At 45.4% G+C, this 72,089-nt stretch overlaps 1 protein-coding gene across 4 annotated transcripts; it reads right to left on the bottom strand.

Annotated features, from left to right (window-relative positions):
• Positions 1–30,715: 30,715 nt before the first annotated feature.
• On the bottom strand, positions 30,716–71,207 carry LOC141176041 (uncharacterized). Of its 4 annotated transcripts, none has more exons than XR_012253098.1 (7): positions 71,139–71,207; positions 44,247–44,708; positions 44,034–44,157; positions 43,853–43,950; positions 37,336–37,426; positions 32,875–35,683; positions 30,716–31,696 (listed from the first exon to the last, which is right to left on the bottom strand). XR_012253098.1 is itself a non-coding variant. In XM_073660015.1 (7 exons), the coding sequence occupies exons 3-7, from the start codon at positions 44,502–44,504 to the stop codon at positions 34,659–34,661; spliced, it is 1,596 nt and encodes a 531-aa protein (XP_073516116.1). In that variant the 5' UTR covers positions 44,505–44,708; positions 51,252–51,358; positions 71,139–71,201; the 3' UTR covers positions 30,716–34,658. The 4 variants fall into 4 exon arrangements, 3 of the variants coding, with proteins under 3 accessions (XP_073516116.1, XP_073516115.1, XP_073516117.1); XM_073660015.1 differs by adding an exon at positions 51,252–51,358 and having other exon boundaries at positions 30,716–35,683; positions 71,139–71,201; XM_073660014.1 differs by having other exon boundaries at positions 30,716–35,683.
• Between the last annotated feature and the right edge of the window lie 882 nt (positions 71,208–72,089).

Genomic DNA, 72,089 nt, shown 5'->3' with positions numbered 1-72,089 from the left:
TTAGTACGTCAAATGTTCTTAAGGGGTTAAACAGATGTCCAGCAGACATTTGTCTGTAAAAGGAAGTTACTTAATAAAGAAAACTCCTTCCCATTTCATGCTATCAGCAATGGCACCACATAGAAGGGAAATGTCACAAAACCTGAGAAAGAAAATAATTTCTTTGCAATAAATGTGAAGTCTACAAGAAGATCAGCAAAACTTTACTTATCAGTCAGAATACTGTAGCAAAAGTGATGCAAAACTATAACAAAGATGGAACTGCAACCATCTTACAGAGACGTCCAGGCCGACTATGGAAGTTAACACCTAAACAAAAGCGTCCTCTGATGAGAAGGGTAAGTGGCACCACATAGAAGAGAAATGTCACAAGACATTTCTGAGAAAGAAAATAATTTCTTTACAAAAAATGTGAAGTCTACAAGAAGATCAGCAAAGCTTTTCTTATCAGTCAGATGGAAGTTAACATCTAAACAAAAGCATCTTCTGATGAGAAGAAAATCGACAGGCAAATTCATTGCTATTAGCTGAAGAAGTAGAAAGCCAAACTAGGGTGAGTGTTTTCCATGACACGACACGGTGTACACTGCAAATGAATGGCATTCATGAGTGTCCTCCACAAAGGAAGCCTCTCTCCCTTAAAGCCCATGAACAATAAAAGTCCGTCTACAATTTGCCAGGGTCCATGCTTAAAACTATGAGGACTACCGGGACTCTATACTGTGTATGTGCATCTTATGTGTATGTCCGTATTTTATGTTTGTGTGCACTATGTATATGCATACGTTAAAATGTGTATAGAGTATTAGCATGTGCAAATTTTATATGTGTGCCTAATATAAATATACATGGAAATGTATATGTAGGTGGTGCCTGATGGAGGGAGGGGGGCCCAGATCAGAAGTCCTGATTAAGGGCCCTTCACTGTCATTGTCTGCCCCTTATATAAACAGTAAAATCTCCTTTAATAACTGGACTTCCATTGGGGTGGACTTCTCATAGATGGCCAGTATGCATACTATATTGTGAATCTGGGCATCTCTCACAGAAAATCTGATCTGGAAATGAGGGTGGTCTTCTATAAGCGGTGATGTTTTGGAGAGATTTAGGGAAAAGTCCCAATGCTTATCCATCGATCTGGTAATTTGAGTAAAATATTTGTGTTGATAACTGATCACAAAGTCACAAAATATGTAAGATTTGGCATAACCTGGTTCATTTTTCAAAAAGTTATGCTCAATTTTTTTAGCACCAAGTTTTGTTGCTTTTTTGTAGACTTACACTAACTTAGTATATTGTGTGAGAATTAAATGAATTATTAATTAGTTGGTGCATTTTACCACACTCTGGGGGTCCCTGACAGTCCTTCTTTACCGGCCCTGTAGTGATGCCAATGTAAACTTCCAAGTGACCGCGCAGTCAATCACTGTCACGAATGCAGGACAACCTATGATTAGCTAATTTTTGGGAAATCCTTATAACAAAAGGGGATTGAAAATATTTACAATTATTTTAAAAGCATTAAAAAAAAACAGACCCAATACTTATAATTAGTTTGTTGAAAGTAGTCTAATTAAAGGGAGCTGAAAGGATTAGAGATTATGAACCCGATTCACCAGTGTTTTTGCCAGAAAACTGGCATAAAGCTCTTGAAAAGTTGCAAAGTTTTGTGACTTTTCCCATTTTCACATAATTTTAACTTCTTTAAAGCCCAAGACGTACTGATACGTATCTGCGCCCTGGGACTTAAGAGCCTGATACGTATTAGTACATCTTTGCGATCGCGCACACAGGCTGTGCGGGCGTGATCGCCGCCGGGTGTCAACTGATTGTCACAGCTGACACCCGGTGCTATGTGCTGGGAGAGGTCCCGCACATTAACCCCCGCAATGCTGCGATCGAAGTCGTTCGCAGCATTGCGGGGGCAAGGGGAGGTGATCGGGATAGTCACCTCTCCTGCCGGGGTCCAGCAATGTGTGCCGCGGCTTCCCGGATGTTGCCATGATGACCCGATTCACTGAGGGGTGCAGTTTTAAGAATGGTGTCACTTTTGGGTATTTTCAGTCATAAAGACCCCTCAAAGTGACTTCAAATGTGATGCGGTCCCTAATAAAATGGTTTTGTAAATTTTGTTGGAAAAATGAGAAATCGCTGGTCAATTTTAACCCTTATAGCTCCCTAATAAAAATAAATTTGGGTTCCAAAATTGTGCTGATGTAAAGTAGACATATGGGAAATGTTATTTATTAACTTTTTTTGTGTGACATATCTCTCCGATTTAAAGGCATAAAAATTCAAATTTTGAAAATTGCAAAATTTTCAAAATTTTCGCCAAATATCTGTTTTTTTCACAAATAAACACAAGTGATATCGAAGAAATTTTACCACAATCATAAAGTTCAATATGTCATGAAAAAATATTCTCAGAACCAAGGGGATCCGTTGAAGCGTTCCAGAGTAATTACCTCATAAAGTGACAGTGGTCAGAATTGTAAAAATTGGCCTTCTCATTAACGTGCAAACCACTTTGGGTTGTAAAGGGGTTAAGGACTCTACCTGCATATACAGTCATGGCGGAAAGTGCTGGCACCCTTGAAATTGTTTCAGAAAATTACACATGTTTTATTACACGCATGTTTATTTCCTTTGTGTTTATTGGAACAACACAAAAAAACTGAGAAAAAAAAGGCAAATTGGACATAATTTCACACAAAACTCCAAAAATGGGCCGGAATACATATATATATATTTGATGGGACAACACTGAAGATGCGACACTTTGATACAATGCACAGTAGTCAGTGTACAGCTTGTTTAACTGTAAATTTGGTGTGCCTGCAAAATAACTCAACACACAGCCATTAATGTCTAAACCGCTGGCAACAAAAGTGAGTACACCCCTAAGTGTGTTCTCAGCTGATGTTATTTGTTGGGTTTTCTTTGCATCCCGAACAATTTTCTTGGCAGTTGTGGCTGAAATTTTTGTTGGTCTACCTGACTGTGGTTTGGTTTTTACAGAGCATCTGATTTTCCATTTGTTAATCACAGTTTGAACACTGCAGACTGGCATTATCAATTCCTGGGATATCTTTTTGTATCCCTTTCCTGTGTTATACTCTTTTTGCCTCCCTTTCCTGTGTTATACAGTTCAACTACCTTTTGCCGTAGATCCGTTGATAATTCTTTTGCTTTCCCCATCTCAAAATCCAGAAACGTCAGTGGCTGGATCCCAGAAACTCACTCAGCTTTATGCACACACACTGATTACAAGCAAACAGGTCATAGGTGAGGATGTTACCTTTAGTAGCCATTCAAACCCATTTGTGTCAAATTCTGTGCATGTTATCAGGCCAAAATCACCAGGGTATGTGAACTTTTTGATCAGGATTATTTGGATGTTTTTGGTTGTCATTAGTGATGAGCGAGCACTAAAATGCTCGAGTACTCGTTGCTCGGGTCGAGCAAATTGAAATACTCGGGTGCTCAACCCGAGCAATGAGCCCAATATAAGTCTAGGGGAAACTTGAGCATTTTTCAGGTGGCTCCCCACGGCGGTCTGCAGAGGGCCTAAAAATTGCCCAAATCGATGGGAACTGTGCTCAAATGACATGGGAACAGCATGGGGAAGACCCCTGGAAGCATCTCTGACTCCCAGATCACTGCTGTCAACAACGTCGTCAGAGTATTACGCCACTTTTACGGCGTAAGGAACATCCTTTCCAGGGTGATGACTTGTATATAAGGCAAAATAAATGAACAAAAACAAAAATACTCCTACACACCTTGGGCTATGTTCACACGTAGCATTTTTAACACGTTTTTGCACTTTTGCATTGCTTTCAACCTAGACAAATGCATTCACCAGGAAATGTCATTTTAACATTTTACAACCTTATCTGGCCATGTGGTGTGTGACACATCATCAGACACATGCATACAGTGCTGAAAAGACATGGGAACAGCAAGGGGAAGACCTCTGGAAACATCTCTGACTCCCAGGTCACTGCCTAAATGTGTGCCCATCATAAGTGATCCTTGGCACATGCGAAGATGCCTCCCGCCATGCACCTGTCGTTGCAGACTTGCAACAATCACCGTCCATGTCCTTGTCCCACTGCAGTGTTCAGTTGTCCCTACCCCATTCCTTGGAATGCAAGCACAAGAATGCCGGCAGCCACCCACCCACAGGCTGCAATACTATACTGCCAAATTTTTGACAGCTGCTTGCACTTGAAATGTGGCCTTTTAGGCTCGTGGAGGCGGAAGCTTTTCATAACCTCATGCCGGCGGCGGCCGGGTGTCCATACTCGGTCCCCAGCTGCCACTATATTTCCCGGTATCGCCTCCGCCTTCCACAAGCACGGGTCCCATAACATTACCCGTGCCCTCCCCAGTGCACTTACTGGGAAGGACCGCCTAACCACAAACACGTGGACAGGTGAATGTGGCCAGGGACGGTATGGAGCCAGTCCACAACTTTTTTTGCTAAGAGTTGTATTTAGCTCGGTGAAAGGACTGGCATAGAGGGAAACCGTATCTACCCTGCGTGTCATTTCTCCCAGAAAATCCTGTAATTGAGCTTGTTGCAGAAGCAATGGCAGCCCATTCAACATCAACTCGCACTTGTCAATGGTGCTTTGACACACACACATCTTTCTTTGCGCATTTAATTTCTTGAATACAGATTTAGAAAATGGCCTGATCCGTAATGCGTTTTGAGAAATAACATGCATAAGCATGGCCGATCCGCATTAAAAAAGCAGCCATAGAGTGTCCAGGAAACTTCCCCCACACCTTTCTTAGCCAGGGCTGCTTTTCGGCAGGGTTGGACGGGCCCACCAGAGAACCGGAGACTCCTCCGGCGGGCCCTGGCTTCTCCTTCAGGAGAGTTCATAGTGCCGAGGTGAGGCCATGATGATGATAGAGGCCATCATCTGCTTAGTTTTCTGTTACTTGGAATGCAATTGCAAGTATGCAGCCAGCCACCCACCCACCCACAGGCCGCAACACTAAACTGACAGATTTCTGGGCAGCTCTTTGCACTTGAAATATGGCCTTTTAAGCTTGTGGAGGTGGAAGCTCTCCCAGGAAGTCCTCTAAAGCTGCTTGCACTTGAAATGTGGCCTGAACATTACTGCTGGTACTTTTCTGTGGGAAGTTTCTTGCCTCCTACCAGCCTGGAATATTTCCAGCAAACTATGGTACAACACTATGGTATTAACACTGCCCCCAGTACCAGTAGCGAAGCCATCCTCAATTTCCTTCTCTGGAATTTTATTTGGTAGACTGAGTGGCTGCCCAAATACATTTTCTCACAAAGGAGCTGATGATAGAGTGGCAATAGGTTCAAGTTTCTCCAGCCTGTTAGATATTAGAGGGTGAACGGCAGCACATTGGATCAGTGGTTAGCACTGAAGTCTTGCAGCACTGGGATCCTGGGTTCAAATCCCAGCAAGGACAACATCTGCAAGAAATTTGTATGTTCTCCCCATGTTTGCATGTGTTTCCTCCTCAGTAAAAATAGTGTCCTGGAATCTTCCCACACACTTTTCTTAGCCAGGACTGCTTTTCGGCAGGGTTGGACAGTACCACCAGAGAATTCTCTGGTCTGCCTTGGCTTCTACCTCAGGAGAGTTCATGATAGCGCTAACTTTGCAGCTGCTATGGGGCTCTTGAGCGGGTGAGAAAGGTTAGCCCTCAGAAACAAATCCTCTGGTGGGCACAATGTTTTTCAATCTGAAACAGCTTCTCAGTGGGAGTTGTATTTCACCACAGCCATATTCTTTAGCTCTGTTAAAGGACTGGCATAGACTGAAACCTTATCTACCCCGGTTGTCATTTCTCCGTCACCAGGTTCCGCCCATTGTAACACACGACCATGCCTGGCTGTATGTTCAGCGGTGAGAGCCACAGATCAAGCTGCTGTGTTACAGCTTTCAACAACTATGCAGCGCTGGGCGGTTTGTCAATTAAGCATTAAGCATGTTATCTTCAGCACAGCCTGTTGCTGTTTGGCCAAGGCAGTGCTGTCAGCTTGTGACTGATGTGGTCATTTCGGAGATGGAGGAGGAGGTGCATGAGCTGAACAATGTGATTACATTGAGGTTAAATTGGTGATGCTGTTTTTTATACTAAAGAAAGATCCTATTGTTATGTTTTTTTATGTTATTTTTTATGACAAATGCATTCACCGGGAAATGTCATTTTAACATTTTACAACCTCATCTGGCAATGTGGTGTCATCAGACACATCCTATTTTATTTATGATGGAGGGACTCTGAAAGTCATAAAGCCTATTTTTATAGGGACATCAGACGGCCCTTACTATTCTTAAAAGGCCAGCAGTCGGCCCTAGCTATTGTTAGAGAGCCATCAGAGGGATATGCTTTGTTGTTCCCATTATTAACAAGTGGGTCTCCTATACTGTTATTGCGCATCCAGTGACTGCAAGGGTTGTCAAAAATTTGGACGCAACCTAATACCCCTTTGAAGAGACATAGAGGAGGGTCTCAGTAAAAAAAATGTTCCCATTATAAAGGAGCGGGTCTTCTATAGTGGTAATGCCCATGCTGTGACTGCAAGGGTGGCCAAAATTTTTGAAAAAAAACACTAACAATTTAAAGACACAAAGAGCATGGCCACAGTAACAAGGTACAACATGTTCCCGTTAGAAAGGAGAGGGTCAGCTATACAGTTATAGGGTATGCAGTGAGTCCAACGGCTGACAAATTTTAGGAAAAACCCCACTAAGAATTTAAGGACACACAGAGCAGGGCCACAGTAACAAGGTACGACATGTTCCCATTAGAAAGTAGAGGGTCTGCTATACAGTTATAGGGTATGCAGTGAATCCAACGGCTGACAAATTTTAATGAAAAACCCCAATAAGAATTTAAAGACACACAGAGCAGGGCCACAGTAACGACAAATTCCCATTAGAAATGATAGGGTCGGCTATACAATTATAGGGTATGCAGTGAGTCCAACGGCTGACAGATTTTAGGAAAATCCCCACTAAGAATTTAAAGACACGCAGAGCAGGGCCACAGTAACAAGATATGACATGTTCCCATTAGAAAGGAGAGGGTCTGCTATACAGTTATAGGGTATGCAGTGAGTCCAACGGCTGACCAAGTTTAGGAAAAAACCCACTAAGAATTTAAAGACACATAGACCAGGCCACAGTAATGACAAATTCCCATTAGAAAGGAGAGAGTCTCCCATAGTGTTGGACTATGCAGTGAATTCAAGGGCTGCCAAAAATTTGGAGGCACTTCAATGGACATTGGAAAAAATTTTTACCATTAGAAAGGAGCGGGCCTCCTATACTTGTAATGCCATGCACTAAGTGTATGGGCTGACAAACATTTACTCCTGGGGGGTATACATGAACATACTGTATAAAAAAATTTTTTTACGGGCATCATAAAAATGTAGCGCCCCGAGGGCTCGGCCGCTTCAGGGGTATTGCACCTCTGCCAGAGGTGTGATATTCCACTCCCGGGTAAGGATGGAGTATGGATCAGGGTTCAGTTAGCTGCATACAGCACACTTACCCAATTTCCGAGGGACAGCTCAACAGTGCTCCCATTAGACAGAAATGCAGGCACGACAGACCGTGTCCCTGGCTTCAGTGGGGAGGGCGTAGGAATACCCAGTGATGTAGGAGCAGATAGGGGTTGGTTCCTGAGCGTAGATAGGAGCCCATTGTTTGCTGGTCACCTGGGCTCATGTTCTAGAGGGAGGTATAAAAGGTGGGCACCATCTTAGAACAGTGTTCTGTCAGAGAGAAGAAGTGACAGAGTGGGGGCCTCTGCAAGTGGCTCTGCTCCGTAGGCGGGCCTAGCCTCTGAGGCCCAGCCAGCACAGAGAGAAGAGAAGAAGAGAAGTTCAGTGAGTGGAGTAAAAGAAGGAGTTCAGCCAGAGAGGGCTGACAGGGAGCTGTGGCTCAGTCTGGGCCCAGCTCCACGAGGCAGGCCTAGGGTGAAGGCCAGGAACAGAAAGGAACAAGAACAGAAAGGAACAAGAACAGAAAGGAACAGAAGAGAAAGAGAGAAACAGAAGGGCTCAGGAACAAGACGGCAGAAGGGACCCTAAGAATCCACGAGAATACAGGGTGATGGGTCAGGCAGATTAAGGATACCGGATCCCTAGTTGGTGGAGGAGAAACAGCCCTCAGCCAAAGACCGGAGGTCGTGATCATTTATTGGTGCGACACCTCATCAAACCTGCTAGGAAGGCACCATATAGGACAGCGGGGAACGGGAACCACGTTTACCCGCACAAGTCCGCGGCAGCTGGACAAAAGTGGGTCACTGGTGAGGCAGGCCAGAGAAAGGATTGAAGGGGGTCCTGTGCCATGCTCCTGAACTGCCTGGGGTTTACCGAGCCCCTCACCTGGTGGACGCAACACGGCTCGGGCGGTCATTGCTGACAGAAGTGACCCGGAGTACATGAACTGTGAGTAAAAGACATTGGACTGCAGTACGTTGTCTGTGTACTCTTTCGCTCCTCCAGCACTAACGGCACTGGGACTCTCTGCACCATCACCCCCACCATCCACTACACTGCCCTGGGGCTGCACTCTTCCCGTGGGGAGTCACACTACCTCAGCTGCATACATCATCAGCCCCAGCGGTCTGCCTTGCAGCGGCGGTTCATAATAACCGCAATCCAAGGGTGGCGTAGTCGGACATCACTTAGGACTGCTAAAGGACTACCACTGGTCTGACCACCCTGAGCCACGGAACCGGGTCGCCACTATTACCCCCACCATCTCCCTATTGCTCGGCTCCGAGTGCCCCACGGCCCAGGGGCGAGTCAAACACCCTTTAAAAAAATTATGTGGGTGTTGCATCATGGACCACGGTCACCCTGGTGATATGGTGGTGGAGGATGAGGAGAAGGAGGAGGACAAGAGCAAATAGCCAAAATCAGGAAGCGTATACCCATGTTTGGGTGTGAAAAGGTGCATGGGAATACACGCTGGCGGCAGGGCAGGCCAGGACCTCCAAGGCATAGAGAGCCAGTTCATTCCACATATCTAGCTTGGATACCCAATATTTATAAGGCACAGAGGAATCACGGAGGACGTTGGTACGGTACGGCAAGGTACTCCCTCAGCATCTTCCCAAACTTTGCACTCCTTGTGAGTCAGAGCCTGTGCGATGGGAGGGTCTGAGAAAACTCTCCCAGAACATTGACAGTGTTCCCCTGCCTCTGCTGGATTGAAGTTGTGTCTCTCTCGCCTGTACTCCTTGGTTGTCGAACGAAGTGTGCCCTCTGCCTCCAGCGTTTTCAGATGGGAATTTTTTTAATAGTTCCGCAACAAGGGCCTTCTGGTACTGCCTCATTTTTGTACACCTGTCCTCCTCAGGAATAAGAGATATAAAGTTCTCCTTGTAGAGTGGGTCTAGAAGTGTCACCAACCAGTAATGACCTAAAATTTTGAGAATGCGAGGGTCATGGGAAAGGCAGCATAACATAAACTCAGCCATGCGTGCCAGACTACTAACAGGCAAGACTTCCGTGTCCTCACCAAGAGGATGACTGACCATGCTCTCCTCCTCCTCCTCTCTGTCCTCTGGCCATCCACGCTGAACAGACGGTATGACAGCTGTGCAGATAGCACCGTCTATAGTGCATGAAACTAGTTCCTGTCCCTTCTCCTCCTCCTCTTCCTCATTGTCACCCAATCCACGTTGGGATGAGATGAGGCTTGGCTGTGTGTAATCACCCTGTATGGTTAATTGCTCCATCTTATCGTGCTCCGCCTGCAATGCATCATCTTTGATTGTGAGCAGAGAGCGTTTCAGAAGACAGAGAAGCGGGATGGTGACGCTAATTATGGCGTCATCGACGCTCACCATCTTGGTGGAGTCCTCAAAGTTTTGGAGGATGGTACATATGTCTGACATCCACGTCCACTACTGAGGTCTTATGTGTGGAGTCTGAACTGAATACCGATAGCCTTTTTGATGCTGGTACTCAACAACTGCCCTCTTCTGCTCACAAATCATTCCCAACATCTGCAATGTAGAGTTCCAACATGTGGGGACATCACACACCAGTCTGTGAGCCAGAAGCTGCAAACGCTGCTGAAACACTGCAAGGGCGGCGGAAGCTGTAGCTGACTTTCTAAAATGGGCACACAGGCGGCATACTTTAACAAGCAGATCCGACTGCTCCGGGTAGGATTTGAGTAACCACTGAACCACGAGGTTAAGCACATGGGCCAGGCATGGTACGTGTGTGAGCTCGCCTCGCCTCAGAGCCGCCACCAGGTTCTGGCCATTGTCACACACGACCATGCCTGGCTGTAGGTTCAGCGGTTTGAGCCACAGATCTGCCTGCTCTTTCAGAGCTGTCCATAACTCTTCAGCATTGTGTGTTTTTTCACCTAAGCATATTAGCTTCAGCACAGCCTGTTGCCGCTTGGCCGAGGCAGTGCTGCAGTGCTTCCAGCTTGTGACTGATGTGGTCATTTCGGAGATGGAGGCTGAGGAGGAGGAGGAGGCTGAGGAGCATGAGGTTCAGGAGCTGTAGACCGTGGGGGCAACCCTGATTGACCTAGGGCCTGCAATCCTTGGCGTCGGGAGGACGTGTTCCGTCCCAAGGTCCGACTGGGTCCCGGCTTCCACTATGTTAACCCAGTGTGCCATCAGCGAGATGTACCGTCCCTGCTCACAAGCACTTGTCCACGTGTCTTTGGTTAGGTGGACTTTACCGGTAACTGCGTTGTTGAGGGCACGGCTAATGTTTTGGGACACGTGCTTGTGTAATGTGGGGACGGCACACTGGGAGAAATAGTGGCGGCTGGGGACAGAGTACCAAGGGACGGCCGCCGCCATCAGGTTGCGGAATGCTTCTGTCTCCACAAGCCTAAAAGGCAACATTTAAAGCCAAGCAGTCGTGAATTGTGAGAATTTAGTATTGTGACCTGTGGGACGTTGGCTGCATATTTGCGCTTGCATTCCAAGGACTGGAGTATGAACAACTGAACGCTGCGCTGGGACAAGGACATGGACGTGCTTCCTGATGCTGCTACTTGAGAGTGTGCAATGACAGGTGCAGGGCAGGAGGCATCTTTGCATGCACTATGGACAGGGGATTGACTTGCATGCACAACAGCAGAAGAAGCAATGGTGCCACCTGTAGACACTGTTCCTGGACCCTGGTGTTCGGCCCACAAAGTCGAGTGTTTTGCTGCCATGTGCCTGATCATGCTGGTGGTGGTCAGGCTGGTCGTTTTGTCACCCCTGCTAATGCTGGTCTGGCTCGTGATGCAAATGGCCTTTTTGGAGTTATCGGCAGAGTCTTTATAAAACAACCAGACTCGGGAAGACCTAACAGTTGTAGTGGCAACTTCCTTCGTGTTGGTGTTACGGGAAACGGTAGCCTGCCTTCTGTCTGCGGCCACCACACTGCTTCTTCCTGCCTGTTGGGGTGCTCTGCCTCCCTCCCCCTGTGTGCTGCTGTCCTTGCTCTGCATGTCCTCCTGCCAGGTTGGGTCAGTTACTATATCATCCACCACCTCGTCTCCCACTTCTGCACCCTGGTACTATTCCTGACTTTCTGCCAATTGTGTCTCATCATCGTCCACCTCTTGTGACAGTTTCCCACCGTCGCCTTCGTGTGACCGTGGCTGCTCAAATATTTGGGCATCGCTACACGTGATCTCCTCTTGCCCCGCTTCAAGTGGACCGGGCGAGAGGCCCGAATCTATAAATGGAAAAGTGAACAGCTCTTCAGATTGTCCAAATGTGGGATCAGTTGTCTCTGGGTACTCGGCATGGTGGGAGGAAGGAGGATCAGGGTGAGGAATATGAGGTCCAGACTCATGGCTACTGAGACTTGACCGTGTGGAAGACAGGGTGGTGTTGGTGGTGGCTAAGTGATTGGAAGCATTATCCGCTATCCAACAAACAACCTTTTGACACTGATCTGGGTTCAATAGTGGTGTGCTGCGGTCCCCTAGAAATTGGGACAGGAAGGTCAGGCGAGAAGATGTGGGTGTTTGTTGTGGCACAATTTCGGCTTGCCCACGGCCTTGTCCTCGGCCTCTGCATGTACCATTACCATCACGTCCAGTTCCCCGTCCCTTGCCACGTGCCTTGCCCATTTTAAATGGAGGATAGTATCTTCCACGCTCACTACAAATGACTGAGTTTGAAGCGAAGTTATATGTGATCGGTGTGATGGAGAAAACAGAGTTTTAAATACCTGGCCTGTAGGTAAGTAGTGTGAACAGCAAACTGCTGTGAATTGCTTCACTGACACACTGAAAAAATGGAGGCCAGAAATGGCAGTATTTTCTGACAACGTATATGTGATCCGTGTGACGGAGAAAACACAGTTTTAAATAGCTGGATTTCTAGCGCTCTAACATGGAAAGGACCTGGCTGTATTCTGCAGTGCCAACAAGCAAATGGCGCAGAAAAACAGTGTTCTCTGGATTGCTTTATAAGCAAATAATAAGGATTAAGATCCAAAGAAAAGTATTCCTCGCCCCTGAGACCTGGGCCTTTGTATAGAAATATCTAACAGCAGCAGAAGGCAGAATTGGAATGGAGCCTCTTGTGCTATATGCACTGCAGTCTGCTATATACCCTGCCTGCCTGCCTATATACACTGCCTGCCTGATATCTCTGCAGATGGATTAGTCCTCAGAAGGACTGTTTGTTGAGATGGATATGTGTAATGTGCGGTTTTTCTCACTACACTACCTAATGCACGATCAAATCTCTCCCTAACGCAGCAGCAGCTCTCCCTACACTGTCTGATCCGGAGTGACTGTGATGAGCATGGCGGCGCCAGGTCAGATATAGACCTGATGACGCTGTGCGGCCAGCCAGTCACTGTAATGCCCACAACCAACATAGCTATGGCATTACAGTGCATGGCAGGCAATCCCTGCATGTTCATTGGCTCTGTAAAGAGCGCCAAACATGCAGGGAGGGGACCCGACTTCCTGCCCGACCAACCCGGAAATACTCGGTGAGCGCAGAGCATCTCGAGTAGTGAGATACTCGGGCGAGCACCGAGCAGTAGCGAGCATGCTCGCTCATCACTAGTTGTCATTAAGATTTAAAAAGAGAAAACACAGAAATGTGACAGTAAGTGGCTTCACCCAACCAATAACCATGAGTGGAGAAAAAGTGTTTTTGTTATCATTCATTTTCTCTGAAACAAGGCCAAGAAAGGAAAAATTCTGCTGGGGTATGTAAACTTTTGAGCAGAACTGTATATGCGCCAGCCCCAGTGTCTTCTATTCTATATACTCCAGCCCCAGTGTCTCCTATTCTATATACTCCAGCTTCTTCTGTGATGTATATGCTCTAGCCCCAATGTATCCTGTGATGAATATACGCCAGCCCCAGTGTCTCCTATTCTATATACTCCAGCCCCAGTGTCTCCTATTCTATATACTCCAGCTTCTTATGTGATGTATATGCTCTAGCCCCAATGTATCCTGTGATGAATATACGCCAGCCCCAGTGTCTCCTATTCTATATACTCCAGCCCCAGTGTCTCCTATTCTATATACTCCAGCTTCTTCTGTGATGTATATGCTCTAGCCCCAATGTATCCCGTGATGAATATACGCCAGCCCCAGTGTCTCCTATTCTATATACTCCAGCTCCAGTGTCTTCTGTGACGTAGCTAATGTAGCCCTAATGTCTCTTATGCAGAGGCGTCGCATGATAAAGCAGTGAGACACAAGCTCCCTGCCCTATCACTATCTCTTTCATATGCCACAGATCGCCATAGGCCTGCGGTTAACGAGATGTCAGCATACTCACGCAGGTGGCTCGATGACATCATTGCATCGCTCTGCTCTGCTGTCCCGCCATGGAAGAGGAGACAGAGGCCGTGATGTAGGGAATCAGGATTAAATGAGAATAAACTTTATTTTTTTAAATGATCGGGCAGTGGAGCCATCCTACTATATATCTGGAGTAGTGGGTCCATCATACTACATATAGAGTAGTGGGGCCATTATACTATATGTATGTGGGACAGTGGGACCATCATAGTATATACAGGTGCATCTCACTAAATTAGAATATCTTCAAAAAGTTAATTTATTCCAGTTCTTCAATACTGTTTCAGTATGCTCTACAATCATGAGGAAGACTGCTGACTTGACAGATGTCCAGAAGGCAGGCATTGACACACTCCACAAGGTCCTAGAGTTGCAATTTTCATTTGGAAATCAAGGTCCCAGAGTCTGGAGGAAGAGTGGAGAGTCCACAATCCAAGTTGCTTGAGGTCTAGTGTGAAGGCTCCACAATCAGTGATGGTTTGGGGGGCCATGTCATCTGCTGGTGTAGGTCCACTGTGTTTTATCAAGACCAAAGTCAGCACAGCCGGCTACCAGGACATTTTACAGCACTTCATGCTTCCCTCTGCCGACAAGCTTTTTGGAGATGGAAATGTCATTCTCCAGCAGGACTTGGCCCCTGTCCACACGGCCAAAAGTACCAATACCTGCTTTACACACAACAGTATCACTGTGCTTGATTGGCAGCAAACTCGCCTGACCTTAACCCCATAGAGAATCTATTACAGAGAATCTATGGGGTATTGTCAAGAGGAAGATGAGAGACACCAGACCCAACAATGCAGATGAGCTGAAAGACAGCTTTTTGTATTGAAGAACTGAAATAAATTAACTTTTTGATGATATTCTAATTTAGTGAGATGCACCTGTATATGGAGCAGTGGGACCATCATGCTATATATATGGAGGAGTGGGGGCATCATACTAAATATAGAGCAGTGTGTGTGTGTCACCCCAGGCCTGGATGCCACAAACAATAATCTGTTTCTGAAAGCAGGAGGGAGGTCCCCTGGTTAGGGACAATTAGCATACAGCACCTCCTGTCCCAGGCCAGCAGGGGGAGCTGGCTGCCCCTATAAAAGCTGGAACTGGGGGCAGGGTTAGAGAAAACTGGACGACCTAGCTCAGGAGTGAGACTAGTCCCAGAGAAGGAGGGACAGTTCAGCTGTAGCTGAGGAGTCCGTGAGGCAGAGGAGAAACTGCAAGCCAGGGACAGAGGCGACAAGAGCCGGTCCTGGCAGAGAACCAATCTACCGGACATTGGGGTCCGAGGCTGTCAGGGTTACAAGCCCAGCAGCAGAGAACCAACCTGCGAGGGATTTCAGGTCCCTTGGCGTAAGAAGCCTGGAGGCTCCGCCACACAGAGGGACCAGTACATTGAGGAGCAAGCAACAGGTACCCAAGGCCTGAGTCGCAAGCCATACAGGAGAGAAGTACACGGCCAGCTCAGGGACGTGGGCTATTACACCACGAAAAGGGGGATAGTCAGAAAGAGCATAGAGAGAACGGTAGGCCTACACACTCACCCTGACCAGTGGGGCTCGCCCGAATGCTCTCATACACCCAGGCCCATTCCTAACCGGTACTGTTGGGTCATTAATAATATCTACAATAAAGACCCTGAACTGTTTGAAGCAGACTCTGAACTCTTACTATTGCGGCCTGCACTATCACCCCCAACATCCACCTACACTGCCCTGAGGCTACACTCTTCCCGTGGGGAGTTATCCTATCCCTGTGCTGCACACCAACACCAGCCTCAGCGGTCTGCCTTGCAGCGGAGGTTATCTCCAACCGCAATCCACGGGTGGCGTAGTCGGACATTCAAAACACTGATAAATAGACTGCCACCATTTGGTCTGACCACCCTGAGCCACGGGATCGGGTTGCCACTACTACCCCCATCAGCACCGTACACTAGAAGGCCCGGTTCCGGGTACCCCACGGCCCAGGGGGCGAGTCAGCTTTGGCGTAGTCGGCAGAATTGTGACCAACCCACCACAAACGGGTATTGCGTGCCTGGAAAAGACTCTATACATATCTGAGTGAAGTTTCCCGCCATTCGGGGCCATTTCCCGCCAATCGGAGCCGTTTCCCGCCATCGGGCGCCATCTTCGGGTCGCCGCGCGGGAAGAAGAGGGGCGTGGACGTCCAAAAACGCGCGAGACCTGAAGCCCCGCCCTACGCTGAGACGCTGCTCAAGGTCCTGGAAGGAGATCCAGCGGATGCCGACGTCATCACCGAGCAACGCAAGGTCCTCGCCCAGAGCATCGCGAGCGGAGCCGCGGCCTACAGAAGAGGATCGCCAGAAGGTAGGCCACGGTTAACTAGGGGGGAGGAAGATGTCGGACGCGGAGGGACCCTCTACCACCAGCGTAGCCGCTGCAGCTGTGATGCCGTTTTCCATGCCCTATATCCATAGGCGGATTATAATGAGGGCAATCCGGGCGACCGCCCAGGGCCCCGAGCCTGCAGGGGCCCCGCGGCTCCAGGCGGGGTGTCTAATGCCGGATTGCCCTTATTATATGTGCGGGCCGCCGCGGCACATAGCGGTAGCAGTGGCGGAAGGGGGGGTTCCGGACCGCTCCCCCAGCAGCGGCCGCCGCTACTTCTTCATCGGCTCGGCCAGCACTGCAGCAGTTAACTTCCCTGTGCTGGCCCGGCCGCGTCACTGCTAGGAGACATGGCCCTGTGTGCGGCTGTGCCTCCTAGCTGTGACGTCACGCAGTGCGCCCCGGCCTGCAGTGCTGCACCGGAAAAGAGAGAGAGCAGGCAGGAGGAATTGAGCCGGGGGATGGTGAGTGTGTGTGTGTGTGGGCAGATGTGTGTGTGGGCAGGTGTGTGTGTGTGTGTGGGCATGTGTGTGTGTGTTTGGGCAGGTGTGTGTGTGTGTGGGCAGGTGTGTCTGTGTGTGTATACGTGTGTGTGTATATGTGTGTGTGTATATGTGTGTGTGGGCAGATGTGTGTGGGTAGTTGTGTGTGTGGGTAGTTGTGTGTGTGTTTGTGGGCAGGTGTCTGTGGGGGCAGGTGTCTGTGTGGGTAGGTGTGTGTGTGTGTATATGTGTGTGTATATGTGTGTGTGTCTGTGTGGGCAGGTGTGTGTGTGTATATGTGTGTGTGTGTATATGTGTGTGTGTGTGTGTGGGCAGGTCTCTGTGTGGGCAGGTGTGTGTGTGTGTGGGCAGGTGTGTGTGTGTGTGGGCAGGTGTGTGTATATGGGTGTGTGTGTGTGTTTGTGGGCAGGTGTCTGTGTGGGCAGATTTGTGTGTGGGCAGGTGTGTGTGTGGGCAGGTGTGTGTGTGTGTGGGCAGGTGTTTGTGTGTGTGGGCAAGTGTGTATGTGTGTGGGCAGGTGTGTGTGTGTGTGTGGGCAGGTGTGTGTGTGTGGGCAGGTGTGTGTGTGGGCAGGTGTGTGTGTGTGTGGGCAGGTGTGTATGTGTGTGGGCAGGTGTGTGTGTGTGTGGGCAGGTGTGTGTGGGCAGGTGTGTGTGTGTGTGTGTGGGCAGGTTAGAAAGTCTTGCCCTGTTGAACACTACACCTGACTTGAGGCCACCACCTCTTGGTTGTCCAATGTTCTTGCTTCTCTAGGGCAGGCTCTTCTCAGATATTCATTATACCAGCTCCCCAGAATACCAAAGTTAGGGTGGGTGACCGCGAGCCCTGGTGGTGGTCATAACTGCGGCCACCCAGGGGCAATACTCCATAACAACAATCCCCTGAGGTGGTGTAGGATGTAAGGACCTATTCACACTACATTCAGCTCTGCATTCAGGTCTTTACACAAGGCTTACAACTGAATCCCTGAAATTCAGGATTGTGCTGTCTGAAATGAGACATCTGAAAGCAGAGAAAATGGAGCCTAAAGATTCAGACTTTAGCCTCGGTTTGCCTTTGTTCAAATCAATGGCTATGTCAAGGCACATCTGAATGGCATTTTTCAGGGATTTAGATAGAAGTCTGGAAAGAGGAGATGAATGCATTGCAAAATTCAGTGTGAATAGGCCCTTATATCTGGAGTCTTGATATTGATGCCACAAGCATTTTACTTGTTTTTAACTTAAAAAAAAAATACACACACACAAATTATACACACACACACACACACACACTATACATACACACACACTATACATACACACACATTATACACACACACTATACATACACACACACAGATGTGTATGTGGGCAGGTGTGTGTGTGTGGGCAGGTGTGTGTGTGTGTGGGCAGATGTCATTGTGTGATGTCTGTTTGTATGTATTTTTGTGTTTCAAATGTGTTTATGCATGTCTGTATATGTTTGTGTGTGTGTATGACTGCATGCGGCCTCCTGCTGAGTATAGTTGGCGCCGTGCGGCCTCCTGATGTCTCTGGGGGGGCTCCGTGCAGCCTCCCGCTGTGTATAGATGGCTACGTGCAGCCCCCCGCTGTTTATAGACGGCGCCGTGCGGCCCCCCGCTGTGTATAGATGGCTACGTGCGCCCCTCGCTGTGTATAGATGGCTACGTGCGGCCCCGCGCTGAGTATAGAAGTCGCCGTGCGGCCTCCTGCTGTGTATAGATGGCTACGTGCGGTCTCCCGCTGAGTATAGATGGCGCTGTGCGGCCTCCTGCTGTTTCTGGGGGGAGCGCCGTGCGGCATCTATACTCAGCAGGAGGCCGCACGTAGCCATCTATACAGGTATACTCAGCAGGAGGCCGCACGTAGCCATCTATACGGTGCCATCTATACACAGCGGGAGGCCGCACGGCGCAATCTATACACAGCGGGAGGCCGCACGGCGCCATCTATACACAGCGGGAGGCCGCACGGCGCCATCTATACACAGTGGGAGGCCGCACGGCGCCATCTATACACAGCGGGAGTCTCAGTGCTTTGCAAGAGCAGTCAATAAATTCTGCTTGACTAATTCTGAGCACCATAAAGTCTGGTTCGCTTCTAACCTGCTGTCTTCATTTTCAGCTTGCTGAATTCTAACTCATTTACTGTCATTCGAGACGATGCCTTTGCAGGTCTCTTTCACCTTGAATACCTGTAAGTGCTCCACTTAATGTCATATTTTTGATTCTGTTCTTCTTCATCTTTTGGCATGTGCAATTGTATGAGCAAGTATTCATATGAATTTATGACCTACTTAAACCTTTGAGGACCTTAAATTTTATTCAATCAAATTTTTTTCCAGTTTAAAACTATGGGACATATATGTGCCTTGGTCCTCAAAGGGTTTTTAAAGGGGCTGCAAACATAAATACGAAAAAAATAATTCAATTACTGCTTTTTGTGTTCATTTAATTTTTATTTGAAGTCCATTTTTTTATATACCTTGAAATTAAGCCCTACCCCATGGAATGAAGCCCTACCTACATGACATCTGAGAGCTACATGGATCCCGCTTGTGAGGTGCCTGTCCGTCACTACTATTCAGTTTTAGGGTCCACTCACTAAGCCATATATTCTCTCATGCAAGAGAATAGGGCCAATTATGCTAATGACACTGGGCTCAAACTCTGTCAGAGCTTCAACTGAGTGTGATCCGATTCTCTCGCAGCACAGATATGGAGAAGATGGAGAACTTACTTTCTCCATCTTCTCCATAGTCTCTGTGAGTGTTCATCGGACTGCACTTGGATGACATCCGAGTGCAGTCCAATGTTTTACGTGCACCTGTAGACTTGTATGGGTGCACATGGTCCGAATATTGAATGAGATTATTTTCTTATGCCAATAATCGCAGATCTGCACTGTCCCATAGTATAACATAGGGCCGAGTCCTATCCGATAAAACATCACATAGCATTTGGCCGTGTTATACGACAGTGTGAGCGAGCCCTTAGAGTCAAGGAATATTTACATGCAGATGATGATATTACTCTCCAAGTGAATATTTTTTTAGGCGAGTTCATAGTAAATGCTTTGCCTTTTTGACATGTGATCAACTAAAGAACAAGAAAGATTTAGGACCTCGCCTATAGAGAAACGGAAAATAGTTTGGAGGACTTGCATGTCCTTTTTTATTTATTATGAGAAAATCATAAAAGATCCTGTTTTTTAACCATGCTGTGACTTTCTGCTGAGGGAGAGGGAGAGAGCTGCCCTATTCAGAGTCTGTAATAAGACCTGCTGACAAAAGTGTTGAAGATACAGTCTAATGTGAATTAACAATGAAAAAAAGTTAATTTAACAAAAGGCTTGTATTTTTTTTAATACAAACTTTTTTGTCTTTACAGCTCCTTTAAAGGGAATCTGTCATCAGGTTTTTGCCACCTAATCTGAGAGCAGCATAATGTAGGGTTAGAGGCACTGATTCCAGTAATGTGTCACTTACTGGGCTGCTTAGTGTTGTTTTGATAAAATCATTGATTTGTCAGACGGTAATTATCACTAGATGACTAGTAAGTTCTGTAGGACCCCACCCCCATCACTGATCAGTAGATTTCTGTGTACACTGAGCATGGGCAGAAAGCTGCCAATCAGTGGTGTGGGTGGGGCTATACAGAGCGCAGCATTCAGAGAGCTGCTAGATCTGCAGCAGATAAAACGGTGATTTTCTCAAAATGACAACAAGCAGCTGAAAAAGTGACACATCGCTGGAATCAGGGTATCTGCCCCAATATTGTGCTGCTCTCAGATGAGGCAGCACAATTAATATTATGCCAAATTAATTTCCCGTGAACTATCACATGATCTATCACAGGGGATCATGTGACATGTCACGTGATAAATCAGGTGTGTGGAGGGGGCCCGCGCCTTCTAAACTGCCCGGGGCCCTTGCTACTCTTAATCCACCCCTGTCTGCTCCTGTTCTAATCCAACCCCATCTCCAAGAACCATTCATTGTGGAGGTGGATGTTTCGGAGGTTGGGGTAGGGGCCGTTTTATTTTAATGTTCCAAGACTCTGACCAATTTACGGCCATGTGGTTTTTTATCAAGAAAATTTTCATCTGCTGAAAGAAATTCTGCTGTTGAGAATTGTGAGTTACTCACTGTTATATTAGCCTTTAAGGTTTGAAGACATTTTCTGGAGGGAGAAGTTCATCAAATCACTGTGGTCACTGACCAGAAGAATTTAGCGTATACTGAATCAGCTAAATGGCTAACTTCTAGACAGGCCAGAGGGTCCTTATTTTTTTCTAGATTCAATTTCTCTATCACTTTCAGGCCGGGGTCCAAGCAGTTTTAGTTCTGTTTCTCCTCCAAAACCTCCATTCTCCCTGAGGGCATTGTGGTTTCTGTGATATCCTTGGAGGTTGAAGCGGAGATCTGTAAAGTCCAATCGTCTCCTTTCGCCATGCCTAGGTCCAAATTATTTGTAGTTGGGTACCTAAGATTGCGTCTGTTGCAGGAGCTTCATGATTTAATCATGAGTGGTCATCCGCGGTTCACAGCTATACAGAAAGCTATTACTAGGCTTTTTTGGTGGCCATCTATGAATAATTATTTAAAGATTTTGTATCTGCTTGTGTAGTTTACGCACACGCTAAAGTCTGTCATAACAGTGCGGTTGGAGTATTGGCTCCATTGCAATTCCAGAAAGACAGTGAACTCATCTGTCCATGGATTTCATCACAGATTTGCCTCTGTCTGGTGGGAATACTGTCTTTGGGTGGCTGTTGACCGATTCATTAAACGGGCTCATTTTGTTCCTTTGTCAGAGGATTACCTAATGCAGAGACATTCTCCAGGTTTTTTATTTCTCATAAAGTAAGGCTACATGGGATCCCTCTTAACATTGTGTTTGATAGGGGAGTGCAATTTGTCTCCAAATTCTGCAGAGATTTTTGTAATAAACTGGGAATTCATTTATTTTCCTGTGCCTACCACCCTGAAATCAATGGTCAGACAGAAAGGACAAATCAATCTCAAATTTTAAGGTGTTTTGTTGCAGCTCAGTGTTTTGCTGCGACTTCATTCTTACTACTTGCTGAGTGCCACCGCCCCACTATTAATATTTGGTAAGTATTTTTTCTCAGGAGTGGGAGCCAAAACCAGGAGTAGGTGATAAATGTAGAATTTGTGACTTGTTTCTATTATACCTTTTCTCTGATTGTTCTTCACCTGGTTTTGGCTCCCACTCCCGAGGGAAAATACTGACCGTGGAGACGTGGCCTAACAGTCGGATCAGTCAGCCTGCTGGAACCTCGCCATTTTATTGTAATTATGGTGATCATCCCCATTTTTTTTAATTTTCCTTTCTCTTTCCTGTTTGCCCGAATGGCCATTACTCCACTCATAATAAGTGCTCCCTAGTCCTTAGTATGGTCTTTGGAAGGAATAAGTCAGCTAGAGATAGTCGCCATCATGCTGTCCAGAGACCCCCGAGCATTCCCAAGGAATAATTGTAAATCATCGGCAAACAATGCCACATTCTCTTCCTTGGTCCCATATTTAAATCCATTTATCTCAGACATTTTACTAATTACTGCCGTAAGAGGTTCAGTTGCTATTGAAAACAATAAGAGAGACAGGGGGCACCCTTGTCTTGTACCTCTGTGCAACAAAAATCGATTAGCCATAGAGCCATTCGCTCTTATTTTGGCCTTTGAGTCAGAATAAAGCAATTGCACCCATTATATAAATTTGTCACCAAAGCCCATCTGCCGCAATGTAGCTCACAAATATGGCCATTCTACGCTGTCAAAGGCCTTAGCTGTGTCCAAAGACAGGATCCCCCTATGACCAATATTATCAGCCCTTGCTTGTATATTAATATAAAGCCTTCTGAGATTGATCGCTGTGGACTTATTTGGCATAAACCCAGACTGATCGAGGTGTATTATTGAGATTACTTTTGAGAGTCTGTTAGCAAGAAGTTTGACGTCTACTGGTAAAAGAGAGATGAGTCTATAGGATGCCAGCAAGCTGGGGGTCTTGCCTTGTTTAGGTAACACTGTAATTATGGCTTCGTGCATGGATGTGGCAATGATCCCCCTTTGAATTGTATACCTCCTATAATACTGGTAGTAATACTTCCTTATATCTCATATACTTCCACTGGAAGACCGTCCATTGCCGGTGCTTTATTGTTGGCCATTGAGCTCAGTGCCCATTCCAGCTCTTCAATATCAAGTAGTTCGTCTAATAAATTCTGAGAGTCTAAGGAAAGGATCGGGAGCTGAGCTTTATCTAGGAAGGTCTGGGTATGTTGTTCTGAGGGTTGAAATTGAGAAGTATACAGCTTTTGCATAGTATTCCTCCAACACTTTCAGTATGTCCACTGTGGACGCCATGTTGCGTTTGGAGAGCCCCTGATGTGCCTAAACAGTGGAAACCCCCCACAAGTGACCCCATTTTAGAAACTATACCCCTCAGGGAACTTATCTAGATGTGTGGTGAGCACCTTGAACCAACAGATGCTTCACAGAAGTTTATAACATTGAGCCGTGAAAATAAAATGTTCACATTTTTCCCACAAAAATGTTTTTTCAGCCCCCACTTTTGCATTTTCAGGGTAACAGGAGAAATTGCACCATGCAACGTGTTGTGCAATCTCTCCTGAGCAAGAAGATACCCCATATGTGGGGGAAAACGACTGCTTGGGCGTACGGCAGGGTTCGGAAGGGAAGGAGCGCCATTTGACTTTTTGATGTAAAATTTGCTTGAATAATTAGCGGACGCCATGTTGCGTTTGCAGAGCCCCTGATGTGCCTAAACAGTGGAAACCCCCCACAAGTGACACCATTTTGGAAACTAGACCCCTCAGGGAACTTATCTAGATGTGTGTTGAGCACCTTTAACCCCTAGGTGCTTCACAGAAGTTTATAACATTGAGCCGTAAAAATAAAATTTTCACATTTTTCCCACAAAAATGTTTTTCAGTCCCCAATTTTGCATTTTCATAAGGGTAACAGGAGAAATTGCACCATGCAGTTTGTTGTGCAATGTCTCCTGAGTAAGTAGATACCCCATATGTGGGGGAAAACTACTGCTTGGGCATACGGCAGGGTTCGGAAGAGAAGGAACGCCATTTGACTTTTTGAATGTAAAACTTGCTTGAATAATTAGCGGATGTGCCCCTGATGTGCCTAAACAGTGGAAAACCCCCACAAGTGATACCATTTTGGAAACTAGACCCCTCAGGGAACTTATCTAGATGTGTGGTGAGCACCCTGAACCCCTAAGTCCTTTACAGAAGTTTATAACATGGAGCCGTGAAAATAAAAAAAATCAAACTTTTTCCACAAAAATGATGTTTTAGCCTCAATTTTTTATTTTCACAAGGGTAAGAGGAGAAAATGGACCCCAAAAACGTTTCTTCAATGTCTCCTGAGTACGCCAATACCCTATATGTGGGGAAAATACAGTGTTTGGGCGCACGGCAGGGTTCAGGAGTGAAGGAGCACTGTGACTTTTTGAACGCAAAATTGGCTGGAATCGAGAGCGGACGCCATGTCGCGTTTGGAGAGCCCCTGATGTGCCTAAATATTGGAAACCCCCCACAAGTGACACCATTTTGGAAACTACACTCCTCAAAGATTTTATCAAGGGTTATAGTGAACATTTTGTACCCAGAGGTATGACACAGAATTTGATAACATTAGGTCATCATATTAAATAAGTTGTCATTAGTCTTGAGCGCAAGTGCTCGCTACTTGAGTTTGCATCGGGTACACAGGTATGCACCATGTATCGCGCATGCTCGAGTGACATGCTCGAGTCCCCACCCACATGTTTCACGGTTATTAGACACCCAAAAAAAAAACATGCGGGGATCGCTCGTGCATGGCAGGCAATCCCCGCAAGGATTTTTTGGCCGCGAAGCATATGGGGTGGAGACTCGAGCACCCGCGATACTCAGTGCATACCCAAGTACCCGATGCAAACTCAAGTAGCGAGCACTTGTGTTCAACACTAGTCGCCATATCGTCATCTTTTTTTTTTACTTTTGAAAAAATTCCCAACCCAACCCTAACCCTAACCCTAATCCTAGCACAACCCTAACCCGAGAGTTTATTTTTTACGCCGTTCCTCGTGCGGTATGAGTGATTAGACGTCTTTATTCTTCGGGTCGGTGCTATTACAGCGATGCCAGAATCATATCGGGTTTTTATGATTGACAGCTGTCAGACACTAAAAGACGCATTTTTTGTAAAATCTAGTTTTTGCATCGCCATATTTTGAGAGCTATAATTTTTCCATATTTTGGCCGACAGAGTCATGCGATGGCTTGTTTTTTGTGGGATGAGTTGACGTTTTTATCGGTGCCATTTTCAGGCACGTGACATTTTTTGATCGCTTTCTATTCTGATTTTTGGGAGGCAGAATAAACAAAAACCAACAATTCAGGAATTATTATTTTAAAATTTTTTTATGCTGTTCCGCGTGTGGTAAAATTGATAAGGTAGCTTTATTCCTCGGGTCAGTACGTTTACAGCGGTACCACATTTATATCATTTTTCTGTTTTTGACGCTTTTACACAATAAAAGCTATTTTATAGAAAAAAACATTTTTTTGCATCGCTTTATTCTGAGAGCTGGAACTTTTTGATTTTTCGGATGATGGAGCTGTATGGCGGCTTGTTTTTTGCGGGACAACATGACATTTTCAGCGGTAACATTTTTATTTATATTCGTCTTTTTGATCGCGTGTTATTCCATTTTTTGTTTGGCTGTATGGTGATAAAGCATTGTTTTTTGCTTCGTTTTTTATTTATTTTTTTACCTTGTTCACTGAAGGGGCTAACTAGTAGGACAGTTTTATAGGTCAGGTCGTTCCGGACGCGGCGATACCAAATATGTGTACTTTTATTGTTTTGTTTTTTTTCATAATATTTATTGATGGGTACATTATTTTTTTTTTATATTTTTACAATTTTTAATTTTTTTTTCACTTTCTGATACTTTTTTTTACTTTTATACTTTGTCCCACTGTGGGGCTTTCACTTTTTTTTATTCCGATCGCCTGCATAGCACAGGAATGGAGCACCATACCTGTGCTATGCAGGCTGTCAGCGCTGCACAGGGAGAAGATCGTTTGGTCATGCACTGCGCATGACCAAACTATCTTCCTGCTGTCGTTATCTGACTAGTCTGAGCCAGGATGGGTAACCTTGTATATTTCCAGCGTGCTTCGAACTAACGATAATATGTCCATATATGTGTTTCCGTAATAATTGCACTAACATTGGCTCAAGCCTGTAGTACTGTAGTACGGCTGTAGATGATTGGACATTAATAAACTCAAAACAATATAAAATGCTAAGTAGAAATAAACGGGGGCAGAGATTCTTGAATCCCCCCATACAGAGCTTGCCTCCGTCTGGTTTTCTATTGGATTGCAATCAACCTTATAACATAATAATTTGACACTCACTTGGTCAACTGTGAAGGGACGTTGGTGCCCTCCCTCAACAATACAAGCAGGCAGGAGGATGATGGGGGCCATATACGCAGGGAGGAGGATGATGGGGGCCATACACGCAGGGAGGAGGATGATGGGGGCCATACACGCAGGGAGGAGGATGATGGGGGCCATACACGCAGGGAGGTGGATGATGGGGGCCATACATGCAGGGAGGTGGATGATGGGGGCCATACACACAGGGAGGTGGATGATGGGGGCCATACACGCAGGGAGGGGGATGATGGGGCCATACACGCAGGGAGGTGGATGATGGGGGCCATACACGCAGGGAGGGGGATGATGGGGCCATACACGCAGGGAGGTGGATGATGGGGGCCATACACGCTGGGAGGAAAATGATAGAGGCCATACACGCTGGGAGGAAGATGGGGGCCATACATGCCAGCAGGAGGATGGGGGCCATACATGCCGGGAGGGGAATGGGGGCCATACATGCAGGGAGGAGGAGAATGAGGGCCATACACGCAGGGAAGAGGAGGATGATAGGGGCCATACACGCCAGAAGGAGGATGGGGGCCATACACGCTGGGAGGAGGATGGGGGCCATACATGCAGGGAGGATGACGGGGGCCATACACGCAGGGAGGTGGATGATGGGGACCATACACGCAGGGAGGAGGATGATGGTGGCCATATACACCAGGATGCACTTTATGGGGCACATTCTATTGTGGGGGCACTATATGACACCATTACACTGTGGAGCAATATGTGAGGCACTTTATAGTATGGTGCACTATATGGGGACATTATACTGTAGTGCACTATATGGGGCCATTATAGTGTAGGTCACTATATGGGGCCATTATACTGTATAGAGGACTATGTGGACCCATTATACTGTATGGAGGACTATATGGGGCCATTATACTGTATGGATGACTATAAGGGGCCATTAAACTGTGGGGAACTATATGGGGCCATTATACAGAGGGTTCCGCGACTCTGATGAGCGGTGTAGTTACTGACGCCACTACTCATCACAGCCGCTGGGTCTCGTGGAGCACAGTGGCCTCAGAGTGGCTGCTGCTACGGCCTATAAAGCCTCGTTCTCTGAACAAGGCTCCATAGCCTTTGGACGTCGGATTCGGGGGTCGTCATGGGAACACCATGGACTACGTCGGACCTTTTTTCCATTAGTGGGTTAGTAGTGGGGGTGTCTTATAGACGCCTCTCCATTACTAACCCCAAGTGTTGATGGCAGCTGTGATTTTTGACAAATCACAGCTGTCATCAACCCCAACTTCCATTACCCTGATTGCCACCACACCAGGGCAATCAGGAAGAGGCAGACAAAGCACCAGAATTCTCGCATCTAATGTGATGCAACACTTCTGGTGCGGCTGCGGGCTGTTATTTTTAGGCTGGGTAGGGCCCAATAACCAGGTACCGTTCCAGTCTGATAATATAAACCCACAGCTGTCTGCTTTACCTTGGCTGGTTGCTAATAATAGGCGCTGTTTTTGTCATTTATTAGGGTAAACGCCTTTTAGTGCAACATGAAAGGCACTAAAGAGTGCAAGTTTATTATATGGGGCATGTGAAATTTATATATTTACAGGACATTTATCTATTCTATCTTATTACACCCTTGCACCTATAGAAGTGGACAGAGCGGGGTCACATATTACACCACTGCTCCCATAGAAGTGGACAGAGCGGGGTCATGTATTACACCACATGTGTATTTTTCTGTGTGTATGAGCGTGCATGTGTTTTTTCCTGTGTGTATGAGCATGCATGTGTATTTTTCTGTGTGTAAGCGTGCGTGTGCATTTTTCTGTGTGTGTGAGCGTGCGTGTGCATTTTTCTGTGTGTGAGAATTTTTCTATTTTCCTGTGTGTATGAGCGCATGTGTATTTGGCTATGTATAGTAGATGTTACACACACGCCCGGACTGACTGGCGTGAGTGTGGTTGGTAATGCCACTGGACCATGAATCGAGGAGTGCCTGGAGGGGCGTGACTAAGTATCAACTTGGTCCGACCAAGGTCGCACGGCGGCTCAGTCGACTCCGTGAACCAGGGAGGAACCGAGCAGAGGGACCAGGTGCTACTCCAGGTCAGACCCCGGTCACAGCTGTTTGCCCACACCGGGGAATGCAGGAACAGGCAGGCATGGCTGGTATGCAGACAGATGGGTACTGGCAGGCACGGCTGGTATGCAGACAGGTGGGTACTGGCAGGCACGGCTGATATGCAGACAGGTGGGTACTGGCAGGCACGGCTGCTATACAGACAGGTGGATACTGGCAGGCACGGCTGCTATGCAGACAGATGGGTACTGGCAGGCACGGCTGGTATGCAGACAGGTGGGTACTGGCAGGTAGGAACACAGGCAGGATAGGGACCAGTACAGACTGGGATACAGGAACAGAGCCACAGATGCGGCAGACAAGCAGAGCAGAGCAAAACCCGCAGATGCGGTAAATGAGCAGAGCAGAGCAAAACCCACAGGTGCGGTAAACAAGCAGAGCAGAGCAAAACCCGCAGGTGCGGTAGACAAGCAAAGCAGAGCAAAACCCGCAGGTGCGGTAGACAAGGAGAGCAGAGCAAAACCCGCAAGTGCGGTAGACAAGCAGAGCAGAGCAAAACCCACAGGTGCGGTAGACAAGCAGAGCAGAGCAAATCCCACAGGTGCGGTAGACAAGCAGAGCAGAGCAAAACCCGCAGGTGCGGTAGACAAGCAGAGCAGAGCAAATCCCACAGGTGCGGTAGACAAGCAGAGCAGAGCAAAACCCGCAGGTGCGGTAGACAAGCAGAGCAGAGCAAAACCCACAGGTGCGGTAGACAAGCAGAGCAGAGCAAATCCCACAGGTGCGGTAGACAAGCAGAGCAGAGCAAAACCCGCAGGTGCGGTAGACAAGCAGAGCAGAGCAAATCCCACAGGTGCGGTAGACAAGCAGAGCAGAGCAAAACCCGCAGGTGCGGTAGACAAGCAGAGCAGAGCAAAACCCACAGGTGCGGTAGACAAGCAGAGCAGAGCAAAACCCCCAGGTGCGGTAGACAAGCAGAGCAGAGCAAAACCCACAGGTGCGGTAGACAAGCAGAGCAGAGTAAAACCCGCAGGTGCGGTAGACAAGCAGAGCAGATACACACAAGGGACTTACAATGAAGTAGCGAGTGGACAAGTAGCGGAAACAGACAAGATACAGGACAGGACCTGGCAACTCAGTTGCACAGAACACAAAAGTGTTGCTCAAGCACCTCCTACTGGGTGGAGGGGGTTTAAGTATCCAGTGACTCACAACAATAGGCTGGGGACCCATTAGGAGTGCGCACACAGTAACTACAAGAATCAGGCAGTAACCGCGCCGCCTCCCTAAGCAATCAGACAAGAGACATGCACACAGCAGGCACTGGAGCAAAGTGTGCAGCCTGGACTGATAGGTAAGATGGCGGTATTGCATGGTGGGAGATGGTAAGCCATGCCAGCACGCCGCCAGGTATGTTACAGTAGAGATCAGATGATCAAAACTTCAAGTAAAAAATACAGTATAAAGTGAAAAGCTATCTAACCCCTGCATGTGTGATACTCCCCAGACCCGTGTATCTAATCACATCATCATGCACGATACTACACAGACCGGTGTATCTAATCCCATCATCATGTGCGATGTTCCCCAGACCGGTGTATCTCATCCCATCATGTGCGTTGTTCCCCAGACCGATGTATCCAATTCCATCATCATGCGTGATACTCCCTATCGGCCTCCACAGAGTAGAATGCACTCCCCATCGGCCTCCACAGAATAGAATGCACTCCCCATTGGCCTCCACAGAGTAGAATGCACTGCCCATTGGCCTCTATACACTATAATGAACTCATTGTTCTCCCGCTACTCCGGTCTCTGTAGCGAGGGGCCCGCACATCTCAGCACAGTGGACTCCATGTAGTGACGTCATCGCCCCCGCTGTCAGTGCCTGCATCAGTGACGTAAGACGCAGAGGGGGATCGATGGGAGCGTCACACTCCCTCACTCAACATTGCTTTCAACTGTATCGGCAACAAGTCAATACAGTTCAATTTGTGAGGATGGGCAGGGGAACTGGAGATGGGCCCCTCCCCCTCAACCGGCTCACAGGCCCCACATCAGCCACATATGATACACTACATTGAGACCTGTATCTATTCCCAGCGTGTTACTCTAAGCGTATCTAATCATACACGATACACTCCGCATATCTAATCCCAGCTTATGATACAGCTATCAGCACCATCTAACAGAATCGGTGCTGCCAGCTGTCCTTAGTGACACTATACTCGTCAATATAACTGGCAGTCACCAACAAAATGGCTCCACACTGTGATCCTAAACTTCATCCTCTCTTATCCTGTTACAAACACCCAGAAGGGGAGGAGAGGAGCGACATCACACACAGAAGAGCAGATCCAGCCCCAATTTACTGCAGTCCGTAATGTGAGCTAGTTGTACACTAGGTTTTCATGTCAAATATCAGCAGCTGCTCCCCTTAGTGTTTAAAAGTGGAAATACCAAACCTTTTAAAATTATTTTTCATATTTTATTTAGTTAAAAACAAATGATAATATTTTTGAAAAAAATTAAAACATTAATGCTTTACATTTTTTCAATTGTTGAAAAAAAATGTTTTGATGGCACCTTCCCTTTAAAGGATGAACTAATATAGTGTGTGGAGTGATAGTCGGCAGTAACCACTTCTTGTTTAGTAGATGAAGTTTCTCAGAGGTAAGATGTGTTTCTTGCAGACAAATCAAGGCAGGTTTTTCCATTTGAAGATACTGAAAGATCACCTGTTTTTTAACACTAGAAGAAAGACCCCTTACATTCCAGCTATTTGCACTGACCCCGCCATATTTAATGCAGTAGATATGTCGTTTCCAATATCCTATCAGCAGAGCATTTCCATTTTACATAGCTTGTAAAGCGCATATTACAAGATTGTCGACAATATAAAACATATCCAAAAAAATAAAAAAGACCTCCCCCTCTCTATAAAACCCCAACCATAATAGTCAGATATAAAACACCTTTCTCTGGGTGAGAGACTGGGCGAAGTATTTCCATAGCTGTCGCTTTTAAAGTAGAAAAAATGGCGGCTCAGTCACTGTTAAACATATGGGAGAATCCCACCTAGAACCTAAGCCCCCTTGGGGGATAATTCAACCCCAATTAGGCAAGAAAAATGTGATATAATCATAATAGAACCTGAAGAAAAAAACAACATTTGTAAAGAACTGTCCAACAAGCAAGGACACACTTCTTCCCATATACTTGCGAATCACTGTGTTTTTGAAGAATTAGGGTTTGTACCACAGGATCTTCAACTTTTAACATCTCAAATGTGATCCCGGCGTATTTGCCTCTCATTCATATTGAGCCAGTGAAGGGTTTATGAATCTTGAATAAAGTGCACAGTACCTCGGGCTACCACCCTTAACTTGGCAGGGTATATCATTGAATATCAGGATCTGGAGAAATTTATGGATGCTTCCCACGCTGCTGGTTCACTGAAAACATCAATTCAGAAAGGTTTATTAAATTGCTGTTTTTATTAAATGCGTTTAAAAGTGACAAGCACTTCTTCAGGAAACAACTACATACTGACAAAACTGTGCAAGACAGTGTAAAGGCTTGAGTTTTGAATTAAGGCTCCAAATCAACACATAACTGACTTGTGTCAAAGTTCACTGGATTGCGTGCATTTCAGTTATATAAAGAAATACCTCCAAAAAAATGTATAACAATTCATATACTACAAACCTATTCGACATGATTTAAAAATAATATATATATATATAAGTTCAAATGTTCGCTAAAATAAATGTATTTATTCACTTATTCTAATAGCAGGAGTTGGGCTAGAACCTATGTCTCTATAGGGAAACCCACTGTGTCCTGTGTTCTTTACTCATTAAGCAGCTATGTGTATTTAGGAATTAACAAAAGATTAAAAAGAAAAGCAAATCCAAGGGTAGGAGAAAAGTTTGTAAAAAACTTGTAGTTCATTGTATGTCAAAAAAAAATCTTGTTTTATTTATTTTATTTAATATGTCTTTTGATGAGCTAAAATGCTCTTATCCGAATTCCTCTAAATTTTATTTTAGTTTATTATATTTGTTACAGTCCATTTGTCGTGTTTCATATGTCAGAATATTATTTTGTGGCATTATACTGATATGTGTGTCTTTTATCAATTACTGTATAATTTTATTAGAAGGAAAATAAATATCATTATAAATTAATTCCACGCTTCCTTTAATTAATTTGTTAAATGAGCACATTATGAGCTCGTTCTACAGCTTATAGGAGGGTTAAGGTTTCAAGCCTGATTATTAATTTCAGCCAGTTTTCAAAGAATTCAGTAGGAAAGGAGCCTTCTATTTTTTTCAGGCACACCAATAAGTGGTATATCTTTGAGCCTTGACCTATTTTCAAGATCATCTGTTTCTGCCAGCAGTGCTGATATTTGCTGTTCTGCAAGCCTGTTCTCATTGCTTTTATCGGCTATCTGGTCCTCAATGGCACTGACTTAGCCTTCCACTGCCCCTGCTCTATTTTCTGCAGTTTGAGTCATATACCTGCTGTCTCATCTTTAAGACCACCAAAATGTAAATTGAAAGCAGAGAGAGAATTTACAATTTACCACTGCAATGAAAACATCTTTTAAAGTAGGTTACTCAGGTACCTGTATGTCCCATTGGTGCAGGTTAGGCCGTGGAGCAGTGAGTATTGTGCCACATGCAATTTTGTGGTCTTTTCATCCCCTTCAAAGAGGCTGCCTCTCCCATCTCCTGCACACCCAACTCCTCCACTTGTAGCCCGTGCACAGGTGTGGGGTAGCTGTTATAAGGCCACTGTCACCTGCTGAGACCTGTGTTTCTGTGCAGGCAAATTGCTACAACAAGGCCACCACTTCCCTCCTCCTCGTCTCCCCTGCTCAATCTGTCTCCAGCGTGACAACCGTGGTGTCATCTTAGAGCTGAGAACCTGCTTCTCCCGCAGTCTTTATGTGGCTTTTCCTGGTCATTTTTTTCCCCTGGAGCAAACTACTTCCACACTCAGACAATTAACTGGTAGATGTATGCCGATTTTCAAGATGGTCATCAGGTCCTATATTGGATAAATAGCTAGATGCTCGGACAGAGCTCCTACATCTGCTTGTTCACATATGTCGTCAGGGTTGTTGCACACAAGTACTGCTGCTTTCTGTGTGAGTGGGATAGTCGTGCAAAAGAATATGGCTACAAAAAAAGGGACTGGCCTCTCCAACATTCACTTGAGCAAGGGAGTAAACTGTCCTGCATCCACAAGTCGAGGATCCACCTAGGCAATGGTGGTAACAAAATCTTATCAAGTTGGGCCTGATGAAGAACTTCGTAAAGGCTATGGATAAAAAGGTAAAAGCATTCATGAATCTGATTGATAACTTTCCAAGGTTAAGTGAAGCAAATATAAAAGAAGGAGTCTTAATTGGACTTCAGATTCGTAAGCTTCTTCAAGATGAGCAGTTTCTTCATTTGTTCCAGGGCAAGGAAAAGTCTGTATGGTTTACATTTGCATTTGTGGTAACTAACTTTTTGGGAAACTCAAGAGCAGATACAGTAACTATGAAGAGTTGGTGTTATTTCTACTCAAAACATGTAAGGATCTTGGCTGTAACATGTCCTTAATGATTACAATATAAGAAATTAGACTTTTTTTCCACCAAACTGTGGAGTAGTGAGAGACGAGGATGGTGAGAAATGTAACGAAGATATTGCAACTATGGAGAAAAGATATCAAGGAAGATGAAATCCATCAATGCTTGCAGATTACTGTTGTATAATTTTAAGAGATGACCCGATACAGGAGTACAAGAAACAAGCAAAAAAACAGTTGTCACTGAATGAGGACTATTTTGTAGTGCAATTTCTGTAACTGTTTAAATTCGCAATAGGGTTTAGACAGGTTTTAGTTATTTGAATTGTTTCTAAGTTTTCTCTAAATATCAGAAAATTGGCATAACAAAATATTCTGCATCTGTATATTTATTGAAATAATAATGTTTCAAAGTACTGGAACTTTTATCATTAAATTATATGTAGCAGTAAAATGAAAAACTCATTGTCCAATTTGAATTCAGGAGGTCAAATTCATTAAGAAATGGCTAAGTTCATAACGGAACCTGACAACTTTTACAAATATGTAAAACAGTGTTACATGATCTGAAAGGTCCATGAGCTAGATTCTTCAGCTGCTCAGTCAAGACGCGCAGCCTCTGTACAGGTCCCAGTACCTTCCTCTCCTCTTCAGCACCAATCAGTTAGATAAGTGTGGGGCTTGAGGCGAGATCAATTCTCTCACTGATCAGGAAGGACACTCATTGTTCTCGGTCACAGGAAGCTACCTTCAGTCTATAGGACGCACTCACTTATTAGCATGATTTTTTCTTGCTAAAAGTGTGTCTTTTCAAGTAAAACATTTTCCACATTAAGGATATAAAAAAGGCTTCTCCCCTCTGTGACTTCTCTGATGTCTAACAAGAGCTGATTTCTGGTTAAAACATTTCCCACATTCTGAACAGGAAAAAGGCTTCTCTCCTGTGTGAGTTCTCTGGTGCTTAAGGAGATTTGATTTCACTGTAAAACATTTCCCACATTCTGAACATGAAAAAGGCTTATCCCCTGTGTGAGTTCTCTGATGTGTAACAAGATCTGATTTCTGGTTAAAACATTTCCCACATTCTGAACAGGAAAAAGGCTTCTCCCCTGTGTGAGTTCTCTGATGTGTAACAAGATCTGATTTCTGGTTAAAACATTTCCCACATTCTGAACAGGAAAAAGGCTTATCTCCTGTGTGAGTTCTCTGGTGCTTAACGAGATTTGATTTCTCTGTAAAATATTTCCCACATTCTGAACATGAAAAAGGCTTCTCTCCTGTGTGAGTTCTCTGGTGCTTAACAAGATTTGATTTCCCTGTAAAACATTTCCCACATTCTGAACATGAAAAAGGTTTTTCCCCTGTGTGAGTTCTTTGATGTGTAACAAGATCTAATTCCTGGTTAAAACATTTCCCACATTCTGAACATGAAAAAGGCTTCTCCCCTGTGTGAGTTCTTTGGTGACTAAGAAAACTTGATTTCTTGTTAAAACATTTCATACACTTGAAACATGAAAATCTATTCTTTGCTGTGTGAATTTTTTGATGTTTAAGAAAAAACTTTTTGAGGGGAAAACTATTTCCATATTCTGACCGTGCAAATGGCTTCTTAGCTTTAGAAGCAGTTAGTTTTTTAATGCTTATTTTGTGACTTTGATTTTCCTTAGTAGTTGGTAATGAATCAGAAGATAGGACCTGTTTCAAAGGATCAAATGACACATCTTTGCTGTAAAGGGATGATGGTATATTTGGAGTAATAGCATTCCCTTCAATTGTATCCTGTGAGATCTCCAGCTCATCTGATTTGAAAATTGAAGATATCGGCTGTCCCTCTGATCTCCTAGTACAGTCATCTGCTAAGTAAAAAAATATATATTTGAATAAAATATTTTTGAAATTTATATTTTTGAACATTTCTACTTAAACTGTTAGTACAAATGGCAAGTTATGTAAAAATATTGATTTATTCACCAAGACAATGACAGTTCACAGTCTAATAGAAAACCTCATAGCATGAACCAGTAGAGTTTGGTGTTCAACTGTTTGTTCATTCTGCCTCCCAAATATGAAATATGCGAAAATTATACCAATAAAAATTTCTACTCATATCACAAAAAACAAGCCTCCACTCAGGTCCATAATCTGTCAACGGAAAAACAGAGGTTTCCACATCATTAGTGGCTCAAAAATGCTTGAAAAGCAACATGGCTTCCATAAACCAATCCAGCAAAATCAGCTCTTCCAAAATCAAATATGCTCCCTACTTAACTCAAATGGAAAGCACCACACCCTACTAAAGTTCACGCATAATGCCGGAAGCTGCCTGATACAGCCTTGTTCTCCGCTGGTTAAGTCTTCTGTCTTCAGCTTCCGTGTTGTGTATTTTCTTCTTAGTTTCTTCTTGTGATCCCAGCACGTTTACTGACTACTATTGTGTCTTCTGAATTTGTATTTTCTCTGCCCTTCTGGTTCTGATCCAGCAACCTGACTATTATTCTTGTCATGTCACACCACAGAACAGCAGGCAACACTAAGTCCAATCCTAAGGGTCTTTGTGTAAGTACAGATCCATGTAGAGGGGTTAAAGGGTGTAGGGCAAAACTTTGAGAGAGTAACTAGTGGTGAAACCTCTCTGGGGTAATTAGAGTATGCTTCTTGGTAGCTCCTGGCAGAGTTGCACTTATTTATGGTAGACCATTGGAGCTACTTATGAGTCCTGACCAGAAGAGCAGAGAAAGTATTAGTGCTCCCCATTTAAGGATAAATTGTATCTAAATTCTTTAGGATTGATAATATTATTTATGTCGTGGAGTGAATACATGAAACCAGGGCTCGAGTCATGCCAACATATCTCCTGCAGGCATGAATACATTTTTTTACAGCCATCAGCCACTCACAGCTTAGAGATATGTCATGGCACAGGTGTAATGTTTTTTGTATACTTTATCTATTTGAAGTAATTTGGTTTAAAAAGAAATTGAAAAGTAACGGTAAAGGGAAACTCTGTTATCATACAGAAATTCATACTTGGCCCTCACTGAATGTTTAATATTGCCGATCATAAAAGCGAGGTTTGGCCAGAAAGACTGGACCTGGTATTGTAGGGACCATATGAGCACATTCAGCGCCACAGAAGGGAGAGAAGGTATATTCATCTAATAAGATATCAGGGTTCTAGGAAGCCAATAGCATCATTACCCTCCACTTTCTCTTACATAATATTTTTCTTCAAGTGATTTTCTAACTTGTCAGCACTTTCTACATATGCTGTCATTTGGCTTGGTAGTTTACAGACCTGGGCAGGTGAGAGTTTGTAAGTTCTATAGAAAAGGAGTTTCAATGTCCAAAGTTATTTGAACAGTTTTTGGTGGAGGAGAATGTTTTGGTATAGATGCAAAATGGTGATCACACGATTGTGATACAGCTAGACTACATGACCGGTAAACCAGCCACAGCCTGTGACTGAGAAGAATCTGTGACTTCTCTGTATTTAGTGGTTATTACTCACCTGGGTAGTCATATGTAGGAATCTCCTCTTTACATCGCTCATCACCCCTCACATATGTCTCTGTAGTATTAATATGGGTCAGATCTTCACCCTGAAAGAAATATTGTACAAGTCACAGACAGATGGAGAAGTCACATCTATGATCAGTAGTGATGAGCGAGTACTGTAATATTCGTAAATCGCTATACTCGTAACGAGTACTTTGTAATAATTGCGTATTCGTTCCGAATAGCGAGTACAATGTAAGTCAATGGGAAATGCGAGTAATTTTCTGCTAGACCCTATACAAAGGGGCCTGGGGGCCTGAGGAAAAGGCTGAAATGGATGGGAAAGTGATGAAACAGAATGAGAAGAGCCTGGAGAATGAGCCTGCATGCATTTATGACTCGCATATGGTTTCTGGGAATAAGTTTGTCGCAGTATTACGCCACTTTTACAGACACACAAGAACAACTACCAAACCTAACCTAAATTGCATTTAACAGGTCAAAAAGGTTAAGAAACAGTTTTTCCTGCACAATCACTTGTATATAAGGCTAAATAAACCAGAGAAGCCAAAAAAATATCCCTTTTAGCCTTTGTTCACACATACTGCTGTGGCTTTTTTTTTCTTTTTACAATTGGGAGGGCCCTGACTTATACATTTTGTAGGTCCCTCTGTCATGAATCATTTTTCAGTTTGCTATTCTCCAGCACTTTACAAGCACAGGTAGAAAGCATCAGTAGGTATGTAGATCTTTGACCTGAGAGGCCTCAGGTGGCTCTGTAACATGCGATTTGGAGGGACAGCTGTTACTTAAGACATTTGGACGGTCCCTCCATCATTGACACTCAGATAGTGGAATACACATTCAATAGCAGTTTACAATGTGCCCATTGTAGCGTTGGGCTTGACCCTCCTCCTCCTCCTCCACCTCCACCACCATGTGATACTGCGGCCCTAAATTCAAATGTTCAGAGGCCTTGCAGTAGGCAGGAAAGCTGAGTTTTGTAAGAGCCCTCATGTGGCCCTGTAACATACATTTTGAAGTGCCCTACTCTAGAGATTTTGGAGGTTGCTCGTGTACATCTGAGAGTGCCCTCACTTGCTCATATTGTAGGGCCCTCACTGTATTATTTAACTCATTTAGGGGCAGAGACTACAGAGAAAAAAAGCCAAGAGACGTGGAGTACTAGAAGGTAGCAGTGAGTACAGCCTGCGATCTTCAGGTATGGCTGAACTTAGTGAACCGGAAAAATAAAGCTGCACTAGTTAACTGGATGACGAGCTCAAATATATCACTTGTGCAAGTCAATGGACAAAGGATATATGGTGCTCCTCTCCAGGATGGGTTGGTGAAGCTTCTCCAAATGGCTCAGAAATTTTGATTGTCAATATTCCCCAGATTATATAGGAAGAGAAGACTTCTTGATATTGTACTACTTGGTCCAGTGCAGAATGTGCATCGTACTTCCAAAAATTACTCCTGGGGGCTGTGTCATAACTGCAGGGAGATTCCTTGACAAGGGCCTCCCTTGTCAAACATTATCTACGATGGAGTACTGTAGTAGTTGTGGCCCTCAATTCAAATTTTCAGAGGGCCATCAGTCGGTCATCAACAGTCAGTGTAAATTTCTATTGAATATGTATCCCCTATCTCAATCACAATGTGAGAAGGGCCTCCAACCTCCAATGACAAATATTAGTTTGGTAGGACCAATATACATTCCAGATTTGCCCACTGCACAATGTGCATAGGGTTTGTAAAAATTAGCCCTATGGGCTGAGTCATGGTTGATGCAGGAAGCCACCATTCCAAGGGTCTCCAATCACAAATCGTAGTTAGGCTGGAGAAGGAATACTGTCCTGGTTTGTCCACTGCACGATGTGCAAAGTTTGTAAAAATTAGCCCTATGGGCTGAGTCATGGTTGACGAAGCAAGGAATCTGTTTATGAGAAGGGGGTGACGTTAACAGCAGTAGCATGAATCTGCATTTTTGGGGAATTTAGGTTGGCTTGCTGTCATCTGGAGGGATTACAAATTGTGGAGATATCCAGTCCTTGTTGAATTTAATCAAAGTAAGTCTGTCTGCATTTTCCGTGGAGAGGCGTCTGAGCCTATCAGTGATGATTTCCCCAGCGGAACTGAAAACATGCTCAGACACCACACTAGCAGCAGGGCAGGCCAGCACCTCCAAGGCATATAAAGAGAGGTCGGGCCAAGTGTTCAGCTTAGACACTCAATAATTAAAGGGAACAGAAGCGTCAGAAAGGACACACGTATGGTCACTTAAAGTAACCCTTGACCATGTTCTGCAACTTATCCCTCCTTAGCATTTTTATAGGCACAGATAGCCCTTGCTGTTTTGTTGAAAATTGACCAATTTGGGCACATTTTCCCTCCACCTTCGTTGGAGCTGGTGTTCATGTCTCTCCCCATTATCCCTTGGTGTTGAAAAGAGCTGGTACCTCTGCCACCAGCATTATCTGAGGGTGATGTTTTCAGCAACTGATCTACAACGGCCCTCTTAAACGATTCCATTGTACAACCCCTGGCAAAAATTATGGAATCACCGGGCTTGGAGGATGTTCATTCAGTTGTTTAATGTTGTTGAAAAAAAGAAGATCACAGACATGGCACAAAACTAAAGTCATTTCAAATGGCAACTTTAGGGCTTTAAGAAACACTAAAAGAAATCAAGATTAAAAATGTGGTACTCAGTAAGGGTAATTTTTTTCAGACCAAGCAGAGGGAAAAAATGATGGAATCACCCTGTAAATTTTCATTTCCAAAACTAACACCTGCGTCAAATTAGATATGCTCGGGTGTCTGCATCTAAAAAGGAGTGATCACACCCTGGAGAGCTGTTGCACCAAGTGGACTGACATGAATCATGGCTCCAACACAAGAGATGTCAATTGAAACAAATGGGTGGATTGGACAACCTTTCAGGGTAGGATCTGATGTCCGTCAGGGCTGTCCTCTTAGCCCTTTGCTTTACGCCTTTGCAATTGAACCCTTCCTTAGAAGGATCGATTGTGGTTCGTTGGAAGGGGTTCGGATGGGCAAGGCGGTGCCGGAGGCTATCTTGAGGGTAGTGGCCTACGTGGACGATGTCACCGTATTTGTTTCGTCGCAAGAGGAGGCAATGGTGGTGATGTCAGAAGTGGAGCGCTAATCGGAGGCATCCGGGTCCAAGGTCAACCAGGATAAGTGTGAAAATCTCTGGCTGGGAAGCGGAGATCCCGGGTTTGATCTTCTGGACACCCTCCCCGAACCCAAAGAACACGCCAAAGTCCTGTGCACTGAATTCGTCCAGGGTGATTACCCCATGAAAAACTGGGAAGGCAGAATCAAAGGTGTCGCCCAAAGAGTGGACCAATGGAAGGGTTGGTCTTTGAGCCTGAGGGAAAGGGTTGGCTTGTGCAAAGCTTTCCTGCTCCCCTTGCTAATCTACCTGGGCAGAATCTGTGTCTTGCCAAAGCCTCTCTGGACACGGGTCTACAGTCTGTTCTTCCAGATGCTATGGGGGAATAGACTGAACCTAGTCCAGCGGGAGGTCACTTACCGCACGAGGAGACTAGGGTGATTGGATATGGTGAACCCGGTTGTGTTCCTAGTGAACACCTTCTTGAAAGTTAACGTGGCAAACCTCTGGAAGGAGAGGGCTCCTCCATGGGTATTATCCTGCAAGGGATGGTTTCAGCCATCAATCTTCAGGGGGAAGATTGAAAGATCCTCGCACAGTGCATGGGCATCTCCCGGCTTATGTTACCCCGGTTCTAAAAATGATCCACCGGTGGGGTCTGGGAATATGGGAGGTGAGGTCCCTCCCGAGGAAACTCCTCTATAGGAAGGTCTTGCTTTCTCATTTTCAGAGTCCATTGGTCCTCAAGAACTGCCCAAGTCGGGATCTGGAGTTTGGGTTCAGTTTGTTAAATTCTAGCAGGATCCCCAAGAAATACTGTGACTTGACTTGGCGCTGCTTCCAAGGTAAGCTGTGTGTAAGGGGCAATTTGAAGTACAGGAGCTCCGAGGACAGGAATTGCTCCCCCGTGAGGCTTGTGCTAACATGCTGGAAAGCATGGAGCACTTCCTGCTTCATTGTCCCTTTAATACAGAGGTGTACAACAGGGTGGGAGCTTCCATTGGTTGGCCACGGCAGGCTACTCTGTCCTATGCCGGGTGGGCCTATGGAGCGTTCGGAGACCTTGGGAGAAGGGACCGAACCACTTTATTCATACTAAGTGTGGTCAGGTATTTCATGTGGAACGCACATGTTTTAGTTTCGACGCAGAGTAAAATCCTAAGTGCAGATGAAGTTTGTAGGAACATCCTAGGTGACCTGGTGAAGGTACGTTCTCTGGAGTATGAAAGACTGGCTGCCCGGAGGGCGGCCCCTCTCTGGAGGGGCTTTTCCTTCAGGGTGCCTTAGTCCGGTAGTACTCCTATATCCAGGTGGTGGGCTGATGTCTTTTGTTTTGTATTTAAGTCTCCTGAATAGGTTTCCAAGCATCGAACATGAGCCTTGGATGGTGAGCATGTAGATTGCCTTTGCCCTGGCCTCTGCTCAACTTGGTATGGCAGATGCTACAGCCTATAATGTTTTTCTCTGAAGGACTTTCAGAAAAAAAAATTCCACACAGCAGCTGAACGCCCCTTTGCCCTGACTTGGCGCACAGAGGGGGTGCTCTTGGGAACAGATGACCCAGTTCTCACTCTGGGCAAACCACGACCCATTGGTGCCTATGTTGGTGCTACATATCCATCTTCCTCTGTGTTTCTGCCATGGCTATGCATGCCAACGGTCCAGCTCGAATCAGTGGACTCATCATCGACTACCTCGTCTTCCATCTTATCCTCCTTCCCAGTTGACATTGTAGGCTGACCTGATAGCAACTGTGTCTCATCGTCAGCCTCCACCTCTGGAGACAAAAAATGATGTTCCGCCAAGTGTCTTTCTTCTGGCCATAGGTCCTCAAATACATAAGCATCAAGGCACGCCACCTCCTCTTGTCCCTCTTCAATGCTGCACAGAGCCAACCAAAGGATACGTACCAAACAGATCCTCGGAGTGGCCAAGCTTGGGGTCATATGTCTCATGTTGACTGATAATGGTTGGAGGAAGGAGAACCAGCTTCAGGATTGGATGGGCCAGCCTTCTGTATCCACAGTAGACTGTGTGGTCGTGGAAGATTTGTTGCTGCTTGACAAATGCGTAGAGACCTTGTCTGCTATCCAAGACAGAATCTGCTCCCACTCTTGTGGCTTCCACACACGTTTACGTTCCAGACCGGAAAATTTTTCCAGGAACATAGTGGATGAATCAAGCTTCTTCTGACCTGACACAGACTGAGTGCCTTCTCACGCACAACTGACACGTACCTTAACAAGTCCTTTTGGCATTTTGGGTTTTGTTGACAGAATTTCAGATGTTGATGGCACAAGCCAAGCTAGGTGTCACAGCCAAAATAGTGGTTAAAATGGCCTGGTGCATGCTTTGTAGCAGGCAGTAGGAAATGTTTGGACTACTGCTTTGTGTATGGCACTCAATGATTGTTTAAGTGGACTAATATGGACAGAAGGCAGGCTGACACCCCAAAAATAGTGGTTAAAATGGCCTGGTGCGTGCTTTGTAGCAGGCAGTAACAAATATTTGGACTACTGCTTTGTGTAGGGCACAAAACACTATTTTTAAGTGGACTAATATGGACAGAAGGTAGGCTCTGACCCCTAAAACAGCAGGGAAAATAGACCGATGCTAAAAAAAAAGGCAGCACAAAATGCTACTTCTGTGTTTGATGGCAAAATATTGCTTTGCCTCTGACAAGAGCTGTTTTAATATGGACACTGGAAGAACACTACCTAATACACTCCCTACCTAATACACAATCTCTCCCTCCTTGTACTCTGACTTTGTTGTGTGTCTTCAGCTCTGAAAAGAGATATTTTTTGATGGTATTATGGAGCTAGTGAGCGGCTCCTTTAAACACAGAACTAGTATACACTGCAGGTAGCCCTTAAAAGGGCTTTTGTTTTATCAAGAGGCCTAAACACTCTCCCTAGCAGCTCAGCGATCTCTCCCTATGCTTATAGAATGCAGGCTCCAGACGCAATGTGCACAAAATGGCGACGACAGGGCTTAAATAGACCCTATGAGGCTGGGTGGCCAGCCAATCACAGTAATGCCACAACCAAGATGTCTGAAAAATTACTGTGATTGGTTTTAAAGCCCAGCATGTTTAGTGGCTGCAAAGGAGGCGCCAAAACGGCAGGGCGGGACATTCGAATATAGCGAGGCGAGTACACAAATACTCGCAATATAACAAGTACCTGAATACCGTACTATCCGTGCGAATATTAATGAATACACTCACTCATCACTAATGATCAGCTCTAATCCAGCCATCTCCCCCATTCTCATTATACAAGTATAAACCATATAATTCTGGTGGATAAAACAAGACCGAACACAAGCCCTTCACAGCCATATACACATCACAGGAGAGATCTCATGACACCTTATCTCCATGTACCTGATGATCCTGAGGAATATTGTGATCTTCTTGTTTACAGTCCTGAGGAAGAAGAGGACGTGGACATCTCTCTGGTGTTGTCCTCTTACTGGATAGATCTAGAGGAAGCACATACAGGGACTGAATTCATTCTTTACATATAGACAATTATAGGCCATGTGTATTCAGTCCTGTCTATTACCTGGTGATGTGAGGGGCTGGGGAACCTCCATCATGACATCCTTGTACAGATCTTTGTGTTCTTCTAAATACTTCCACTCCTCCATGGAGAAATAGACAGCGACATCCTGACATCTTATAGGAACCTGACACACACAATGATAGAGTTATACCCCCAATTCCTTCATAGCTTTACTATAAAATGTTCCAGCATTCTCATTCCTAGCAGTGTCACCTCTCCAGTCAGCAGCTCAATCATCTTGTAGGTGAGATCTAGGATCTTCTGGTCATTGATGTCCTCATCTATCAGGTGGTGAGGTGGAAGCTCCGTGATTGGGCTCAGGGTTCTTCCCCACCATCCCTCAGACAAAGGGTCCTGACAGCGCTCACTAGAGGTCTTCTTCACTACTCTGTAATCCTGATTACGGAGAGACACATTCATAAATCTCACTACAGATATTTCCAGAGTCCTCACCTCTCCAGTTCTGTCCATCTGTTATTCCCATAGATAAGAATGATGTAATGTGACGTCATCAGAATCTCTCAACTCTCCAGTAAGCCGGAAGAGGATCTCTAGGGTGAGGAGTAATATTTTCTCAGCCATCTTGTCTGTGTCCATATTCATCTTTAATGCGTAATTCAGGAAAATTCTCTTATATAGAAGATATTCACTGAGAGGATTCGATATTGTAGAGACCTGAATGAGAAGTTGAGCAGATGTAACATCATAAAAACCCTGTGTAATAATACAATTACTGGACATATTAAGGGAAACATTTGAGGAGATTTATGTTTTACAGTATCTAGTTTTTTTCTTTACATCTACTAATAAAGCCTATATATTTTAGGCCACAGACAACAAGCAGTTTCTTTCTCATAGACTCATCTTCCTTATTGCTAATTCTCATCTCATTTACCAACACTGGAATCGGCATTAGCAATACTGCAGGAGATATTGATTAAGCGTCACATGAGAAATAACTACTTTATGATGAAGACGAAATCTTCATCTTCCACTACGGCTCTATAAACGTATTTGGCCAGAGTCAGTCACTGACTACATCACCACCGGCCGCCTATATGTTTCCCGTCTTCACCGGATTGTCATCTTCTATCAAGTTAGATCTCAGGTCTGATTCACACTTAGAAGTTTGAGGCATTTATAAAAGCTTGTTTGTAAGACCACAAAGACAGGAGTTATTTGATACCAACATTTCCATGTACAGTGTTTTATGGGGTTTCAAAACAAAGTGTGAATCTCAAATTGAAATCATTGTTGTTGAGATTTTGTGTAAATTTCAACGCCTCCTCCTGTGTGCCTCCCCACATCAGGAGGAGGTTGTCGATAAATCGACCGTACCATACGGTTTTTTTGGGCTATAAATTTTGCTCTCATGGTAAATGTGTTGCTCCTCCCTTTTGGACATTAATCCAATGACGGTGAAAATTTGCTGCCCATACTTACTTCCCTCTTTTGTAAAAAATAAGTTAGTAACATAGTTTTTAAGGTTGAAGGAAGACTAAGTCCATCTAGTTCAACCCATAGCCTAACATGTTGATCCAGAGGAAGGCAAAAAAAAACCATGTGGCAAACACTAAGCTCCACATTGGGGAAAAAAATTCCTTCCCGACTCCATACGACAATCAGACTAGTTCCCTGGATCAACACCCTATCAAGGAATCTAGTATATATAACCTGTAATATTATACTTTTCAAGAAAGGCATCCATGAACTTCTTAAATTTTAATAGTGAATCACTCATTACATCACTGCTCTTACAGTAAAGAATCCCCGTCTGTGATTATGATTAAACCTTCTTTCCTCCAGACGTAGAAGATGCCCCCTTGTCCCCGTCTCTGGCCTCAGAGTAAAAAGATCAGTAGAAAGGTCTTTGTACTGTCCCTTCATATACTTGTACATAGTAATAAGATCACCCCTAAGCCTTCTTTTTTCCACACTAAATAACCCCAAGTGTAATAACCTGTCTTGGTATTGCAGTCCTCTAATAACCTTGGTCGCTCTTCTCTGCTCCCGCTCTAGTTCAGCTATGTCTTTCTTATACACCGGAGACCAAAACTGTACACAGTATTCTAAGTGTGGTCGCACTAATGACTTGTATAGAGGTAAAATTATGTTCTCCTCATGAGTATCTATGCCTCTTTTAATGCATCCCATTATTTTATTTGCCTTTGCAGCAGCTGCCTGACACTGGCCACTAAACGTAAGCTTGTCGTCCACCAATACACCCAGGTCTTTTTCAGCTACAGTTTTGCCCAGTGTGTTACAATTAAGCATATAATTATACATTTTATTTCCACTGCCCAAGTGCATTACCTTACATTTATCCCCATTAAAGCTCATTTGCCATTTATCAGCCCAAGCTTCTAGTTTACATAGATCCTCCTGTAATATAAAATTGTCCTCCTCTGTATTGATTACCCTGCAGAGTTTAGTGTCATCTTCAAATATTGAAATATTACTCTGTATGCCCCCTACAAGAATCATAGAATCATAGAATGGTAGAGTTGGAAGGGACCTCCTGGGTCATCTGGTCCAACAAGGTCGTTAATAAATATGTTAAAAAGAAGGGGGCCCAATACTGACCCCTGTGGTACCCCACTGTTAACTGAGACCCAGTCTGAGTGTTTTCCATTAATAACCACCCTTTGTTTCCTATCACTGAGCCAATTCTTAACCCACATACATATATTTTCCCCTATCCCCATTGTTCTCATTTTATGTATCAACCTTTTGTGTGGAACCGTATCAAAAGCTTTTAAAAAGTCCATATACACAACATCCACTGCATTTAATTGGTTCAGTCCAGAACTTGCCTCCTCATAAAAACTGATCAGATTAGTTTGACAGGAACGGTCCCTCGTAAACCCATGTTGATATTGGGTCATGAGGTTATTCTTCTTCAGATACTCTAGTATAGCATCTCTTAGGAAACCCTCCAGGATTTTACCCACAGTAGAGGTTAAGCTTACTGGCCTATAATTTCCAAGTTCAGTTTTTATCCCCTTTTTGAATATTGGCACCACATTTGCTATACGACAGTCCGGTGGTACAAACCCTGTTATTATGGAATCTTTAAAGATTAAAAATAATGGTCTATCTATGACGTTACTTAATTCCTGCAGTACTCGCGGGTGTATCCCATCCGGGCCCAGGGATTTGTCAACTTTAGTGATTTTTAGACGCCGCCGTACTTTCTGATGGGTTAAGCAAGTGACATTTAATGGAGAATTTTTGTTATCACTAATCATGTTTTCTGTCATGCGATTTTCTTGTGTAAATACGGTTGAAAAAAAATCATTTAGCATATTGGCTTTTTCCTCATCCTCATCCACCATTTCACCCAGACTATTTTTAAGGGGGCCAACACTATCATTTTTTACTATTTATGTAATTAAAGAATATTTTGGGGTTATTTTTACTTTCTCTGGCAATGATTCTCTCTGCCTCAATCTTTGCTGCCTTGATTTGCTTTTTTACATAATTTATTTAATTTTCTATATTTATTTAATGCCTCATCACTACCTACTTGCTTTAGTTCCCTAAATGCTTTATTTTTGTCACTTATTGCGCCCCTTACAGCTCTATTTAGCCATAGTGGTTTCCTCCTATTTCTAGCATGTTTATTCCCAAAGGGTATATATTGTGCACAGGTCCTATTCAGGATGTTAATAAATGTCTCCCATTTGCTTTGTGTAGTTTTATGTTTCAGGATATCGTCCCAGTTTATTGCACTAAGATCATCTCTCAACCGTTGGAAATTGGCCTTCCTGAAGTTTAGTGTCCTTGAAACCTCTCTACTACACATCTTATTAAAGGTTACATGAAAATGTATTATTTTGTGATCACTATTACCCAAGTGACCCCCAACTCGTATATTTGATATGCGGTCTGGCCTGTTGGTTAATATTAGGTCTAGCAGTGCCCCCCTTCTTGTTGGGTCCTGAACCAGTTGTGAAAGGTAATGGTCTCTCATAGTTGTCAAAAACCTATTACCTTTGCTTGAACTACATGTTTCTATCCCCCAATGTATTTCAGGATAATTGAAGTCTCCCATAATAATGACTTCTCCTTGAGTCGCTGCTTCATCTATTTGCTTTACGAGGATATTCTCCGCTACTTCCATTCTTTTTGGAGACTTATAACAAACCCCTATCAGTAATTTATTATTTTTTCCCCCTCCCCTTATCTTCACCCACAGGGACTCTACATTTTCATTAGATTCACCTGTATCCTCCCGCAAGACAGATTTTAAGGATGATTTTACATATAAACACCCCCCCCCCCCATCGCTTGTTTGTACGGTCATTTCTGAACAGACTATAGCCCTGTAAATTAACTGCCCAGTCATGGCTCTCGTCCACGTCTTAGATATCCCTACCATGTCATAATTATTTTCCAACAAAATTAATTCTAATTCCTCCATTTTGTTGATGAGGCTTCTGGCATTAGTGTACATTCATTTTATGTATCTCTCTGTACCTCTATTCCTTCTTACTTTATTGACTGTTCTAACCCCACCCCCAAATTTCTTTATTTGTGCCCAGGTCACTATCTGCACTATCTTACCCACCTATAAAATGAATACCCCCCCCAATCCCTAGTTTAAACACTCCTCCAACCTTCTAGCCATTTTCTCCCCCAGCACAGCTGCACCCTCCCCACTGCGGTGCAGCCGGTCCCTAGCGAAGAGTCTGTAGCCAACTGTGAAGTCGGCCAAGTTCTCCAGGAACCCAAATCCCTCCTTCCTACACCAGTTCTTGAGCCACTTATTTATCTCCCTAATCTCCCGTTGCCTCTCTGGCGTGGCACGTGGTACCGGTAGTATTTCAGAGAATACCACCTTGGAGGTCCTTCCTTTCAGCTTGCAGCCTAATTCCCTGAAATCATCTTTAAGGACCTTCCACCTACCTTTAACTTTGTCATTTGTGCCAATGTGCACCATGACTGCTGGGTCCTCACCAGCCGCTCCCAGTAATCTGTCAACCCGATCAGCGATGTGCCGGACTCGAGCGCCAGGTAGGCAGCACACTGTTCGACGATCCCTGTCTTTGTGACAGATTGCCCTGTCTGTTCCCCTAATAATTGAGTCCCCCACTACCAGCACCTGCATGGCCTGCCCTGCTCTCCCATTTTCCTCTTTACTGGAGCTGACACTCCTCCGGCTTTCAGGGGACATGCCTTGCTGCAGCAGTGCTACCCCTGGACCGTCACTCCCCTCATCTGCCAACTTTGCAAACTTATTGGGGTGTGCCAGATCAGGACTAGCCTCCCTGGCACTCTTCCCTCTACCCCCACTTCTGTCACCCAACTAACAGCCTCACTGTCCTGCAGCTCCCGACTACCACCCTACCCCACATCTACCCCAGTGAGCTGCTGCTCAGTGAGCAGCAGACTCCTTTCCATATTGACAAATTGATTGTCAAAGCAGAAATAATTATGATTTAGAAGAAATGTAACTGACATGATAATGAAATCTTTTATTTCTACTGTATACGTGCTATAGGTATCCAAGTGATAGCTCAGGCTAGTTAATGCTACACTGTGTGGTATGGATGAGTATAGAGAAACACACGTGGTCAAAATTGTTAGTACTCCTCGTTTAACCCCGTACTGGCCAGGGGCATATTAGTACGCCCCAGGCCATCACCCCCGGTTCATCACGGGCTCCGGCACTGAGCCCGCACCGAACCGGGCACATTTCAGCTGATTCTTACAGCTGACGTGCCCGCAACAGCCTCGGGTGGAATCTCGATCCACCCGCGGCTGTTAACCAGTTAAATGCTGCTGTCAATCTCTGACAGTTGCATTTAACAGGGCCGCGCCGGAAGTGTGTCACTTACCCCGCCCATTGGTGACCCCGTCATGTGATCGCAGGTCACTGATGGGTGGGCATGGCAACCCGGGGTCTGCAGCAGACCCCAGTGGTTGTCATGAAAAGATTGCTATGAGCGCCACCTAGTGGTCGGCGCTAATAGCACAGGAGCATTTCGGCTACATAGAGGTGATCTGCTCATCGCCTCTATGTAGCAGAGGCAATCAGACAGTTGCTGCTTCTAGTCTCCTATGGAGACTATAGAAGCAAGCAAAAAGTGTAGAAAAATGTTTTTAAAAATATTAAAAAATGTAAAAAATATAAAAAGTTCCAACAATCTTGAATGAGTTCCCAGAGATGCTTAGCACTTGTTGGCCCTTTTGCCTTAACTCTGCGGTCCAGCTCACCCCAAACCATCTCGATTGGGTTCAGGTCTGGTGACTGTGGAGGCCAGGTCATCTGGCGTAGCTCCCCATCACTCTGCTTGGTCAAATAGCCCTTACACAGCTTGGAAGTGTGTTTGGGGTCATTGTCCTATTGAAAAATAAATGATGGTCCAACTAAACGCAAACTGGATGGAATAGCATGCCGCTGCAAGATGCTGTGGTAGCCATGCTGGTTCAGTATGCCTTCAATTTTGAATAAATCCCCAACAGTGTCATCAGCAAAGCACCCCCACGCCATCACACCTCCTCCTCCATGCTTCTCGGTGGGAACCAGGCATGTAGAGTCCATCCGTTCACCTTTTCTGCGTCGCACAAAGACACCGTGGTTGGAACCAAAGATCTCAAATTTGGACTCATCAGACCAAAGCACAGATTTCCACTGGTCTAATGTCCATTCCTTGTGTTCATTAGCCCAAACAAGTCTTTTCTGCTTGTTGTCTGTCCTTAGCAGTGGTTTCCTAGCAGCTATTTTACCATGAAGGCCTGCTGCACAAAGTCTCCTCTTAATAGTTGTTCTAGAGATTTTGTCTGCTGCTAGAACTCTGTGTGGCATTGACCTGGTCTCTAATCTGAGCTGCTGTTAACCTGCGATTTCTGAGGCTGGTGACTCGGATAAACTTATCCTCAGAAGCAGAGGTGACTCTTGGTTCTCCTTACCTGGGGCGGTCCTCATGTGAGCCAGTTTCTTTGTAGGGCTTGATGGTTTTTGCAACTGTACTTGGGGACACATTCAAAGTTTGCCCAATTTTTCGGACTAACTGACCTTCATTTCTTAAAGTAATGATGGCCACTCATTTTTCTTTACTTAGAATTTGTATTATGGCAAGAAAAAAGCAGCTAACAGTCTATTCAGTAGGACTATCAGCTGTGTATCCACCAGACTTCTGCACAACACAACTGATGGTCCCAACCCCATTTATAAGGCAAGAAATCCCACTTATTAAACCTGACAGGGCACACCTGTGAAGTGAAAACCATTTCCGGTGACTACCTCTTGAAGCTCATCAAGAGAATGCCAAGAATGTGCAAAGCAGTCATCAAAGCAAAAGGTGGCTACTTTGAAGAACCTAGAATATAAGACATATTTTCAGTTGTTTCACACTTTTTTGTTAAGTATATAATTCCACATGTGTTAATTCATAGTTTTGATGCCTTCAGTGTGTACTCATGAAAATACAGAAAAATCTTTAAATGAGAAGGTGTGTCTAAACTTTTGGTCTGTACTATATATATATATATATATATATATATATATATATATATATATATATACACACACACACACACACACTTTTGTACTTGGCAGGTCCACATCAGATGTTAAGGAGATGAATGAGAGAGACAAAAGTCCAAAACTAAACTTTTCAATACTTTATGAATGCTTCTTCAGCATTATGCAGAGTCAGGAACTTTCCGGTTACATGTAAAAGTATATAACTTTTGTTACAAGCCACAACAGTCCAGTAAACTATTATGGGAAGGCCCATCATCACCTGCGGGGATCATACGGGTTGAGATGTGTCGCTACGGCCCCTCAGAGCTACTCTCAGCTCCCAGTTGATTTGTGAGGACCTCGCTGGCTGAGGTGCATAGGTACAACTCCTCACTAGTACTGTCAAAGTCTATTTGATGAGGGCCACATACTCCTTCTATGGCACTGCATCTTCAGTTCTCCAGAGGTGTTTGGCGACACTTTGGCTTTCTCACTAGTATATACAATTTTTGCTTAAGATAAGGAATCCTTCTTTAACTTAATCTCCTTTAATTAGGCCTACTGTCTACTCAGGGCAAAGTTCTGTACTATCTAAGTAGACCTCCTGGCCTGAACTTAGGACCTTGACCTGCTCTTGGTCTCCGCTATGCTCCCTGCCTGGAATCCAGATTCCCACTGCCATTATATATTTGCTTTCTTTTAGAACACACTATTTGATGTCTCCCTCCTGGCACACAACACCCTGCAACCAGATGGACTGAAGGTCTGTATTTCTCACGTACTTATCCCCATCTTACTCATCACCAGGAAATTGTTCTCCTGTGTACCCATCTAGCTCAGAATGAGGGCTCTCAGACAGTATGATTTCCTGCACAATTTCTGATATTAAAACACACACTACAAATCCAACCCAGTTCCTGAGGTGTGCTGCTCCGGTCTGTCCATTGTGAGTACTGAGCCTCCATACTGCAGGTGTGATGTAGTGAAGCCATTGTGCCTGCAGTGTATGGAGTCTTAGACTCACAGGCGAAGGATGAATGGTGGATCAGTGAACTTTCGACTCCCTGATTCACTATTTATCCAATGGTATCACTGTCATGGGAATGTGGAGATCACTGAAATTGTGAAGATGGGTAAAGAGAGTGTGCTCGGTGGCGAGCCCTCTCAATTCGTGGGCACCATAGTGGTCGCATGGGCTGCCGCTATTGATGAAACGGTCCTGCTAACTATTTATTTTACTCACTTATATAGCGTCATTAATTCCACAGCGCTTTACAGACATTATGGGCACTCACAATCTAAATTCCCTATCATTGTGTCTTTGGAGTGTGGGAGGAAACCGGAGAACAAGGAGGAAACTCACGCAAACAAGGGGAGAACATACAAACTCCTTGCACTGTTGTGTGGTAAATATCTCATAGGTCCTGAGTTCATTAGTATCTGCACCAAGAATGGGGCTAAGGCCACGGCTCCACTATCAGTATTTGGTCAGTATTTTTTCTCAGGAGTGGGAGCCAAAACCAGGATTGGTGCACTTGTTTCTATTATACATTTTCTCTGTTTCTCACCTGGTTTTTGGCTCCCACTCCTGAGAAAATATGATGATTGCTTACCGGTAATTTGATTTTCCAAAACCATGACAGCACCGTACAGAGAGAGAGTGTCGGCCCCCAGGAACAGGAAACCTACCAAAATAAAAGGGGCGGCACCTCTCTTCCTCCCCAATGTGTTTAAAGAGAATAAGAGGTAAACGCCTTGTTAAGACATATATTCATACAACAATAGTTATCAATATTCACCTTATAGTGTTTGCACAAACCAGTGGATTTTTTTTCCCCGAAAACAGGAAGTTTTTGCAGCACCAAAGTAAAAGAGAAGGGAGGTAAGTAGGACGTATACCCTGAGGGGGATCAGGGTCAGAGGCAGAGATAAGGTAAAATTATGGTCATTCTAACTCATCTGGCCATCGTGCACTTAGTAACTGCTTTACCCTTGTTTGCCCCCTGAAAAGAAACAAACATGGCTGAGGACTTTCTCCACTGATTCGTTACCTCAAGGTATTTAAGGATACACCTTCTCACATCTAGGGAGTGAAATGTAATTTCCCCTTGGGTCTTTAGTTCATCACAAAACGAAGGCAGCACTATTTCCTGACTTCTGTGAAATTTAGAGCTTACTTTTGGGAGGAAAGCTGGATCTGGCCTCAATATCACGTTATCTTGTAAGATGTTTGTAAAAGGGGGATTGATTGATAGAGCCTTTAACTCACTCACCCGCCTAGCAGAGGTTAGTGCCACCAGTAGTACTATTTTTAGTGTAAACACTTTAATAGCAGCGGATGAGATGGGTTCAAAGGGAGCCTTGTAAGGGCATTCAGGACTAAATTAAAGGTCCCAGGGAGCTACCGTAGGACTGTCTATAGGTCTGAACGAAAAAGATGCCTTTATAAACCTATATATCCATGGATGATCAGTTATTTTATTCCAAATCTTTTCATATTTAAGGGAGATTACTTTTTCTGTTCAACAGGAGAGTTGAAATTAAATTTTCTGAAAAACCCCTGTCCGATAACAATCACCTCTCAAGTTCCAGGCAGTTAGGTGTAATCTGGGAACCTGAGGATGGGTCACCGGACCTTGGGATAGTAGATCTGGATAGTCGGGTGGGATCCAGGGGTCCGAGACTGATGACTCTTCGCCAAGAAAACCAGGCCCTTTTCGGCCAGAAGGGGGCAATCAGTATTATTCTGGCTTTTTCCTCGCGTATCTTCTTTAATACTATGGGAATCAAGGGAAAGACCGAGAAGGCATTTGCCATGCGAAACCCCCATTCCTGCAGAAGGTCGTCCACCCCGTCTGGTGACTTTCTTGGATTTAGAGAATATAATTTTTCTACCTGATGGTTTTCTCTGGTGGCAAATAAATCTATTTCCGGAAGACCCCAGGCCAGACAAATCTGATTGAAGACTCTTCTGTTTAGAGCCTATTCTCCTTGATTGACTGAATGGCGAATGAAAAAAAAAAAAAAAAAAAAAAATCGGTGATGATATTTTCTGAACCCCTTAAGAGGCGGCTTGAAAGTGATAGAAGATTTTGCCCCACCATGGAGAATATTTTCTCTACCTCTAACATTAATGGGTCTGACCTGGTCCCCCTTGGCGATTTAAATAAGCCACTGCTGTGCTGTTGTCCGATAGGATTGCTACATCCTTCCCCCATGCAGTATTTTAAGGTTGACTATAATGCTTTCCTGACTGCAGTCAGTTCTTTTAGGTTTGAAGAACCGCTTTTTAATTTGAAATCCCATAGACCCTGAAACCAACCCCCCTCTAGGTGGGCACCCCAACCTGTTGGGCTTGTGTCCGTGGTGATTACGACTGGATTTTGTACTGTCCATGGGACATTCAAGAGATTTTTTGAATCTGCCCACCAATTTAGAGAATTTAGTGTTTTTGCAGACAGCTGAAATTTGTAGTCCAGCCGATCTCCTACCGAGGTCTGTATTTTCAGGATCTCCCAGTGTAGCCTTCTTGTGTGGAAATGAGCCCACATGTACCGCTGCAATTGTTGCTGTCAGGGATACTAGCAAGGACATGGCTTCTCTTACCGAGATATGTCTTTCTTGAATATTTGAGATTTTTTGTTTGATTTTTTGAACCTTCTCTTATAGGAGGAAGCAACGCTGATGAATAGCATCCAGGTTGATGCCCAGAAAACTTTGAAGTTGGATGGGCTTGGGTCTTGATTTTTCTTCGTTTACTATCCAACCCAACCTTGTTATGGTGGATAGAACTTGTTTGGCTGCTACAGTACAGGCTTTTTCTGAGTCCCTGACTATTAAAAAATCGTCTAGGTATGGCACTATTAATGTCTTTTTTTCCATACATAGGATGTCATTTCTGCCAATACCTTGGTAAAAATTCTGGGCGCTAGTGACTCCCCAAATGGCAGGCACTGATATTGCAGATGCAAGAGGTTGCCTTGGAATTCTACGGCCACCTTGAGATATTGTTGGTGGTCTGGGTGGATTGGGATGTGATAGTATGTATCCTTTAAGTTTATCACTGCCATGAAACAGAAGGGGTGCAAAAGCTTTACTGTCGATTTCAAAGTCTCCATCTTGAATTTTCCTGTTTTTATACATACGTTCAAGGCTTTTAGATTTATTATTGTTCTGTAGGAACCATAAGGCTTTTTTTTTATTAGAAATAGATTGCTGTAAAATCCTCTTCCTTTTTCTAGCTCTGGCACACTGACTAACATGAGTTTGTCTGGTAACTTTATGATTTCCGCTTCTAATGCGATCTGATTTGTCTTGCCTACCCGGGTCTCTATCATCCAAAGTGGGGGAATGGAAGAAAAAATTATTTTTAAGCCTCTGGAAAGGGGATCCGCTACCCATTGAGTAGCGGGCAGCGAGGCCCACTGATGAAAAAACTGCTTTAATCTTCCCCCACTGGTAAACTGGCGTCTTTGGTGTTTGGGAGCTCCTTTGTAGGTGGCGCCCTTATTAAACAGGAATCCCTTGGACTGACTCCTATCTCTTCTCCAGGCTCGACCCCCTCTTCCACTATCCTCTCTCTGGCTTCTTCCTTTTCCCCTAGTTTTTGACCCGTGAAAGGATTTTTTATATTTTTGAGAGGGAAAGGGAAAAGTTTTCTTTTTATCGGTCGCCTTCTCTAATATGTCGTCCAGGACTGTCCCGAATAAATAGTCACCTTGGCAGGGAATGGCACAATTTCATTTTGGATTGGAAATTAGCTGACCAATTCTTAAGTCAAAGGGCTCTCCGTGCCGAGTTTGAGAGACCACAGGCCCGGGCCGCAAAGCTCACTCTGTCTATTGAGGCTTCAGCCAAGAAGTCAGCTGCTTTCTGGATAGTGGGGAGTGCTTCCAGGAGTTGTTCCCTAGGACATTTATTACTTATCTGGGACTCCAGTTCTTGTAGCCACTTTACTAGAGACCTGGCAGTACATGTGGCTGCGATGCTGGGCTTAAAGGAACCTGCTGCTGCATCCCATGTGCCCCTCAGGAAAGTGTCAACCTTTTTATCTAAAGGATCTTTTAGAGAACCTAGATCCTCAAAAGGAAGGGCTACCTCCTTAGAAACTCGGGCAATAGCCACGTCAATCTTTGGGGATCTTTCCCAAACATTAATCAACTCATCTTCAAAAGATTACTTCTGTTTAAGTGTGTTTGGGATGGACACCTTTTTAACTGTTTTTTCCACTCTTTTTCTATCAAGGAAAGCAAGTTTTTGTGGACTAGGAACAACCGATGTTTGTGCTCCTCCAGGTTACTCAACATAGAATCCTGCACAGATCTATGCTCCCTCGGGGTCTCTATCCCCATAGTAGACCTAATGATTTTTAGTAGTTTTGTCGTTTCTTCCACCGGGAAGCAAGGTTGGCCATATTCCCCATCAGATGAAGATGGTTCTGAGCTATCAGAGTCAACTAATTCCCCTGATTCTTCCTTTTCCTTCTCTGAGCTAAGGTCTGAGTGTGTATGCTGTATGCCTGAGGAGGTGGATGGACCCCGAGTATGTCGTATTTCCTTTTTTACATTGTTTTTAACTTAGTCTTTGATTAAGGTTTTTATCTCCTGAAACAGAGACAGGGATTCCTCCATTACTGTTTTCTCTATACCGGCCCGGCAACGTATTTTAGTGTATAACTTCGGTAAAGCTTCCTTGCATAAGGCACATTCTTTATTTTTTGTCTTGGTCACTGTTTTCCTGGGTCTATTCTAAAATAGGTAATGACACTAGTCAGTATGTGTGTGTGGGCAGGAGAAACACTCACTCCGTCATAGGGCCCTGGAACTATCGCGCCAGGAGCAGGTCTTGGCTCATCTCCTTCAGGTATGTTTGAATTCTCCATCTTCTCAGCAGGGACTGGAACACCAAATTTAGAGCAGTAGCACACTCAGCAATGTTATACCAAGCACACTTCAGCTGATCAGGGACCGACACCATGTGCCACTTATAATCGGTGTGGGAGGAGCAGGGGTTGGTCTCTCCTCCTTACAGGGCATACCGCCCTGTAGCCCCGCTGACATCATATCCAGCATCACTATGACCCCGGAAGTGACCCCGCACGGCACATGTGCCGTTCTGCAAACCGGCGCCATCTTTCTTATGCGCTCCCAATGCTCTGCGCTCCTCTCAGCACCAACCTCCGAATCCGGAGGTGGCCCGCTGAAGTCCTGCGCTCTGGTTGGAGCGATTCCTCCAAGAAAAGTGCCCCCACCTCTTGGAACAGCCCAGGTTTACCGGGTCAGCACGGCACCAGGAGAAATCTCCCCAGGTATACTGTTCCACCGTAGGCATCCTCTTCCAGGAACAGGAAACCACACTGGGGAGGAAGAGAGGTTCCGCCCCTTTTATTTTAGTAGGTTTCCTGTTCCTGGGGCAGATACTCTCTCTGTATGGTGCTGTCATGATGAAGGGTAAAACTACTGACTGAATACTGACCAGATACTAATAATGGGCTGTGACCTAAGTGAGTATTTATTCATTAGCCATGCCGCCCCTTAAAATAAAATCTTAAACTTTTTTTAAATACTAGATGGTGGCCCGATTCTAATGCATCGGGTATTCTAGAATAGGTATGCGGCCGACCGGGTGCAATCAGCAGAGCTGTGTTTAAATGTGGGGCCAAAATCGCTGATTGGTCGCGTTCGGCAACCGCGACCAATCAGCAAAGCGGTGTTTAAATTTGGCGGCAATATCGATGATTGGTCGCGGGCGGCGGCCACGACCAATCAGCGAACCGTGTTAGTGAGGACTGGAGAGCGTGTTTAAATTTGGCACCAAAATCGCTGATTAGTCGCGACCAATCAGCAGAGCGGTGTTTAAATTTGGTGCCAATACTGCTGACTGGTCGCGGCCGCCGACCGCGACCAATCAGCAGAGCGATGCAGGGCGGGGTTTAAATTTGGCGCCAATTTAAACACGGCAAATTCAAACACCGCTGTGCTGATTGGTCGCCGACGCTGTGCGATTTTGGCGGCACATTTAAATAGCGTCCGCGACCAATCAGTACAGCGGTGTTTAAATGTGGAGCCAAGATCGGTGATTGGTCGCGGCCGATATTTAAATTTGGCGCCCAAATCGGTGATTGATCGCGGGCAGCGCCAGCGACCAATCAGCGATTTTTAACACAAATGTCCGGACCTTTGTAACACCATGCGGATACTGTGGGGACATCAGCGGCTAGGGTGTGAAAGGAGGACCGGGGAGCGGCGCTGTGGGTCGGGATACTTCTGCTCTGAGCGCCCGCTCATGTCCCGGGTTCTCGGAGCGGAAGTATCCGCACAGGCAGCGGCGCTGACATCCATGCGGCTAGGGTGTGAAGGGAGGACTGGGGAGCGGCGCTGACATCCAATTGGTCGCGGCCGCTATTTAAATGTGCCGCACAAATCGGTGATTGGTCGCCGACTTGGCCCGCGACCAATCACTGATCTTGCGGCCAAAGTTAAACAGTACTGTGCTGATTGGTCGCGGACGCTGCCCGCGACCAATCACCGATTTGGGCGCCAAATTTAAATATCGGCCGCGACCAATCACCGATCTTGGCTCCACATTTAAACACCGCTGTGCTGATTGGTCGCCGACGCTGGGCGCGACCCATCACCGATTTTGGCGCCACATTTAAATAGCGTCCGCGACCAATCCGCACAGCGGTGTTTAAATGTGGAGCCAAGATCGGTGATTGGTCGCGGCCGATATTTAAATTTGGCGCCCAAATCGGTGATTGGTCGCGGGCAGCGTCCGCGACCAATCAGCACAGTACTGTTTAACTTTGGCTGCAAGATCAGTGATTGGTCGCGGGCCAAGTCGGCGACCAATCACCGATTTGTGCGGCACATTTAAATAGCGGCCGCGACCAATTGGATGTCAGCGCCGCTCCCCGGTCCTCCCTTCACACCCTAGCCGCATGGATGTCAGCGGCGCTGCCTGTGCGGATACTTCCGCTCCGAGCACCCGGGACATGAGCGGGCGCTGGCAGCAGAAGTATCCCGACCCGCAGCGCCGCTCCCCGGTCCTCCCTTCACACCCTAGCCGCTGATGTCCCCACAGTATCTGCATGGTGTTACAAAGGTCCGGACATTTGTGTTAAAAATCGCTGCTTGGTCACTGGCGCAGCCCGCGACCAATCACCGATTTGGGCGCCAAATTTAAATATCGGCCGCGACCAATCACCGATCTTGGCTTCACATTTAAACACCGCTGTGCTGATTGGTCGCGGCCGATATTTAAATTTGGCGCCCAAATAGGTGATTGGTCGCGGGCAGCGCCAGCGACCAATCAGCGATTTTTAACACAAATTTCCGGACCTTTGTAACACCATGCGGATACAGTGGGGACATCAGCGGCTAGGGTGTGAAGGGAAGACCGGGGAGCGGCGCTGCGAGTCCGGATACTTCTGCTGCGAGCGCCCGCTCATGTCCCGGGTGTTAGAACCTTGCTCTTAGGTTTTTTCTATTGCTGGTCACATGACCTTGTTGGCCTATTTAGTCCTGCTCCGCCCTTCTGGCTTTGCTGGACTTCATTGTATTACTACTCTTTAGCTAGCCTGTGCTCAGTATCTAACTCTGTTAGTTTGCTTGGTCTTCGGACCTCTGTGTTCTATATATTTTGTTTGTTTGTCTGTCTGCTACTATTTCTGTTAGGAGGTGTCCATTTTGCTCCCAGTCCCTAGTACTTGTAGGGATTCCTTCCCCACATCTATAGGTCTCCGTACAGACTAGCTGAGGACTTTAGCAGGTCTGATCGCAGGATCAGGTTCCCTGTTACATCGTAGGGATCAAGCTGAGTTCTATCGTAGGGACAGATCTCCTCTCTTTCCTTAGCTCTGGTAGCAGAACATAACAGTAAGTCCAGCCTGCAAATTCTCTAAGGAAAGATTTTTCTGTTCCATCATGGTGTCGGTTCTGGATTTGGCTAAACGCCTGCAGGGACTCTCTCTGGAGGTGGCCGAGCTCCATCAGCACGTGAGTAACTGTCCTTGAGCACATTTCTTGGAGCCTAAGGTACGTTTGCCTGATTTATTTTTTGGTGAACACCAAGAATTTTTTTCATTTAAAAATGCTTGCTTATTGTATTTTCGTTTGAGACCCAGGTCCTCTGGGGATGAATCCCAGCGCATAGGGTTCATAATATCACTTTTGCGCAAAGAGCCTCAGGAGTGGGCCTTTTCTTTGCAACCTAGTGATACATGCTTTAGATCAGTGGATAGTTTTTTTTCTGCTTTGGGGCTATTATATGATGATCCTGACCGTGTCTCATCTGCTGAGACTGAGTTGAGACGTTTGAGACAGGGATCAGGTAATGTGGAAAAATATTGTACTCATTTCCGTCGGTGGTCTACTCAAATAGGGTGGAACGATTCTGCTCTGAAGAGTCTGTTTCTTGCTGGGCTTAGTGAAAGGGTTAAAGACCTGCTAATTGCTTATCCCACACCTGAAGATTTGCAACAGGCTATGCAATTAGCTATACGGGTGGATAGGAGACTGCGTGCAAGGGTTAATGAGAGCAAATCCTCTGCTATGTCAGTTTCTGGTCATGAGAATGTGTGTACTGACAGTGGAGAGCCGATGGAGATTGGAGCGATGGCACCTCGCTCTCAAGAAAAGGACCGCAGATTTTCTGAAGGTTTGTGTTTCTATTGCGGAAATTCTGGTCATTTCATTAAAAGCTGTGTGCTTCGTATGAAGAAAGAAAAAAAAATGGTCAGTCATGCCCGTATTGCCTGTTTAAATTCCAAGGGTGTATTTTTAGCTGCTTCCACTATTGCTCAGGAAAAATTTATGGAATTTCGGGTGTTTGTCGATTGTGGGTCTACTCTGAATGTAATTGATGGGGGATTCTTGGAAAAACTCAATTTAAAACCCGAACCTTTGTCATCCCCCATTGCTGTGGTTTCTGTGGATGGCTCCCCTTTGAAGAATGTTACTCTCAAGGTCTGTGAATTTCCTCTCACTATTAATGGTGTTCACCATGAGAAATTAGATTTGGTAGTTTTGAATAACTTGCCTTCTCCGGTGGTGTTGGGATTGCCCTGGTTAAAATTGCACAATCCTGTACTGGATTGGTCTACCAATGAAATTAAATCCTGGAGCCATAAATGTTATGACAAGTGTTGTAACGGGCGTATTGCTGCTGTGGATAGGGGGGTATTGCCTGTTCCTATTCAGGATTTTTGGAGAGTTTTTTCTGAGAAGGAATCGCAGGTTTTGCCTCCCCATAGAGACTATGATTGTACTATTGAATTTGTTCCTGGAGCGACTCTTCCTAAGAGTCGTTTATTTAATCTTACTATTCCTGAGAGAAAGGCTTTGGAGGAATACATACAGACAAGCTTGGCCGCCGGTCACATTAGGCCTTCCAAGTCTCTTGTGACTGTTGGATTTTTTTTTGTAAAAAAAAAGGATGGCGGTTTACGTCCTTGTCTGGATTTTCGTGAGATTAACAAAATTACTGTACGCAATCCTTACCCACTGCCATTGATTCCTGATCTGTTTAACCAGTTAGTGGGGGCCAAGTGGTTCTCTAAAATTGACCTTCGGGGGGCATACAATCTGTTGCGCATGAAGGAGGGTGACGAATGGAAGACTGCTTTTAACACTCCTGTGGGTCATTTTGAGAATCTGGTTATGCCTTTTGGTCTTACTAATGCTCCTGCATTTTTACAGAATCTTATTAATGACATCCTTAGACCTTTGATTGGCAAAAATGTGGTTGTGTATTTGGATGACATTTTGATTTATTCGCCGGATCTGGAGTCTCATTGGCGGAGCGTACGTGAAGTATTACAGTTATTAATTGACAATTCGCTTTTTGCCAAGCTGGAGAAATGTGAGTTCGCTGTACAGAGAATTAGTTTTTTGGGCTACATTATCTCCAGCGAAGGTTTTGAGATGGACCCGGTGAAAGTTCAAGCTGTGCAGGAATGGCTTAGGCCTATTGGTTTGAAATCGATACAGAGGTTTTTGGGTTTCGCCAATTATTATAGAAAATTCATTAAAAATGTTTCTATTATTGTCAAACCTCTCACCGATCTCACCAGGAAAGGTGCTGATGCGGTTCAGTGGACTTCTGAGGCCATTGAAGCTTTTGTGTATCTCAAGGAGAGGTTCACCTCTGCTCCCATCCTTATGCAGCCTGATGTGACTAAGCCGTTTTTGGTTGAGGTTGATGCTTCCTCTGTGGGGGTTGGCGCAGTATTGTCTCAGGATAACGGGGATGGAGTACATCCCTGTGCCTTTTTTTCAAGAAAATTTTCGGAGACTGAACTGAATTACGATATTGGTAATCGGGAATTATTGGCTATCAAACTCGCATTTGAACACTGGCGCCACCTCTTGGAAGGTGCTGAATTTCCCGTTCAGGTTTTTACGGATCATAAAAATCTGATATATCTTGATGCTGCCAAGCGCCTGAATGCCCGTCAGGCTAGGTGGGCACTGTTTTTCTCGCGGTTTAATTTTTCCGTTACTTACATCCCAGGTACTAAGAATGTTAAGGCGGATGCCTTGTCTCGCAGTTTTTCTCCCATAGTCGGTGCTGAGAAAGAGGAGAACATTTTACAAGAAGGTGTTGTGATAGCTGCTTTGGACTCCGTTTTGGAAGATGAGATTCTTAAAGCACAGGAGAATGCCCCATCTAACACTCCCCATGGGAGGTTGTTTGTGCCTGGGACCTTTAGGAGAGATTTGTTTGTTGAGTGTCACGAATCTCGGTTGGCAGGTCATCCCGGAATCTCTGAGACCAAGAGACTGGTGGGTCGCAGTTTTTGGTGGCCTGGATGGCAGAAGGAAGTCATTAAGTGGGTGCGTCAATGTACTATATGTGCTAGATCTAAGTCCTCACATACTCCTTCTGCGGGGTTACTTTGCCCTCTGGAGGTTCCCAGTGCTCCTTGGACACATTTGGCTATGGACTTTATAACTGACCTTCCCCCCTCTGAGGGTTTTACTGTCATCTGGGTGGTCGTGGACCGTTTTAGCAAGATGTGTCACTTGGTTCCCTTCGTCAAACTGCCCTGCGCTAAGACTCTCGCTAAGGCCTTTGTCAAGGAAATTGTCAGACTTCATGGCGTTCCTACTGACATTGTTTCTGATAGGGGACCTCAGTTCGTGGCTCGTTTTTGGCGCGCCTTTTGTGACAGGTTGGGAGTTCATTTGTCGTTCTCATCCGGATATCATCCTGAATCTAATGGCCAGACAGAAAGGAAAAACCAGGATGTTGAGCAGTTCTTGCGTTGTTTTGTGGCAGACAATTAAGAGGGGTGGTCTGAGTTTCTGCCACTTGCTGAATTTGCTCTGAACAAACATACATCTTCTTCTGCTGGTTGTTCGCCTTTTTTTTGTTGTTCTGGGAGACATCCGTCGTTTGGGTCGTTCTCCAAGTTGGTATCTGCCGTGCCTGAGCAGGAGAATTTTTCCGGCGATTTGGAGAGAGTTTGGACGGATGTGCGTGGTAATCTTCAGGAGGCTAACAGAAAATCTAAAGACTACTTTGATAGGAAACGACAGGAGGTTTTGTTCGCTGTTGGTGACATGGTTTGGTTGTCCTCTAGAAATCTGCGGTTGAGGATTCCTTCTAAGAAATTGGGTCCCAAGTTTGTAGGGCCCTTTAAGGTGCTTCAGGTTGTCAACCAATCTGCTGTTAGGTTGGAGGTTCCTACCTCCTGGAGAATTAATCCGGTGTTTCATGTCTCTCTGTTGAAAAAAGCTGTTGTGTCGGATTGTGACGCCTCTGCCTCTGTTCCTCCGGTGGTGGAGGACGGGGAATATGAAATTTCTCGCATCCTTAATTCTAGACGGTATAGAGGTAGTTTGCAGTATCTCGTGGCCTGGAAAGGTTTCGGACCCGAGGATAACTCATGGGTGAGGTCGGATGATGTTTCCGCGTCCAGACTTATCAGAGCGTTTCACAGGAGATTTCCTGATAAGCCTGGTCCTAGGGGATCCGGAGGATCCTCTTAGAAGGGGGGGTACTGTTAGAACCTTGCTCTTAGGTTTTTTCTATTGCTGGTCACATGACCTTGTTGGCCTATTTAGTCCTGCTCCGCCCTTCTGGCTTTGCTGGACTTCATTGTATTACTACTCTTTAGCTAGCCTGTGCTCAGTATCTAACTCTGTTAGTTTGCTTGGTCTTCGGACCTCTGTGTTCTATATATTTTGTTTGTTTGTCTGTCTGCTACTATTTCTGTTAGGAGGTGTCCATTTTGCTCCCAGTCCCTAGTACTTGTAGGGATTCCTTCCCCACATCTATAGGTCTCCGTACAGACTAGCTGAGGACTTTAGCAGGATCAGGTTCCCTGTTACATCGTAGGGATCAAGCTGAGTTCTATCGTAGGGACAGATCTCCTCTCTTTCCTTAGCTCTGGTAGCAGAACATAACACCGGGTTCTTGCAGCGGAAGTATCCGCACAGGCAGCGGCGCTGACATCCAATTGGTCGCGGATGCTATTTAAAATTGCCGCACAAATCGGTGATTGGTCGCTGTCTTGGCCCGCGACCAATGACTGATCTTGGCGCCAAAGTTAAACACTATTGTGCTGATTGGTCGCGGAAGCTGACCGCGACCAATCACCGATTTGGGCGCCAAATTTAAATATAGGCCGCGACCAATCACCGATTTGGGCACCAAATTTAAATATCGGCCGCGACCAATCACTGATCTTGGCTCCACATTTAAACACCGCTGTGGTGATTGGTCGCGGCCGATATTTAAATTTGGCGCCCAAATCGGTGATTGGTCGTGGGCAGCGTCGGCGACCAATCAGCACAGCGGTGTTTAAGTTTTGCGCTAAGATCAGTGATTGGTCAGGTCCGAAGACCGCGACCAATCATCGAATCGTCTTGGTGAGGACCGGGGAGCGGCGCTGCCTGTGCGGGTGCTTACGCTGCGAGAACCCGGGACATGAGCGGGCGCTCGCAGCAGAAGTATCCCGACCCGCAGCGCCGCTCCCCGGTCCTCCCTTCCGCATGAAGGTCAGCGGCGCCGGCGGTCCTTCCGCTGCTACCGGCCAGGAGATGAGTGCCTCGCGCCGCTCATCTCCCGGCTGCATCTCCGTCCCGCAGATGGGTCCGGCGGTCGGGTTCCTTCTGCTGTTGCCGGCCGGGAGATGAGCGCCTCGCGGTGCTCATCTCCCGGCTGCATCGCCGCTCAGCTCCGTCCCGCAGATGAGCCGCTAACGGCCGCCATCTTTTTTTAGAAATCCCCCGGCGCTGATTGGCCGCTGCCGGACCAATGAGCGACGCGGGATTTCCTGGACAGACAGACGGGATAAGACGATTATATATATAGATATGCATTGAAAACTGGACTAACAACACACGTTATTTATATATATATATATATATATATATATATATATACATATACACATACACACACACATACATACACAGTACAGACCAGTTTGGACACACCTTCTCATTTAAATATTTGTCAGGACTATGAAAATTATACATTCACACTGAAGGCATCAAAACTATGAATTAACACATGTGGAATTATATACTTAACAAAAAAGTATGAAACAACTGAAAATATGTCTTATATTCTAGGTTCTTCAAAGTAGCCACCTTTTGCTTTGATGACTAGAATATAAGACATATTTTCAGTTGTTTCACACTTTTTTGTTAAGTATATAATTCCACATGTGTTAATTCATAGTTTTGATGCTTTCAGTGTGAATATTTTCATAGTCATGAAAATACAGAAAAATGAGGTGTGTCCAAACTTTTGGTCTGTACTGTATATATACTGTGACATCATCACAGGTCCTGTGCGAACAGAGGCATATATATATCCGGGTGGTTTTGAAACACAGGGGGGTCAATAGACCTGATCCCTGTGTCTCGGACACCATTAGCCTTGGAAGGCACGAGGCCTGGAGGAACAGAACAGAGCTGATGGAAGCTCCTAGACCCGGCAAAGGTAAAATCGGTGCTTGAAATGGACATTGATGTTGTTACCTTGCTGAAGGCTGTATCTGAAGCCAAGCGGGCATAGCTGCCACTGAAAAGGCTCTAGGACATTACATGTGTAACATTCCTGCGAGCCACTGAGATGGACTATGTTATAGGCAGTTTATGATGTTTAATAAACTGATGGACTTTAGACTACCGGAAAACGTTGCACGTGTGCTTTAATTGACCCGGTGAAGTGAGTGCACCCCAACATGATGAATAGCGCTACCTTACAATATATATACTTAAAACTAGCAAAATTACAAGCTGAATGGCTTGTTGTGGTTGTATATAAACAGATGTAAACAATGATGCTGAATAATTGATACAGTCACTACCATACCCTATCCTGCGTGGCCACGGAGGTTGGCACCCTAAGGAACAATAATGGCGCCCCACTCAACTGTGGCTCTCCCTCAGAAGCCGTAGTTAACCCTGATCTATATCAAAAAAGAACACTGATGCATTAAATAGAACTAGATATGTCTCAAGTTATACACGGTGTGCAGAATTATTAGGCAAATGAGTATTTTGATCACATGATACTTTTCATACATGTTGTTCTACTCCAAGCTGCATAGGCTTGAGAGCCAACTACCAATTAAGTAAATCTGGTGATGTGCATCTCTGTAATGAGGAGGGGTGTTAATGACATCAACACCCTATATAAGGTGTGCTTAATTATTAGGCAACTTCCTTTCCTTTGGCAAAATGGGTCAGAACAGAGATTTGACGGGCTCTGAAAAGTCCAAAATTGGGAGATGTCTTGCAGAGGGATGCAGCACTCTTGAAATTTCCAAACTTTTGAAGCGTGATCACCGAACAATCAAGCGTTCCATGGCAAATAACCAACAGGGTTGCAAGAAGCGTGTTGGCCAAAAAAGGCGCAAAATAACTGCCCATGAATTGTGGAAAATCAAGCGTGAAGCAGCCAAGATGCCATTCGCCACCAGTTTTGCCAGATTTCAGAGCTGCCACGTTACTGGAGTATCAAATATCACAAGGGATATGGCCAAGGTAAGGAAGGCAGAAAAACGACCACCTTTGAACAAGAAACATAAGATAAAACGTCAAGAATGGGCCAAGAAATATCTTAAGACTGATTTTTCAAAGGTTTTATGGACTGATGAAATGAGTGAGACTCTTGATGGGCCATATGGATGAGCCAGAGGCTGGATCAGTAAAGGGCAAAGAGCTCCACTCCGACTCAGATGCCAGCAAGGTGGAGGTGGGGTACTGGTATGGGCTGGTATCATCAAAGATGAACTTGTGGGCCCTTTTCGTGGTTGATGATGGAGTGAAGCTCAACTCCCAGACCTACTGCCAGTTTCTGGAAGACAACTTCTTCAAGCAGTGGTACAGGAAGAAGTCGGTATCGTTCAAGAAAAACATGATTTTCATGCAGGACAATGCTCCATCACATGCATCCAACTACTCCACAGCGTGGCTGGCCAGTAAAGGTCTAAAAAAAGAAAAAATAATGACATGGCCCCCTTGTTCACCTGATCTGAACCCCATAGAGAACCTGTGGTCCATCATAAAATGTGAGATCTACAGAGAGGGAAAACAGTACACCTCTCGGAACAGTGTCTGGGAGGCTTTGGTGGCTGCTGCACACAATGTTGATCAAAAACAGATCAAGCAACTGACAGAATCTATGGATAGAAGGCTGTTGAGTGTCATCATAAAGAAAGGTGGCTATATTCATCACTAATTTTTTGTGTTTTGTTTTTGCATGTCAGAAATGTTTATTTCTAAATTTTGTGCACTGATATTGGTTTACCTGGTGAAAATAAACAAGTGAGATGGGATTATATTTGGTTTTTATTAAGTTGCCTAATAATTCGGGACAGTAATAGTTACCTGCACAAACAGATATCCTCCTAAGATAGCCAAATCTAAAAAAAACCACTCCAACTTCCAAAAATATTAAGCTTGGATATTTATGAGTCTTTTGGGTTGATTGAGAACATAGTTGTTGATCAATAATAAAAATAATCCACTAAAATACAACCTGCCTAATTATTCTGCACACAGTGTATATAAAGGAAAGGGTATGACAGTCATCAGAGAATGGTTCAATAATCTGCCTCAATGCATTTTCCCAACAGGTTCATCAGGAGGCTTGATACAGCGATAATTCATGATGTTCAGCAAAGTGTGCCTAATAGCCAGGTGTCCATGTATAAATTTTAGTGATGAGCGAGTATGTTCTGTTAACCCTTTCGCCGAGTACGCTCAGGCCGAGCTCCGAGTATTTACAGCTGCTCGGTGATATGCTTGAATCGCTCCCGTGTGCATGATTTGCGACTGTTTGACAGTTTTATTACATGTGAGGAATGTCTATTTCTTACACATTCTTCACATGTAATAAAGCTGCCAAACAGTCGCAAATCATGCACACGGGAGTGATTCAAACATATCACCGAGCAGCTGTACTCGGAGCTCGGCCCGAGCGTACTCGGACAGAACATACTCGCTAAACACTAATAAATATCCCTCTTCATCAAAAACTCCTCCCCATACTAGGAAACCCATTCTGATTCCTAAAGGTGAATTGTTATAAGACATATAGAATGGATTCTGCGCTACTTCTCGTGAGCTAGAGGTCCGATAATGTCCATCCCCTAGTGTGCATGTCCGGAAGTGACGCGCTTTACACTGAAACACCAGATAAACTGATTGCTGTCGTGCCACTCGTAGTAATGTGTTCCACGCCTGAGAGCATAATGGCCTATATGTGTCCAGACCATCATCCTTGTCAGTAGATAAAGTAACATACAGTTAGAGGGTTTGTCTGTGCGTTACTTCAGGTCACCTGATCACAGGGGCATAATGGGGGCATTACACTGTGGGGGAGCCTCATACATACTGCATAAGGGGCATTACACCATGTGGGGGCATCATACATACTGCATAAGGGGCATAATGGGGGGGATTACACTGTGCGGGGCATCATACATCCTGCATAAGGGGCATAATGGGGGCATTACACTGTGTGGGGCCATCATCCATACTGCATAAGGGGCATAATGGGGGCATTACACTGTGGGGGCATAATACATCCTGCATAAGGGGCATAATGGGGGCATTACACTGAGGGGGGCATCATACATACTGCATAAGGGGCATAATGGGGGCATTACACTGTGTGGGGGCATCATACATCCTGCATAAGGGGCATAATGGGGGGGATTACACTGTGCGGGGCATCATACATCCTGCATAAGGGGCATAATGGGGGCATTACACTGTGTGGGGCCATCATCCATACTGCATAAGGGGCATAATGGGGGCATTACACTGTGGGGGCATAATACATCCTGCATAAGGGGCATAATGGGGGCATTACACTGAGGGGGGCATCATACATACTGCATAAGGGGCATAATGGGGGCATTACACTGTGGGGCATCATACATACTGCATAAGGGGAATAATGGGGGCATTACACTGTGTGGGGGCATCATACATCCTGCATAAGTGGCATAATGGGGGCATTACACTGTGGGGGCATCACACATACTGCATAAGGGGCATAATGGGGGCATTATACATCCTGCATAAGGGGCATAATGGGGACATTACACTGTGTGGGGGCATCATACATCCTGCATAAGGGGCATAATGGGGACATTACACTGTGTGGGGGCATCATACATATTGTATAAGGGGTATAATGGGGGCATTACACTGTGTGGGGGCATCATACATACTGTATAAGGGGTATAATGGGGCATTAAACTGTGGGGGTATCATACATACTGTATAAGGGGTATAATGGGGGCATCATACATACTGTATAAAGGGTATAATGGGGGCATTACACTGTGGGGGCATCATACATCCTGTATAAGGGGCATAATGGGGGCATTACACTGTGGGGGCATCATACATCCTGCATAAGGGGCATAATGGGGGCATTACACTGTGTGGGGGCATCATACATCCTGCATAAGGGGCATAATGGGGACATTACACTGTGTGGGGGCATCATACATCCTGCATAAGGAGCATAATGGGGGCATTACACTGTGTGGGGGCATCATACATCCTGCATAAGGGGCATAATGGGGACATTACACTTTGTGGGGGCATCATACATCCTGCATAAGGGGCATAATGGGGACATTACACTGTGTGGGGGCATCATACATACTGTATAAGGGGTATAATGGGGGCATTACACTGTGTGGGGGCATCGTACATACTGTATAAGGGGTATAATGGGGGCATTACACTGTGGGGGTATCATACATACTGTATAAGGGGTATAATGGGGGCATTACACTGTGGGGGCATCATACATACTGTATAAGGGGTATAATGGGGGCATTACACTGTGGGGGCATCATACATCCTGCATAAGGGGCATAATAGGGGCATTACACTGTGTGGGGGCATCATACATCCTGCATAAGGGGCATAATGTGGGCATTACGCTGTGGGGGCAATAAAGGGGTCCTGTACTATGAGAACAATACGTTTCCTCCCTTCCTGTCTCCATAGTTGGGTCGTATGTATCTATTACAGGAAACAGAACAAAAACCTTATGATTCTTATAAAGGGGCAACACAAGACCCCAAAAGAGTCTCCGTGCTGAAGGGGTTAATGCCCCCTGCGCCCAGTAATGGGGTCTCCACATACCTCCACCTGCAGAGCCGCCACCACATATATGGCTGCTCTGTGCGCACAGGACCTGTGATGAGGTCACAGGAGGGGAGGAGTCAGGGGTCACATGATCAGGGGCCTCAGTGGATGCAGGACTCTGCTGTGCTGGTTGTCATGGTGCTGGATGAGCTGAAGTTTATGTGTGGGGTCAGGAGGGGTTTACAGGGGGGATGTAGCAGAGCCGCGTGTGTACGAGGTGTACGGAGCGGAGCCGCGCGTGTACGAGGAGTACGGAGCGGAGCCGCGCGTGTACGAGGAGTACGGAGCGGAGCCGCGCGTGTACGAGGAGTACGGAGCGGAGCCGCGCGTGTACGAGGAGTACGGAGCGGAGCCGCGCGTGTACGAGGAGTACGGAGCGGAGCCGCGCGTGTACGAGGAGTACGGAGCGGAGCCGCGCGTGTACGAGGTGTGCGGAGCCACGCGTGTATGGAGCGGAGCCGCGTGTGTACGAGGCGTACAGAGCGGAGCCGGGTGTGTACGAGGCGCACGGAGCGGAGCCACGTGTGTACGAGGCGAGCGGAGCCGCGTCTGTACGAGGCGTACGGAGCGGAGCCGCGTCTGTGCGAGGCGTATGGAGCCGTGTGTGTATGAGGTGTACGGAGCGGAGCCGCATGTGTATGAGGCGTACTTAGAGGAGATGGGTGTACGAGGTGTACTGAGCGGAGCTGTGTGTGTTCGAGGTGTACGGAGCGGAGCCGCGTGTGTACGAGGTGTACGGAGCGGAGCCGTGTGTGTTCGAGGTGTACGGAGCACATATGGGGTATCAGCGTATTCAGGAGAAATTGCACAACAAATGGTATGGTGCATTTTCTCTTTTTACTATTCTGAAAATGCTAAATTTGAGCATTAAACAGAAGTTTTGTGGTAAAAATAAGATTTTTTTATTTTCTTGACTCAACGTCATAAACTTCTGTGAAGCACCTGTGG

This window comes from Phyllobates terribilis, unplaced genomic scaffold, assembly GCF_046119375.1.
Source record: "Phyllobates terribilis strain yellow unplaced genomic scaffold, ASM4611937v1 Scaffold_17__1_contigs__length_24005725, whole genome shotgun sequence".
NCBI classification, from domain to species: Eukaryota; Metazoa; Chordata; class Amphibia; order Anura; family Dendrobatidae; genus Phyllobates; species Phyllobates terribilis.
The sequence above is the reverse complement of the archived record's forward strand: the minus strand, read 5'-3'. Positions and strand labels throughout refer to the sequence as shown.

Excerpts from the sequence above, each read along its gene's own strand:
- LOC141176041 (XM_073660014.1), bottom strand. The coding sequence starts at position 44,504 with ATGGACAGAACTGGAGAGGTGAGGACTCTGGAAATATCTGTAGTGAGA. Across the intron at positions 44,158-44,246 it reads TTGAGCTGCTGACTGGAGAG|GTTCCTATAAGATGTCAGGA; the intron begins GTGACACTGCTA and ends TGTGTGTGTCAG. Across the intron at positions 35,684-37,335 it reads TCCTACATATGACTACCCAG|CAGATGACTGTACTAGGAGA; the intron begins GTGAGTAATAAC and ends TTTTTTACTTAG.